This window comes from Lactuca virosa, chromosome 4 (assembly GCF_052849685.1).
Source record: "Lactuca virosa cultivar CGN04683 chromosome 4, Lactuca_virosa_CGN04683_v6, whole genome shotgun sequence".
In the NCBI taxonomy this organism is placed as follows: Eukaryota; Viridiplantae; Streptophyta; class Magnoliopsida; order Asterales; family Asteraceae; genus Lactuca; species Lactuca virosa.
The window spans coordinates 480,391,521-480,463,609 of NC_136429.1; the positions used below are offsets into that span (position 1 = coordinate 480,391,521).

The window sequence follows — 72,089 nt, forward strand, 5'->3', positions numbered from 1 at the left end:
TAAAGATTATTTACTATTTTTTCATTGAGGCATTTTATCGAACACATGGAGGTCATGACAAAATCATATCCAACAGATCTGACAGGAACTCGCCATGGAATATATGAAGTCAAAGAAGGATGAAATAGAAGCAAATAGATAAGATTTATAGTTATATTGTAGCAATCAAAAATAGGAAAAAAAATACCCTGTCAAATAAGAATTTGAAAACTTTTACCAATTCTACACTGTACCACCAAACAATAAGATTGAATAGGTCAACATCCAACGCAAAGACACAAATATACCTAGTCAGACAAGAGGGTAATCGATTAACTTGAAACATGAGAACAAAACGTGAAGCTGGAGATCGATTGATCGATTAAAGAAAAAAATGAGTTTATTAAAAGAAAGAAAAGCTTAATAATTGATTGAAGAAGGATAACTACCTGGTAATGAGATTTGAATCTTGATGATCGATTATAGAAGAAGACACATAAGCGGTGGATCAGAAACGATGGGGAGTTCGATTTAGGGCTAATGTTCTAAATTTATATTTTCTTCTTGCATGATATCAGGAATATCAATTATCTACCATAATTAACTATGAAAAGATTACTATCATACCCTTAAATGATTTATTTAATTATTTATTTTTTCCTAAATTCCTATTGGTGCATTTATGCTCACAATAGTTGCTAGAAACATTTGAACCTAGCTATATATATATATATATATATATATATATATATATATATATATATATATATATATATATATATATATATATATATATATATATATAAGGTGTGTTTCAAAATACAAGGTTTAAACTTTTAATTATCAAAATTAAACTTTTAATTAATTAAATTTAAACCAATTATGCTTTAATCTTTATCTTTTAATTAACTTATAATTAAATTAATTTAAATCATTTGGGGATTAAATAATTATTTTCTATTAAACAGTTTATAAAATAATTCAGATTTAATCCTAATCCAAAACCCTTCGAATTTTTCCAAACTAGGGTTTGGGGTTGTCCAATTTTAATTATTCAAGTGTTAAGGCTTTTGAAAAAGTAATTAAGAAACTAGAAAACCCTAAGGGAACCCTAGCATTTTCGAAAATAAAGGGTGGAGGCCAGGGTTTCAAGAAACCCTAGCCAAGTCCAAATTTCAAGGCTGTAGGGTTTAATTTTTATAAACCCTAAATTTGATCCATTCACTATTATGCATAATCAACATAAAACAATCTTGCCTCTTATACCACTAATGGGTTTTATAGGTTATAAATCTATGCATGAGCTGGAAAATAACTTAACTCTTAAGTTCACATGCAACATATATGGATCTATGTTTTCTCTATTGATAGCAATAATGTATGCATATCAAGAACCCTAAAGGAACTCTACATTAATCGAAATAAACATAGAGTTAGGTTTACATACCTTTTGATTATTATTGCAAATAACCAATTCAAATCCTTCTTCAAAAGCCTTCGATAGCAAGCACCATAAATCTAATGCATCTAATGGTTTGTACCCAAAACCTTAGAAACCGTAGAATGAAGAGGAGAGAAAGGGGAGGGATTTAGATTCGTTCCTAATCTTGTAGTTAAATGTATGGACGAAAATAGTGATCCAAGGGGTTCTATTTATAGTTTAGGTAACTTGCAGGCAAAGCTAGATTTGAATTAATTAAATAATAGATTTAATCTCAATTCATATCTTTTCCTTATCGTCCACAAAGGGTTCTAGAATTGCTTCTTTTATTCAACTATTAAACAATTACAATTCACCCTTGCACTTTTAACTAATTTCAGATTAATTCTGATTAATAATTACTTAATTCTAATTAATTTCTTATTTATTTATTAACCATATAAATTAACAAATCAATTATTTAACTATTTATCGCATGCTAATTTGTTAATCACATAACAAATTAACATATCAATTATTTATTCCCAATTAATATATTAATCACATAATATATTAACAAATCATTTCTCTCTCTCACATACACTCTCTCTCCCTCTCTCTCTCTCTACTAATATCATTTATAACTATTTATGGTTATGAGGGCAACCCAAAAAGGACTTCGCTTCTATTTGCAAGTTTATACCAATTTATTTTTGAGCTTAGACACCTTAATCCAACAATACCCTCATAAGTCATTATCTTCATTCGCTTCTCACTTATGTGACTGGCCTTCGGTTCCATAGAATAGAAGTTTGTACGTCATGAGTGTTAGACTCAAGAATAATTTAAAGATTCGGTGCAAAATTATGAACCGCGAGAAAATTAAATAAAACATTATGCTCATTCATTAATAACAAAGATAATTACAATGAATAGCACCCATAACTATATATATATATATATATATATATATATATATATATATATATATACACACACAAAGGTGAAAACATATCTAATCTTAAAGTTACACATGGACATTTATAGTTATGAATAAAACACTAAGTTAGGAGCACTAAGGGCCACATGATATAACATTTATACCAAAGGAGCTTAATAAATACCAACTAATTCGCTAATAACATTACTTCAGACAAGCTCTATGTCACCGGATAGAACAGCTTCAGACACTTCACAACAAAAACATAAACTTGATAAAACACTTATACCGAAGTACTAAGGACAACTTCACAGCAAAAAACATAGATTTGATAAAACACTTCAACATACACACTAAGTTAGTAACACTAAGGACCACGTGTTAAACACTTATACCGAAGGAGCTTAATAAACTCTACCAAATAATTCGCTAATAACTTTACTTTAGAAAAGCTCTACATCACCAGATAGAACAGCTTTGACATAAGCTTCAGACACTTCACAATAAAAACATAGACTTAGCATTCTCTCCTTTTGTGAAGATTTAACCTATGTTGAAGTTATCTACAAATATGAGTAATACTTAGTAGAGCCTTCCTTACTTCCAACCACCAACTAAGATGATCACAAATCTCCTTCTTGTCCTTCTTAGAATTATGACTACATGAGAAGATCTGAATTAAAAGATTCTAAATGTGAATGGTTGGAAACATCTTCTTGTAGTCAACATCAAACAACAATCTCTTATGAACTCTTTAACTTGCTTACCAATATATAAAACTCCCAAGGTTCTATTATAATTTCCACATCCTTGTACTTCTTTATATCTTTTAAAACAAGGCAGTGAGATTCAACACTTTTACCAAATCCCTTCGCCAATTCTATGTCTCTAAAGGCAATCAAACAATAGTAGAATTGCATAAAATCTTTCACGTGTTGAAGACCAATATTATATACATTTTAACTTATGGTAGCAATGGTCTTTTGATCGATCTTGAAAATATTAACAACAAACTGACAAATTTATGAGCATTCATAAGTGGAAAACCTTCAATGAGTACATAGACTTCATTATCCTCTAATAATCATGTATCGATAATTCTGCGATATTCCTTTAAATTTAACATCCTTTTAAACATGAAGAACTTTAATAATTTTATTTTAAGACCAAACTCCTTTTAGGTTTGAAGAAATAATAAATATAACAGATCTGAGAAATATGAGAAATCAGAAATGAAATCAAAGCACACAGAACATAGGGATTTAACAGGATCACACTATCTTGCGATAGGCTATGTCCACTGTCGAACCAGATCGGGAGAGAGATTTTATTCCGCACATGTTTTTGTTGGATTAGTGTCTAAGTCCATAACTATTTTTGGTATGTACTTGACCCGGTTGTGCATGGTCCTTTTGGGTTGCCTTCACCAAAGCAACTTGACTGGAGGAATAATATAGAAAGAGGTGATTATGATTTATTAATATATTACAAGACTAATATATTAAAAGAGAAATCATATTTGTTTAATTAACATTGGTCAATAATTAATTAAGAATTAGTTTTGTGCTCAAAAGAAGTTAATTGAACCTAAGGGGTTGCACTGTAATTATGTGATAGTTACAAAGTTGGGCAAGGAAACCCTAATAGATAGGGTGGACGAATTCTAGGGATAAAGCCTTTAGAATTCGTCCATGATAGGGATTCTAGAATTATCTTATGGGCTGCTTGGTGGCTAAGTAACCAGATAAGGATAATCACTGAAACCCTAATTCCTACACCTATATAAAGGAACCCTTGGCATAGGAATTTCGGCCACTTGAACCCTAGAAGTCCTAGAGCCGAAATTCTCCTCTCTCCTTTCTCTCTCTTGCTTCCTCCAATTGTTATTGGTGTTTGTGATTCATTAGAGGCACAACACATGAGGTGCTAAAGTTTTCAAGGCTTCAAGATCTTCAATCAACAACAAGATAAACATCTAGATCTGTTTTGTTATATTAATTTCGATTATATACACTAGATCTAGGGTTAGAAAGTCTTGGATGAATTGCATGTACAATAGAGAAACCTAGATCCAAGCATTTTGGTTTGCATGAGCACATAGGATGTTCTTTTGGCTCAAACCCAAGAGTGGTATCAAAGCTTTGTTTGGTTTCTATTGTATTGATGCCTTGTATTTCGTTCATGCTTTAAAATCATTTTTTGGGCTTTCTGTCAGATGAAATCGATAAGTTCCATTGAGAACTCGACGAGTTGGATGAACTCGACGAGTTCTAATGAGAACTCGACGAGTTTAGCAGTCTGACAGAGAGATTTTTGGGATTTCTTGCTGATTTGCTTAAGGATAATTACCTAAATCGTTTTTGACTAATAAAATCCGAATGTTATTACTGTTTTATGATTATCCTTACCAAATCAAAAGATAATTACCAATTTTTTGAACAACAAATTCCTTATTTGATAATATTTGATTATTTGAATTAATTGTTGAATTATCTTGTAAATAAAATTGATTACGTCAAATTTAGATAGTCATTAAATTAAATGTTTAATTTAAATTATTTGCTATTTGATCCTTTGTGTTTTGAAAAGTTCAAAACTTGCCCTCACGTTTTGAAATTTAAATTTTGATTAAAAGTTTAATTTAAACTATTTAAATTTCAAACCCTAGAATTTTAGAAGTTTAAAATTCAACCTTATACTTTATAATATTATGAGATTAATATATATATATATATATATATATATATATATATATATATATGTATGTATGTATAATTTAAATGCTAGTCTTACCGTTAGTAGGCCTCATTCATGAAGCCGATCTATAAGGGGGTATAAGGTTATGGCCTATAAAATGGTCGTTTAGTGGGTGTCCACTCTCACTCACCGCTTCCTTGATTGGTGGAGGGTCGTTAGCTGAACAGGTAGGATAGGGCAACCCTTTCCTCATTAAAAATATAATGAAATTATAAAAGTAACTAAATGTTTTTACAAAATTCCCATTCTTAGTTACTTTAGGCAAAAGTGAACTGATGCAATTCCATGAAATTACACTTTGTACCATTGCTAAGACGTTAGTGGAGCGTGTGTGGTTAACCGGCACACTAATTGGGTTCTAAGAAAAGGTGGCAAAGGGTGACTCGCTGTTTGTCATAGTTCGATGGAGCGTGTGTGGTTAACCGTCCTAATTTCTTTTGGGTGTTTAATTGGGGATTCATTTCTAACCATAATTTGTTTTTTTCCTTTTCAGATGTCGAACGTCAACAACAACGCTTCTGGTTCAACTTCCTCTGGCTCATTCTCACTCATGAACTTGTGTGGGAGAGTGATCTTTGACGGATTCAATTTCAATGATTGGATCCGCAACATTCGAATGGTCACTCGCTACAAGGACAAAGAGTATGTCCTCGATGAGAAGCTAAAGGAGATTGACATTAACACTGCCTCTACTAAAGAGATCGCGGCCTTCGAGGCCCACGAGCGTGATGCCACGAAAGTCCATTGCATCTTGCTAGCGACTATGACTGCATAACTATATAAGTCCTATGAGGATATGTACCCCTATGAAATGCATCAAGATCTGTTGGACCGGTACCACCAAAGCGCTAGGCAAGAAAGGTACGAGATCATCACTTTGATGATCACTACCAAAATGGGTAACGGAGAGTCCCTTACTGCTCATCTGCAAAAGATGAAGAGATATGTTGATCGCCTGCTAAAGCTAAATGTTAACTTTGACGAAGTAATGGAAATTGACATCATTCTTCATTCCTTGCCTCCCTGTTATAGCCAGTTCCGCATGACCTACCACATGAAAAAGGAGGAGGTCTCTTTGAGCAAGCTTCAGGGCTTGTTGAGGACTGCTGAGTGCAACCTCAAAGATAAATTTGTTGCATCAACTCCAACTCCTGCTGCTGCCCCAGTCTTGGAAATTGGGCAAGTAAAGGGGAAGAAGAGGAAGGCTCCCTCAAAGAGCCACCATAAGGGAAAGTCCCAAAATGGCTCCTCTTCTAGTGGAGCCAAGGTTGGTCCTGCTAAACCTTACTCCAACCCCAAGGAGGCAAAGTGCCATCATTGCCACAAAATAGGGCATTAGAAACGAAGCTGCCCGAAATATCTGCAAGACATCAAGGATGGAAAGATCAAGCCGTCATATGTAGGTATTTACACTATTAAATCTAATGATTCATCACATGCTATTTCTTGGGTTCTTGATACAGGATGTGGTTTTCAGATTTGTTCTGATTTGCAGGGCCTAAGAAGAAATAGGGATGTGGAGCATGGGAAGATAAATTTGATCATGGGGAACAGAAGATCGTCTCCAGTCACCAAGATCGGAGTTTACTCTTTAATTCTCAGTAGTGGATTAGGATTAGATTTAAATAATTATTGCTATTCGCCAGATATGGAAAGAAACATCATTTCATTTCATGGTGTGTATACACAAGGATTTAGATATTTATTTGATAATGAAAAGGGTTCTATTAATGCTTATGTTAATGATGTTTTCTATTTTGAAGCATTGCCTTGTAATGGAATATATGAAACTGTGATGGTTGTAGACAATTTAGGAAATGATGTGTTGTGTATTGATTCTTCCAATGATTTGGATAAAGCATGCTTGTGGCATTGTCATCTTGGACATGTCAACAAGAAGCGCATAGCCCAACTCCAAAAGGATGGAGTGTTGGAGTCATTCGACCTTAGGGACGATGACATGTGCGAGTCTTGTTTACTTGGAAAGATGACCAAGTCACCCTTTACTGGCACTTGTGCGAGGGGTGAGGGTCTATTGGATCTCATACATACCGATGTATGTGGGCCCTTTAGATCCACCACAAGGGATGCATGTCCCTTCTACATGACTTTTACCGATGATTATAGTAGATATGGTTATATCTACTTAATCAGGCATAAGTCAGAAACCTTTGAAAAGTTCAAAGAGTTCAAGCAAGAAGTAGAGAATCAGTTGGGCAGGAAAATCAAGATGCTTCGATCCGATCAAGGTGGAGAGTACCTAAGTCTTGAATTCCACGACTACCTCAAGGAATACAGAATCGTTTCGCAATTGACGCCACCTAGGACACCACAATTGAATGGTGTGGCTGAGAGGCGTAATCAAACATTGCTAGACATGGTTTGTTCCATGATGAGTCGTGCTTCGCTACCTATCTCATTCCGGGGGTATGCCTTATAGATTTCCGCCCATATCCTTAACTTAGTCCCTACAAAGAAGGTTGCCAAAACACCTCACGAGATGTGGACAGGGAAAGCTCCTTCGTTGGCACACATCAAGGTTTGGGGTTGCGAGGATTTCGTAAGATGAGAGACTCACGACAAGCTCGAACCTCGTAGTGAGCGGTGTATTTTCATCAGCTACTCGCAGAAGTCCTTTGGATATCTCATCTATAGACCGAGTGACAATGTTGTCTTCGTTGCGAAGAGAGGGGTTTTCCGAGAGCGAGAACTCATAAGCCAAGGGGACAGTGGGAGGCAAATCGATCATGAAGAGCTTCAAGAGTCGAGTGATGAAGGAACCTCTAACACTGGCGCTCAACCCGAGGGGGAAACTCCGGTTGAACCGATTGACGAGTCCTTACCTCTTAGACGTTCCAACAGAGTTAGAGTTCAACCACAGTTTTATGGTTTTCATATTACTACAGAAGGGGATACGTTAATTAGTGATAGTACACTAGTGAATCTGGACAAACCTAACAGCTATAAGGAAGCCATGGCAGGCCAGGAGTCTATGAAATGGAAAGAGGCTATACACAGAGAGATTCAGTCCATGTATGACAACCAAGTCTGGAATTTGGTTGACAATGTGCCAGGTCGTAAGACGGTCGGGTGCAAGTGGATCTTCAAGAAGAAGACCGACATGGATGGGAATGTACACACTTATAAGGCGCGATTGGTTGCGAAGGGTTTCACTCAAACTCCCGGAGTTGATTATGATGAGAACTTATCACCAGTTGCGAAGATAAAGTCTATCAGGGTGATGCTAGCCATTATTGCGTTTCATGAATATGGAATATGGAAGATGGGTGTCAAAACCGCCTTCCTTAACAGGAAGCTGGCTGAGGATGTTTACATGGCTCAGCCAGAGGGTTTTGTCGATGCGAAGAACCCTAATAGAGTGTGTAAGCTTGAGAAGTCCATTTATGGACTAAAACAAAGATCTCGCAGATGGAATCTTTGTTTCGACGAGAAAGTCAAAGAGTTTGGTTTTCTGCGAAGCGAGGATGAAACATGTGTATATGTAAAAGCTAGTGGGAGTATAGTAAGCTTCCTCGTATTGTATGTCGACGACGTACTACTCATAGGAAACGACATCCCAACCCTGAAGGAAGTTAAATCCTGGCTTGGGAAGTGCTTCACTATGAAGGACCTCGGAGAGGCTGCCTATAAGGATAGTGAGAAACAGAAGTAAGAGACTAATAGGACTTAGTCAGAATACTTACTTGGACAAGGTACTAAAACGGTTTAGTATGGAGAATTCAAAGAAGGGGGAGTTACCAATCGAAAGTAATGCCAAGTTGAGTAAGACTCAAAGCCCGAGTACCGAAGTCGAGATAGCAGAGATGAGCCGAGTTCTATACGCTTTCGTAGTTGGCTCGATTATGTATGCTATGACTTGTACTCGCCCTGATGTGACCTTCGCTTTGAGCATGGTCAGCAGATATCAGGGGAACCCTGGCAAAGCACATTGGACCGTATTCAAGAATATTCTTAAGTACCTTCGGAGGACCAAGGAATGGTTTCTAGTCCTCGGTGGGAGTGATGCCAGTTTTCAGACCGACAGGGACAACTACCGTTCGCAGTCGGGCTGGGTCTTCACCCTAAATGGAGGAGTTGTGACTTGGAAAAGTTCCAAGCAGGAGCCCGTAGATGATTCAATGTGCGAATCAGAGTATATAGCGGCAAGTGAAGCCTTAAAGGAGGCAATATCGTTGAATAACTTCATTGGAAACCTTGGAGTTGTGCCAGCCATAAAGGAGCCCATGGAAATATTCTGTGATAATGAAGGAGCGGTTGCCTTGACCAAGGAACCAAGGGATCATGGCAGATCTCGACATATCGATAGAAAATATCACTTTTTTCGACATCAGGTGGAAGAAGGACTCCTCGTAGTGAAGAGGGTATCGTCAGAAGATAACCCAGCAGATCCCCTTACGAAGGGACTGAGTAGGGTTAAGCACTTGCAGCACGCTAGGAGCATCGGGCTGAAGGACGATATTAGTTTACATTAGATAGTTTAGAAACGTGTAATAGATAAATGAGTGCTTATGAGTTTGAATTAAGCATTGGATTAGACCCGCGCTTGCTGGAATCACTTCATGGCATTTATCACGAGTGATCGCAAGACGATAATATCATATGGTCTTAAAACCTACATATATGGTTTTTTGATTGCTAATTGGTTGTGCATTGATAATACGTAAACGCATCAGTAATTAGATGTTATAAAATGCATTGTTGTGTATGATTTGATTAGTGAATAGTAAATGCATATAAGTCGAAGTTTATCTGTTCCTTTTATCCTAAGAGGGTAAAAGCGATATCAGGGGTCCTCGATGATTTGATTTGACTTATGTGTTAGGCCCGGTCAGGACTGAATTGATGTGTTCAATTAAGTTCTATGTCAGACGAATCAGAGATCGAGAAACTAACTGCTGGACAATAAGTATGACTATGTTCCATGTGTTTGTCCGCACGATATCTAGAATGGAGGACTGTACGATCCCTTATCTTAAGGACAGGTTATTGATAAGATACGAGTTTTGAGAACTGCGATTGCTAATCGGATCTAGAAGTTGCATTTGCATTTATAGTTATTAGACTTATCCAAGTGGGAGACTGTTGGATTAGTATCTAAGTCCAAAACTATATTTGGTATGTACTTGACCCGGTTGTGCATGGTCCTTTTGGGTTGCCTTAACCAAAGCAACTTGACTGGAGGAATAATATAGAAAGAGGTGATTATGATTTATTAATATATTATAAGACTAATATATTAAAAGAGAAATCATATTTGTTTAATAAACATTGGTCAATAATTAATTAAGAATTAGTTTTGTAATCAAAAGAAGTTAACTGAACTTAAGGAGCTGAACTGTAATTATGTGATAGTTACAAAGTTGGGCAAGGAAACCCTAATAGATATGGTGGACAAATTCTAGGGATAAAGCCTTAAGAATTCGTCCATGATAGGGATTCTAGAATTATCTTATGGGCTGCTTGGTGGCTAAGTAACCAGATAAGGATAATCACTGAAACCCTAATTCCTACACCTATATAAAGGACCCCTTGGCATGGGAATTTCGGCAACTTGAACCCTAGAAGTCCTAGAGCCAAAATTCTCATCTCTCATCTCTCTCTATTGCTTCCTCCAATTGCTATTGGTGTTTGTGATTCATTAGAGGCACAACACTTGAGGTGCTAAAGTTTTCAAGGCTTCAAGATCTTCAATCAACAACAAGGTAAACATCTAGATCTGTTTTGTTATATTAATTTCGATTATATACACTAGATCTAGGGTTAGAAAGTCTTGGATAAATTGCATGTACAATAGAGAAACCTAGATCCAAGCATTAGGGTTTGCATGAGCACATAGGATGTTCGTTTGGCTCAAACCCATCAGTTTTTTTGCTACAATGTTACAGATACGGCGGTTCATAAATATTTAAACGATAAGATTTGACATAAACATATAAAAGGCCAAGCCCAACTGAAAAACACAAAAAATCCCTAGAAAAGAAATCGAACCACCCAAAAACTTTCTCAGTCTTTATAATTACAGATCTTATGATAAGTCTCCATACCTAACAATCTCCCACTTGGAGGCTTGATCATCATTCTACTGCCAAACAGGTATGTATCCTCTGTAAACACTCGTCTCTCTCTCTCTCTCTCTCTCTATTACTTTCCTCCTCTTCAAGTTCATGGAAGCCCAGTTGAATCTATAACATCCGGATTTTCAGGGACATTATTGTGTATGTTAATATTGAGCTTTAAGGAGGGACTCGACGAGTTGAGGGACCAACTCGCCGAGTCGAGTCGAGATTGGCCGCGTGGGTTTAATGAGTGGACTCGACGAGTCCGAGGATGGACTCGCCGAGTAGGCACTGGGCAGAGAAAACCCTAAGTTCCGGGGTTGGAGCCTATTTAAAGGAACTTATGACCTTGGGTGCGCCTCATATCTCCTGTGAGAAACGCTAAATCGCCATTGGAGCCAAGGAAGAGTTCTTATGATGAAATCAAGTAGTTTTGGTGTGGTTTTTCAAATGAAGTGAAGGGATTCAGCTTGAAGGACCAAAGGAGGTTGTTATTCTGAGACATCTAAGCAAGGATCTCCATTTTGAGGTAGTATTTCGCCCCTTCTTTCTGTTTTGTGTAAAATCCTTGAATCTAGGGTTTTCTTTACCCTTTCTTGGATTGTATATGATGCATATGAGGTCCCAATGTGGAATAAGCTTTAGATCTGGACCTTAAGAGGTCCAGAGAGTCCTAATCTTCCAGCTTTATGCAGTCCCTTTGGGGTTATGGATCTAGGTTACCATTATAGGAGCTATTTCTTCATATAAGGGCATAAGAGTGTTGCATGAGCTTAAAGATTGAACCTTTACGTGATTATTGGGTGTAAGAAGGTCAGATCTATAAGTTAGAGAAACAGATCTGACCTCAGAAGGTCTTTTGAGTGTTGCCATGGAGGGAACTCGCCGAGTCCATATGGGGACTCGACGAGTCGAGTCGGGTTGCCCTGCGGTTCGTGACCAGTGGTAACCCGGCGAGTGAAAGGTTAACTCGACGAGTCGAGTGAGGCTTTTTGAGGATTCAGAGGACACGCATGGGCTCGCCGAGTCACTCGAGTGCACTCGACGAGTCTGGTCAAAGTCTGACCGTTGACTAGAGTTGACTTCAGTTGACCTTGGGGTTTTGGTCAAGCTGATTCAAGAGAGGTCAGAGAGGGGTAGAATGGTCTTCTACCCATTATTAGGGATGAGAACATGAGAGGATTTTTATTAGAGATGTTATCATTTTGATAGGAGGAGGCTAGGTCGGGTTATCGAGCACGAGAAGGTATCCGACATCATGCGAGGTGAGTCTTCTCACTATACATTACCTAGAGTGGTATCTATGTGCAGACCGGAGGGTCTTATGTGTTATATGTTGAGATTATGTGCATTATGATATATGTATGCTATGTGTTATATAGACCGGACCGGAGGGTCCAACGACTTACGAGGCCAGAGGGTCCTCGAGTAGACCGGACCGGAGGGTCCAACGATTCAGACCCGACCGGAGGGTCCAACGAGCTAGACCGGACCGGAGGGTCCAATAAGCTACGGGACTGGAGGGTCACGCTGAGACACATCGACCGGAGGGTCGTACCGATTTATAGCCTCGAGTGGCGTATGTGTTGTATGTGGTATTTTGGGGAACTCACTAAGCTTCGTGCTTATCGTGTTATGTGTTATGTGTTTCAGGTATATCCGAGGATCGCGGGAAGGCACCGGCTTGATTGTACACACCAGAGAAAGAGTTATATTTTGAGGATCCTGGATAATTAATGGAGTTGTGCTTGTAAAATGAATAAACGAGATTTCTATACAAAATGTTATGAAAAGTATGTGGTTTTAAAATGAAAAATTTGTTTGAAAAATTACGGTGTTACAGAATCCATGCACAGCTTCAACTTATCAGTTAGTATCACCTTAGTAAACATATCAGCTAGATTCTTAGTACCAAGGATTTTCTTCAAATTTAATGTCCCATCAGTTATCAGTTCTCGTATGAAATTATATCACATCTTTATGTGTTTCGTTCGGCTATGAAACACCAAATTTTTCACGAGATGTATTGCGCTTTGATTGTCACAGTGGAGAACATGGTCTTCGTCTTTTATTCCCAGTTCGGACAGAAAATTATTCAACAATGTGATCAAGAATTGCTTGGAGGGAGGAACGACGATCAAAACGACTAAAAAACTGCAACATGCGATCGCACCCTTCTCTATGCGATCGCAGGTTTGGTCTTTGCGATCACAGGTTGGGTCGAAGCTTGCCTTCGTGGTTTTTTCGTGCCAAAAAAATTCATCAGCTAAGGAAAAGTGATACATGTGATCGCAGGTTGTGCCTTTGCGATCGCAGGTTGGTCAATTTGCGTCGAAATGGAAACATACTTCATTAAAAAGGTCTCGTGACACGTTTTGGGTGATACATGCGATCGCAGGTATTCCATTTTGCGATCGCATGTGTGACATTTTGACAGCTAGATGTATAAATACAGTCTGATACTCTTCCAGTAACCCTAATTGGCGATTCCTGGCGATCCAGAAGCGATTTTCAGAGGGTTTCGAGTGAAGAACGCAGATCTAAAGGAGATGATTCAATTTCTATTCGTAGTTTAGTAAGATTTATCGTTTCGATTCTATTTTCAGTGTTTGTAATCCGTTTTTAGCCATGTTAGGCTAAAAACTCATCAGTTTCGCAAGACGTAATCTTTGCGTATGATTACTCATTAGGAACTATGTTTGACTATGATTACTGTTTAGTTTGATCAATTCTGTGTTAAATTGAGTGTTTGATTTTGATTTCAATTTCTGTTGGCCACTTAAATTGTTTGTGAATTATTCTAGTCATCTGGTTGTTTAGATCTTTAATTGTCTAGATTAATTGGTAAAAAGTGACAAGTATTAGATTAATTTTGAATTTAGGGTTAACTCTAATATGAAATGATCAAAAAAGTCTTAACGCCTCCGAGCTTATGAGAGGTATTGAACTTTACTGGGAATTACACTGTGTCTAATGCAACTTTTCTTTGTTAATCAAGAGCTTGTTTGATTAATTTAGTAAATAGCTAGGTTTAACTCAAAGAACTTATTTTGATTAAATAATTTTTGTAATAAACAAGTGCATAGTGTAACACCAGTCAAATTTACCTCAAAAATAAATTGATCAATAATCGTGATCGGGATGAACCAAGTGGTAGAGATTGTAACAAGGTTTCCAAAAATATAAAGAACACTGAAATCCGAGTTATAACGAAGAAGTTATGACCAATCGAAGATCCGCGACAAAACCGGCAAAACACTGTTCAGTGTAAAATGTGAATTTTCGATAAAAGGCTCTTTAGCCTTAACAATCTAAATGAAAGTTGTAGAATATGTTAAACCGAGAACTTTCATAAAAAGAACGTAAGAATCTGACTTCGTATTAGGAAGTTATGATTTTTCTAAGTTTCGGTTTAGCAGTAGACAACTAAAAATTCGAAATAAAAATCGATCGATAGTTTTCCGACACAACTTAAACGAGAATCGAAGGTCTCGTCAAAAGTAGTACAACGGCAAAAAGACAGACGAAAACGGACGTCAGATGAAGAAGTTATGAATTTTTAACGGATTTCCTCTCCCGATCTGTTAAAAATAATAATATTAAAATAAAGTCAAAATTATCCGACAAAGTCTAAACGAAAGTCGTAGAGTATAATTGTGACAACTGTCAATTCAGGTCATTCTTGGACTCATGCATCTTTTTATAAAAACCATACATGAACAACATGCCATGGCCTATTAGTATAAATTAGGTCAAAATCTTGCATGAACTAGGATCCAACTAAAATCTAGGACTAATATACTTGACTCTTACGATTCTAGTAAGTTGTTTAGCTACTGTAGGAAATGCCGATATCCGAATTAGAATAAACTCCAAACATTTGTTACAATTGAAAAAGAGTATCAAAACCTTAAAAATAAATTAAAATTTTCTAATTTCATTTCATTATGATGGTAAATATCTAACAAAGTTCCAAAAGCCCTAAAGAACCCAAAAATCCAAATTTATAAACTTTAAAACCTAAAAACCCTATAAGATTTGTTATGAACCTCATTATATCAAAATTTAAATAATTAAGTATGTGATATAATCAAAGACATAAAAATTTAATTATCAAACATTAATCATAATTTATTAGTTAAAAACAAAATTTTTTAATAAATCAAGAATTAAATAAAGAAGCCTTTTTATAAAAGTTGGGGTTTTATAAAAATTAAGGAGAAATTATATAAATGTGAATTAGGAGAGAGAGGACCTCTCTTATACTCATAAATTTCGTCCAGACTCTCTCCCATGCTCTCTTTTCCCCAAAAATCTTAATCATTTTATCCCTCTCTTACACTTCAACTTCCCCTTCACTCTCTCTCACACTCCACTCTTTACAACACTCAAACTCTCTCTTCCTCTCTCCAAACCCACGAAAATCATCAGCCAAGAACACCTCTCCACACTCAAATCTTCATCTTCTAAGGTTGTTCTTCAAGGTATTCACGAAAATCCTTCATTTTCCCTTACTTTTCCTTCTTGTTTTAAAGGGTTTTCTTGTACTTCTCTTCCTTCTACACCATTCTTTATGAACATTCATGAACATGTTCATGAATGTCGAGTTTGATGATGATGGTGGTAGGGTTTCACCCAAGAACAACATGCATGTTGTTTAATGGTGAAATCCAAGGACCAAAACCTATGTCAAACACTAAAGTTAGGATTTTTACAAGTTTTAAAGGCTCATACACCTTATGCATTCAAGTATTTCCTTTAAAAACATCACTATGACAAACATATGTTCATGCATGGTCTTCAAACCGTGATGCATGTGATGAACACCAAGCTAAAGAGCTTGATGATCAAAGTACATTGTTAATAGTGCATGTAAATGATTTTGTCTATAAAAATATCTAAAAGTTCTTCTCTGTTCAAAATAAAAAAATTTCCAGATTCCCATTAAGGTAATATGAACATCTGGAAAATCCCAAGAGTTTTTATCATTTCCTTGATTTATTAAAATTGTTACAAGAAAACAAGGGCATAAATCACATAAAATATTTCCAGAGGTCTATAAATCCTGAATAAATTCGTGGATTACCCCTATGGTGAATAATGACCTCTCATTAAGTTTCATCGATTTATGTTTCTGTTTAGTATGACTTTTGATTTTCTTTTTGTTTGGTTCCAATAAATCGCAAAACCACTTTAGAGAGTGTGAAAATTGTATCTAACAATTTTCGCAGCTCTTACCAGAGGTGGGAGACTCAGAAAAATAATTTCAGAATTTTTCATCATGCATTTCTATTTTTCCCCAATTTTTGTATTTAAAATGGCCTAAAAATAGAAAAACTAGTTCTGCTCATCCAAAATTCATGAACATTTACCAGAACACCTTGTAGTACATTAGGAGGCTACATACAAATTTTGATTATTTTTATCTTCTGTATACTATTTTTCTCTTATTTTCTAAGGTTAAATACACTTAAATACACATAAATACACTTAAATACCCAAAACCGGATTATACAATATGAAAACCACCTTTGGTATTTTTCCCAGGTTATTTACACTGTAAATGATGTTACAAAATTTTTTGGTAATTTAATTTAACTGTTTATTATTTATTCTCCAATTAATGATTATTTAAGAGGATAAAACAAAGAAAAATAGAGAGACCAACTGAAAAATATCTTTTATATTTTTCACAGTTTCTATATGTATAATAACAGTGTTACAAAAAGTTTGGGTAATTTTGGAAACTGTTTTCTATTTATTTCAATTTTTATTAGAATAAATGCTCAAAAATCATAAAATTTTGGTTAAACAGTTGGAAATCAATTTTTATATTTTTCCTAGTTTAATAATGCTTAATAACAGTAATAGAAAAAGTTTGGGTAATTTTGGAAACTGTTTTCTATTTATTTCAATTTTTATTAGAAAAAAATGCACAAAAATCATAAAATTGGGTTAAACAGTTTAGAAATCCATTTTTATATTTTCCCAGCTCAAGTATGTCTAATGGCAGTATTATAAAAAGTTTGGGAATTTTTATGCTTTTAATACTATTTTTCATGAATTTATGTTGTTATGAAGGCTTAAAAATTTAGAAAAATAGTTAATCATATCAAAAATTTAAGGGAAATTTTATGGAAGACCTCTACTGTATTTAGAATGAAAATACAAGGTTTGACAATTTTTGGAAGCTGTTTGATAATATTTTACATTTTTAGGAGTTTAAAACACCTTTAAATGTGTTGAAATACCCTAAATTAATATTACTAAATCTGGAAAATTAATATCCAAAATTGTCTTAATCACATGAGTTATAGAATTTCATCATTTCAGAAAAATTGTAACCAATTAATATAAAACCAATATTAGAACATAAATTTGGCATTTCTCTATATGTAGAGTTTAGTATATTAGCATTAGGTTTCGACATGGAAACTCACTAGTGTGTGTTTGATGTCGTAGGATCCCGGTATTAAGACGTTGGTGTATTCTGAGGCACCACTTGTACCTACTCGAAACATTGTGAGTATTGACGCACTCCCCTATTTTCAGTTTTTATGTTTTGGGGTGGAAAAGCATGTCCCGAAAAACTATTATTTGAATGTTGTATTTAATTTGATTTGTATCAAACATGATTGCTATTTTATTGATATGTCTCTCTATGTATGTCTATGCAACCATGAACATGAGAACTTATCGTACTAAGGCCCTTCCCTTATCTCTAACCATTAACTCTTTGAGCCAATGGTCATTATGGATAGCGCTATTAGGAATTGACAACTCCTCACTCGCCCTATTGCTGGAGTGCATGATACCATATTCATCTATGGAACGATAAGCATAGATCTTGATAGGGCTTCAGTCATAGGTTTGGTTGAGACTCATTGTTTGCTCATGCACATACAAACTCGTTTCTCGTTATAGCAATAAACTTACATCAATCATAGCAATCAACTTTGTTTCTAATTAAAGCAATGTACTTGTATTTATGAAAAGCCTTATTCCAAATCTTGATTTTATAAACTTGTGAACTCACCAACTATTTTCATAGTTGACGATCGTTTTACATGCTTTTTCAGGAAATAATTAGTAAGTGGATATAAAGATTCATCATCATAGAGCATGCTGCATCGTGTTGAAGTTATTTGTGGAGTTTTCTTTGAACAATGTTATTTTGGAAAAACTTGTATTTTGTTTCTTTTGAAGCTATGGGTTGTAAACTTTTAAATACTGCTATGGTGATGTATCATTATCTTTTGCAATGAAACCGTTATCGCTATCATACCTTGCGTTTCCGCTTTAGCGGGGTGTGACAGAAGTGGTATCAGAGCTAAAAGTTATAGAGAACATCAGTTTTTCTTTAAGAAAACACAACCTATAACTAAAACTTACAAAGAAATTCTTTTTACATCAAACATATTACTAGTATAATTAGGTCGGGAGTTGTATTATTGGACCTCGATTAAACATAGCCTGATCACCTATGTTTAATTAAGGAAAGATTTATACAAAGCTTGAGCTAATTATAATGGGAATATGTTCAACAAAATTCTTGAGAAAACTTTATTTCAAAAATTCAAAAAGGTTAATTTTGGTGTGTGTAAGCATTGCATATTATAGCCATGCATTGTCATTTATTTCATAAAAATTTTGAGGATTTTTCTCCGCTGTAAACTATTTTTCACTTAATTTCTAAAGATAATTACACTTAAATTCACATAAATACCCAAAACCGGATTATACAATATAAAAACCACTTTTGGCATTTTTCTCAGGTTATTTATACTGTAAATGATGTCACAAAAGTTTTTGGTAAATTATTTTAACTGTTTAATATTATTTCTTCAATTAATGATTATTTAAAGGAATAAAACAAGGAAAAATAGAAATACCCACTGAAAAATATCTTTTATATTTTTCCCAGCCTATTTATGTACAATAACAGTTAATTAAAAAGTTTGGGTAATTTTGGAAACTGTTTTCTATTTATTTCAATTTTTATTGGAATAAATGCTCAAAAATCATAAAATATAATTAAACAGCTTGGAAATCCATTTTTATAATTTTCCCAGCTTAGTATTGTGTAATAACAGTTAAATAAAAAGTTTGAGAATTTTAATCCTTTGAATGCTATTTTCGTAAATTTATGTTGTAATAAGGACTTAAAAATTTGGAAAATTTATATTCCAATGTGGTAATTAATCGCACGATTTGTAGAATTTCATTATTTCAGAAAAAGTGTAACCAATTAATATAAAATCAAATACTAAAACATAAATTGGCATTTCACTATATGTAGAATTTAGTATATTAGCATTAGATTTCGACATGGAAACTCACTAGTGTGTGTTTGATGTCGTAGGATCCCGGTAGTAAGACGTTGGTGCATTCCGAAGTACCCCTTGTACCTACTCGAAACGTTGTGAGTATTCACGCACTCCCCTATTTTCCGTTTTATGTTTTGGGGTGGAAAAGCATGTCCAGAAAAACTACTGTTTGCATGTTGTATTTAAATTGATTATTATCAAACATGATTGCTATTGTATTGCTATGTCTCTTTATGTATGTCTATGCAACACGGAACATGAGAACTTATCGTACTAAGGCCCTTCCCTTATCTCTAACCATTAACTCTTTGAGCCAATGGTCATTATGGATAGCGCTATTAGGAATTGACAACTCCTCACTCGCCCGAATCGCTGGAGTGCATGATACCATATTCATCTATGGAACGATAAGCATAGATCTCGATAGGGCTTCAGTCATAGGTTTGGTTGAGACTCATTGTTTGCTCATACACATACAAAACTCGTTCTCGTTATAGCAATAAACTTGTATTCATTAATAGCAATCAACTCTGTTATCATTAAAGCAATGTACTTGTATTTACGAAAAGCCTTATTTCAAGCTCGATTTTATAAACTTGTGAACTCACCAACTATTTTCATAGTTGACGCTCGTTTTACATGCTTTTTCAGGAAATAATTAGTAAGTGGATATAAAGATTCATCATCATAGAGCATGCTGCATCGTGTTGAAGTTATTTATGAAGTTATATTTTGAACAATGTTATTTTGGAAAAACTTGTACTTGTTTCTATTAAGCTATGGGTTGTAAACTTTTGAATATTGCTATGGTGATGTATCTTTATCTTTTGCAATGAAACCGTTATCGCTGTCATATCTTGCGTTTCCGCTTTAGCGGGGTGTGACAATAATTTTACCTACGCGTGCATATAAAGAACGTCGAAAACAGAGCTCATATGTGAAAGTTATGAATTTCGCAAGTTTTGGGCACGAAAATTGAAAAATGTTGAAAACCGGGAAATTTCGCATGGTCACCCTTCGACCACGTCACCTCGCATGCGAGGCTTCCCCATGTCACCACGTGTTCGCAGCTGATTTGACCGAAGTTGCTCGTGGCACCTCCTGATTGGACCGAAGTTCGGTCCATTCCTGATCCGACACGCGCCTCGCACCGAGGCTGCTTCCGAACTTCGGCCTCGTGGCTTCTTGCGAACCGAACACGCGTCCCTCTTCCCTCGCTTCCACGTAGCTGCTGACTCTTCCTCCCCCTCGCCACCTGTCCGAGACTTCGGACTATAAATAGGAGGTGCGAACCCTCCCGGTTCCTTCACCATTTTTACCCCAAATTTCACCCTTTCTCACATATTTCACCCCCGTAAACTTCCTTATAACCCCCCCGAAGCCCCGGTATAGTACCTAAAACCCGAAGCAAGCCCCGAAGCCCCGGAATTCTTGAGAAGCTAAGCTCTTTCCAGTCGAAGTGCTGCCCACATAAAGCCCGGTTTTTAATCAAAAACTCACAGTTTCTTCGAGAAAGATCATCTATAGAAACGAAACGCTGCCCAAATCACCACTTATCAAGTGAGCTCATACCCCTATAATCTATCTTTTTAATGGTTTTTAAATACTTTTTAGGGGGGGGGGAATACAAGTTGAACACAATCTAAATTGTGTTAATAATTGTATGTGATAATAATCACACAAAGGGTTTCCTTATGCTTTTAAGGATTACCAAATACTTCCAGCATGACTTAAAGCCATGTTAAATCTTTAAAGTCATGTAAACTCTTTTAATACTGTTAAATTCTTTGAAAAAAGTTTTATAAACTATTTTCAAATTATAATTATCAATATCATATTCATATATGTATAAGTATATAAATAAAACTTAAAGGGCCTAGGACTAAAGATTTGCCTTATCTCATTTTCCTTATTTGGATGTGGATTTGAGGTGAGGTTAATTGTCCGAAGGTCGTTTCCTTCTTAATTATATACGTTATACATATGGGAATATAAAAGGTTACTTCAGTCGGTATCATTACATTTGTATCATGCTGAGCAAAGGGGTACGTTCAGGAGAGATCGTGCTAATCACATAGAACGTATAAATTATAATAGGTATAATTTATGATTCAAAACTAAATATACAAGTACGATTCACGATTGTATACTTTTTATTCCAAGTATATTAGGAAAGGAAAGTACTAACAATTCATTTATCTATACCAGGATACGTATAATACTTTTAGTATATGGATAATATATTAAAGAAGTAATAATACATCATACCGGGTTTGCATTAACAGGGGTACAAATAAAACGTACTAGGGTTAGCAATCACGGGGTAATAATACATCATACCGGGTTTGCATTAACAAGGGTACAAACGTACCAGGGTTAGCAATCACGGGGTAATAATACATCATACCGGGTTTGTATTAACAAGGGTACAAACGTACCAGGGTTAGCACTCAAGGGGTAATAATACATCGTAATCTCGTTGAAACAATAAATTTCTGAGACTCTTCATGGTGTACGACCTTAAGTCCTGACGTATTAACCAGAATCTCCTGGAGGGAGAGCGTGAATTTGTGCATAGATCTATACGGGACTGACAATCCCGCACCTTCACTGTTCCCAACAGTTTGGCCGGCAGGCCTAGGGTGACAAATGTCATATCGTTTCCGACGCCTGAAGAACGTCGCATCAGGCACATCAGTCATATTAGTATGGTTAATAGAACTCACATGGATAAAACAACAAATAAATTACTTAGAAATATACTTCTCTTAAAACAATAAGAAAAGATAATTACATCCTATCTATTTTACTGACCAAATATACATTCTGTTAGTTTTTACTTATAGTAAAAACTACGTATCATGAAATCAAGTATGGAAAATATACTTGTACTTTTGGTTTTGGAACCACAAATCAGTATTATGGATAATATAATATTTTCCAGGATTAATACCAATGTTTTACTGTAGAACGGATATAACTAAGAATACTTTTACAAATGAAATGGTTTATGGGATTAAACTACTTTTACAAATGGAACGGTTTTATGGGGATTTAAAACTACTATTCAGAAACGGTTTTATGGGGATTTAAAACTACTATTCAGAAACGGTTTTATGGGGATTTAAAACTACTATTCAGAAACGGTTTTATGGGGATTTAAAACTACTTATCAGATGGAACTTAGTCATTCACTCTCTTTAAACTAGTATAACATAAAGGACCTTTAGTGGCTAATTCTAAAATTCCTTAGTTTATACATCAGAATTATATATAAATAATATTCGATTGACAGTGAAATGTGTGACTTCCGCCTTACTTCCTGTTCCTTGTTTGGTTGTGGGCTTAGGGCAGATACACCCATTTAACTGTCCGTTCGATATTAGGTTATATATAACTAGTATAAACTAAGTAATTGTAGAGGGAACTATTGAGGTTAACATTTTATCACATCAGGAAATATAGGATTTCCTGGGGGAAACAGCGAACTGTTCCAAAGAACTTAGAGTATACTTTATATAAGTAAAATACTTATGAACTCACCAGCTTAAATGTTGATCTACTCTTTCAAAATAACTTGTATTCTCAGGAATCCAGTAGACGGGTACACTCCCGAAGCTTTTGAGAAGACTACCTAGTACCGAACTACAACTCTTGTCTTCTACTGTATCTACTTTGGTGTTTAAATATGTAATGTTTAAACACTTATGTAAAACTTATACTTATTAATGCAATGGTTGTTTGTACTTTGATTACTATATTGCATGTGTTGTGATACTTACATGAAATCCTCTGCCCCCGAACGTTTCCGCCGTTCTGGTTTGGGGGTGTGACAGATTGGTATCAGAGCAGTGTTTATAGTGAACTCAGTATATCAGTCATAAAAGATATACAACTATAAACCCATTGGGATAAAAACACTCTGACCAAGAGTTATACTTTAAAAATATAACAATATTTTATAAAAGTATAAATACATGCAGAATATATATACTAGAATGAGTATCACAAGAAGAACAAAACAAAAGAATTTGGATGTTGGACATTACAGTTAAACCTGGACAGTTATGTAATCATATCTGGGATCAATATAGCCTGATCAACTATATTCATTTGAGATATGACCAACATGTGTTTGGGAGTGATTGTAGTGTTGCAACAAGTCTAAAACTTACCTAGGTACTAGAAGAATTCTAGAACCAAACATAAAGGTTAAAATACTATAGGAGTATTTTTGGATGCTATAATAAGAAAACTGAAAACTTATCAAGTTCTTATATCTACAAGTCCAAAAATCAAACTTATAACTAAAATACCATGGAAGTATTTTAGATACCATAAATAACTTTTAGGAAATGTTAAAAAAATCTTCTTTGGTACGTCTATAATTACTAAGTGGATACGTTAAGGTTATATGTAGTTGAGATTTTATAGACTTAGAATATGTGATTTTCACTCTACTTCCTTTTCCTTGTTTGGATGTGGTTTTAGAGTAGGATTACCTATTCGAAGGTCTATTTGATCTGGATTATATATAATCGGTACACACCATGTGATTATAGAAGGACCAGAAAGGATCATCTTCGTAAAAATTTAAATTTTCTCATAAGTTCTTTAGACATTCCTATTCTCGTATAAACCCCTTAGATAGATGTAGTCACTCCGGCAATCAATAGAAGAGTCAAGGAGGACCCAATAGAATTTCATTAAGAGAATTCCGAGAAAGAAACATATGAGAAGTAAAGAAACTATAGAAATTCTTTAGTGCCCTTACCCTATTAAGGACACCGATGAGAGATTCGCATGAACTTCCGAGATTCAAAATCTTCCTTACAAAGTAATGGGGATCAGTGTCAGAATCGGAAGTAAGACAACTCAGGAATTCAATATACCTACGAAGGAGAAGGACACCCTATAGATACCAGGAGAGAACAAATCATTACCGCCCAGAATAGAACTGAGAACAGAGGAAAACCACGCATGATTCATGTGAAGTGTTTGAGCGCCTTTTCATCTAAGTAATAACTAATAAATGATACAACCTAGCGTGTTAGTATTTATACCACTCACATTAGGTTTTGAGCTTATCTTCTTTTCCTGTCACGACTAATAACAATAAATCGGATCACGAAATCTCAATTGATAAGTGATTACTTCTCAAATTCATAAGTCTATTTTATGTAGACTTTATTATGAATTGTTTTCAAATCATTTCGAAAGTTGGAAAACGATATCCACCAATCGAAGGTAACTTAGTTCGGATGACACTCGGTTCATAACCATTCTAGAAACTTATTTCTGCTCCTTACCAGGACTGCATCATAGGGATGCAGATCGAATCATTGAGAACAATATAACTAAACGAAATATTTATACGTAGATACAAATGGTTAGAATACATCTAGAGACAACTATCGTCGCTCTCGAGCTCATTTTCTTATCATGTAACAGAATCATGCCTCCGAAGAAACGTAACCAACCCACCAGCAAAACACCAATCCTTCAAATAGATGCGGCTATGTTTCAAGCTGCAGTCACAACAGATGTAGCAGCTGTCATGGCACACCTTAATGCAAACAACAAAAATGTTAGTGGGAATGCTATCGGCAATCCCGATAGTGGTGATAACCAAGTACAGCAACGGGTACCTATTTGTAAGGACACTTCGAACCTTAAGCCTAATATCCTGAAACGAAAGTTCGAGAACAAGAAAGGGAGTTGTTCAACTTAAGAACCTAACAGAGGGCAAAGAACTGGGGCAGTCAATACCCCCAGCAGCCCTGTTATTCTAGCACCGACCACGCCGTACTTAGGAAACCTCCCATACTATAGCAAGTGCAACTACCATCATCATGAAGTTTTCCGAGAGCTGCATTGCAATAGATGCAACATGAAGGGGCATACCGCCCCTATCTGTAGAACTCCGGTTGAGTTCATCACCTCAACTACCAATGTTGGAACCATTCCAATATGTCCCCTTTGTGGTGAAATAGGACATTACAAGAGGGACTGTCCAACAGAGAAGAATGACGGGGGAGCAGGAGAAGTTTGACCCCAATGCATAGGAAGGCATCAAAGAACCCTGCTATATTTTTGGTACGCTTCGAAACCCCAATAATTATCTTTAATTATGATTACTCTCCCGTTCAAATTAAATCACAACATTCATATAAAATTTGAAACCCTAACAGGTAAGCTATGATGGCTTAGTATATACATAAGGTTCATTTATAATTAAGATTTGTAGACTTAGAGTGAGTAATCCCGCCTCATTTCCTGTTCCTTGTTTGGTTGTGGATTTAGGGCAGGGTTGCTCAGTCAAGTCTTATCAATCTTAATTATACATGACTTGTATACACCAAATGATTATAGAGAGACCTAGTAAGAATCATTTCATGGAAGTTCGTAATTTCAAATTATCAGAACCCTCGTATTGGTAGTACCCACCAATTTCGAATCAAAAAGGGGATACGTAACAGTAATAACAAAATAAAACAGGAAGCGCTGAAAACTTAGGTACATAGGATAGTTCATTATCCTACGTAATCATTTCCCCCAAAACGACTTAATATTTATTTCGCCGAGAAAATTCCGTCATCCTCATTCGACATGGTTTGGCCTGACCCTTACCATGTGAAAATTCTTATGCTGTGTAAGAGAACTTTTTCCTTAATCAGCTGTAAGATGAAATTCTTCCAATCCATAACGCAAACCCATAGGTTGTCTCTCATTTCAAAACTTCAGAAGTACCCATGTGAAGGGTACCACGCCCTTCTAGCCTACTCAGTAGACAGGAAACTTCAAACGAAAAGCACCGAAGTAGTCTTAGAAGTCAGTATCCACCGAAGTACCCCAATAGATCTCATAGGAAAATCATTGTACCGCAGGTCAAGTTCAAGAATAGAGACTAAGAACTCATTAGGTTAATCTATCGATGCTAAGTGTATACACAAGAGTGAAATATAACTTAGACTTAACAAGATTTGGGATGTGTAATTCCGCCCTATCTCCTGTTCCTTGTTTGGTTGTGGACCTGGGGCAGAATCACCCATCCAAACGTTTTATGAAATCTAAATTATATACGACTTGTATACACGAGGTGATGGTGGATGAGCCAAGTATGAGTCTTATCATGAACTTCGAAGCAAAAGCCGCAGGCTTACTACAACAACCGGAGATACCTAAGTGGAAGTGGTAGCGGATTACAATGGGCTTTATAATCAAGTTACCAAGGCAACAGGTGGACTTGATGCCATTTTGGGTGATCGTCGACAGATTAGCCAAGTCTGCGCACTTCCTATAATTTTGAGGAAACAAGAAAATAGAGAAGATAACTAGAACGTATGTTAGAGAGATTAGTCAGAGTGCACGGTGTTCCAATATCTGTTAACTCGGTTGAGATAATAGAATCATCTCCCTGCTCAGGTAGTCACTTCAAAAATCTCTGGGAACTAGATTAGTCATGAGCCTATGTGATCGACTTTGGTAAAGCATGGGATACCCATTTACCAATTAGGCGAGTCCTTTATCATGCTAGCATTTAAAGTTTCTCCTTTCGAAACCTTCTGTGATCACAAATGCAGATCCTATCTGCACTGGACTAGAATTGGTGACACGCAACTAGCTAGAGGTCAAATTTCCACACATCACCTTTGTTGGTCCAGAATTCATCCGAGAAACTACCAAAAAGAGTATACGAATCAGGAAGCTACATAAAGCTTCCAGAGTTAATCAGAGAAGCTACGACTTCAATGAAAGAAAACCCTTGGAATTCCAGGTTGATGACCTTGTCATATGAAAGTATCACCCTGGAAGGGCAAGATACGCTTGAGAAAGCATGGAATACTAAATCCAAGGTACATAGGACCATTCGATATTCTTACCAGAATCGATCTTGTAGCTTATAAACTTAAACTATCACAAAAACTTAATAACATTCATCCCACCTTTCACATATCTAATCTAAAGAGGTGTCTATCCGATGAAACACTTGTTATTTCACTCGATGAAATCAACTTAAATAAAAGTCTACACTTTGTAGAAGAACCAATGGAAATCATGGATAGGGAAATCAAAACAACCAAGCAAAGTCTTATCCCGATAGTGAAGTTTCGCTGGATTGGAAACCGGGGACCTGAATTCACTTGGGAAAGGGAAGATTAGATAAAAACAAAAATATCCACATCTTTCCCCTAGTCCATGAGTATCACTTTAGACTTAATTTTGGGACGAAATTCCCTCTAACGGAGGGATAATGTAACACCAGTCAAATTAAGGTCAAAAATAAATTGATCAATAATCGTGATTGGGGTGAACCAAGTGGTAGAGATTGTAACAAGTTTTCCAAAAATATAAAGAACACTGAAATCCAAGTTATAACGAAGAAGTTATAACCAATCGAAGATCCGCGACAAAACCGGCAAAACACTGTTCAGTGTAAAATGTGAATTTTAGATAAAAGGCTTTTTATCCTTAACAATCTAAATGAAAGTTGTAGAATATGTTAAACCGTGAACTTTCATAAAAAGAACGTAAGAATCTGACATCGTATGAGGAAGTTATGATTTTTCTAAGTTTCGGTTTAGCAGTAGACAACTAAAAATTAGAAATAAAAATCGATCGATATTTAGCCGACACAACTTAAACGAGAATCGAAGGTCTCGTCAAATGTAGTACAACGGCAAAAAGACAGATGATATTTGGTTGTGGGCTTAGGGCAGATACACCCGTTTAACTGTTCGTTCGATATTAGGTTATATATAACTAGTATAAACTAAGTAATTGTAGAGGGAACTATTGAGGTTAACATTTTATCACATCAGGAAATATAGGATTTCCTGGGGGAAACAGCGAACTGTTCCAAAGAACTTTGAGTATACTTTATATAACTAAAATACTTATGAACTCACTAGCTTAAATGCTGATCTACTCTTTCAAAATAACTTGTATTCTCAGGAATCCAGTAGACAGGTACACTCTCGAAGCTTTTGAGAAGACTACCTAGTACCGTACTGCGACTCTTGTCTTCTACTGTATCTACTTTGGTGTTTGAATATGTAATGTTTAAACACTTATGTAAAACTTATACTTATTAATGCAATGGTTGTTTGTACTTTGATTACTATATTACATGTGTTGTGATACTTACATGAAGTGTAACACTCGTGTTTCTAGCTTAGGCATTAATGTTAAGGTGATAGTCTAGGTTAACCTTTGTAACTCATTTTGAAGAAATGAAGAAGGAATTATGTGAATTCTATGTGTTTTATGCTTAATTACTAGGAGTTAATTAATTAAGAATAAAAATGAGCGTCGAAAATAAATTTTAGATTAAGCCGATATCTATTAAAAAGTTGTAGTGGTCGTGACAAGGATTACAGATATATAAAGAATGCTGAAATTCGAGTTATAACGAAGAAGTTATGACCTGTCGAAGTTTCACGACAAAACCGGCTCGGTGCTGAATGTCGTAAAAAGTGAGTTTTCGATAAACTACTTTTTAGCCTTAGTGATCTAAACGAAACTCGTAGTGTTCGTTAAACCGAGAGTAGGTATAAAAAGAACACCAAAATCTGACTTCGTATGAGGAAGTTATGATTTTTCGAAGTATCAGCTTAGCAGTAGACACCCAAAAACTCGAATTTTAGATCGAGTGATTTTTAGCCGTCACGACCTAAACGAGAATCGAAGGTCTCGTAAATAGTAGCACAACGGTAAAAAGTCTGACGAAAACGGACGTCGGATGAAGAAGTTATGAATTTTTAACGGATTTCCTGTCCCGGTCTGTTAAAAATAATAATATAAAAATTAATGTTGGCGCGAAAAATGAGAAAAATTGCTAAAACCGAGAAATTTCGCAAGGTGGACTCCGGACACGTGTCCTCTCCTCGCATCCGACGCGTGTCCAAGAAGGTTGCTGATTCATCCGAATCGGAGAGCTGGTCCGAAGCGGTCCAGTAGCGGTGCGACACGTACCCTCTTTCACGTGACCGAGCCCTCGCATGAAGCCACGGATGCCTCTACTTCGGACCTAGGCTTTGGTCAAATCACAAGAGGCCAGCAGCCCCCTCGCATGCGCAGTCACGTGCGAGCCTATGCCCTGCGAACTTCGGATCTGCGACACCTGGAGCCCTCTCAGCCGTTGGATCAGGAGGCTCGCCCCTATAAATAGGAGGGTGCGAGACCTCCCGGGTATATTTTGGAAAAGTGTCAATTTTAGCCCCTAAACTCGTATTTCTTTCATATTAACATCCCCCGAAGCCCCACTATCGATTATAACCCCCGGAATACGCCATGAAGTGCCCGTGAAGCCCGAAAAATTTATCTTTTCGGTTTCGAAGACCGACCTTTGCAGAGCCCGGTTTCTCAATAAAACTCCCAGTTTTATTAGAAACGAACGTTTTAGGAAACGAATTGCTGCCCGATTATCATCAAATCATGTGAGTGTGTAGTTACTTTCAATTTACACATAGATATGAAGTATTTACCTTAAAATATGTGTTATGTGTAAATATGTTAATTGTTTATTTGAGGTGATTGTTGAATACATGTTTTATACAAGTTTTAAATTGTATATGAATTTTATCTACAAATATGTTGGGTAGAACATAGGTAGACAAAATAGTCGGTGGGTGTTAAAAATGATGACAGGCCTCGGTGTCGGTGTTGTTGTTGGTGTTATTGGTGAAGTCGTCTAGCGGAGTATAGATGACGACCACGGACCTTTCTAGACAGTCCAGTGGCACACTAGCAGGTTCGCAACTTGTAGGTGTTGATGAACTAAATGTTCATTGGTGTACTCCAACCCCCCTCATGGTTGCCTTTAGGACATGTATGGCTGAGGAGTCCCCTTAGCACTAGTGTCCAACCCGATGATATTCCTTAGGCTAAGTCCTTTGTGTTAGGTGTTTAGGGACGTAAAGTGAGGAGAATGGGAATGGGTAATCAGGGTTATTGTTGATTGTGAACTTAATAAGTTATTATTATTGTGGGTTGAAAACCCTATATGCTCACCAGGCTCCCAAGCCTGACCCACTCAGTTTTTTTTATGATTACAGGTAGTGGACCCCGAGCATAGTCGGAGGACGATGAGAGATTTTTGATTATAGGCCAGTAGTTGTAAATAACTGTAGTAAGGCTTATAATCTCTGGTTTATGCTTTTGATCTGTATCGGAACATGACATCCCGAGGTTTTGATATATATATGGAAATATATACCTTCTTAAGGAAGGGTTTTGATAAACTTTTATCATGTTTTGTTTTGGGGACCTATTCCGCAACATCTTTTGAAAAGATTTCTCTGATTTTATTTTAAAAAGCATAAATTAAATCGGTCTTTTCTGGCCGAGAAATTAGGGGATGTCACATGAAGTCCTCCGCCCCCGAACGTTTCCGCCGTTCTGGTTTAGGGGTGTGACACATAGTCAAATATTATGTTGAAGGTTAATTATATGATTAGGGGAGTCAACGCAAAACTGGAATTGCTTTCTCTTATTTGAATTTTCACCACTTTAAATTTAGTTATTCTTTTGTCATTTTCGATTTCTATTAGTTCAATTTTCAGAAATGACACCAACAGAGACCATGGCATTAATGGAGAAATTGGCCAATGAATCAAAACATTCAGCAACTGAGGAAGAGTGGTACCCAGACCATCCAAGAGGAGTCAAGGAGATGAGCAATGCCCACCTGGAATCCCAGATTTCAGAATTGACTAAAGTTGTCCCTTTGTTGACAAAAGAAAAAGGTATTGAGCCAAAGGTCAAACCTTGTGGGATCTGTTGCAAAACCGGGCACCCAACTGATATGTGCCCACTACTTCAAGAAGATACTGAAGCTGTGCAGGCTATGGGAGGATTTCAGCAAAGGCCATTTGATCAACATCGCAACAACCAAGCTTGGGGAGGGCCTCAAAATAGCAATTTCCAGCCAAGACCTCAACAGAACTTTCAGCAAAGAAACCAATACCAAGCTCCACCTGGGTTTCAACAATCTTTTCAGCAGAATCAACACCAAAGCAATTTTCAGCAACCACCTGTTCTGTCACAAGCTAGTAGTTCCAGCATATCTTTGGAAGACATAGTTAAAAGTCTTGCTACTAGTACCCAAGCTTTCCAGAATGAAACAAAGTCCAGCATCAAAAATCTGGAGCAGCATGTATCACAACTCGCGAACTCCATGAGCAAACTAGAAGCACAAACCCAAGGAAAATTCCCATCTCAGACTGAGAAGAACCCGAAGCACAATGCTTGTGCTGTCACCCTCAGAAGTGGTAAAAACTACAAGGGACCAGTTCAGCAAGAAGATGAGGAAGAAGAGATCGTGGTTGAGCAAGAATCTGAGGCAACTGAAGAGGTGCAGAAAAAAATGGATCTGCTGAAGCTGAAGTGAAAATTACGCCTCCTCCTTTTCCCTCAAGACTGAAAAAACACGAAAAAAGAAAAGGAAGACAAAGAAATTATGGATTTCTTCAGAAAGGTTGAGGTAAATATTCCCCTTCTTGATGCAATTAAACAACTACCTCGATATGCTAAATTTTTGAAAGAGATGTGTACTTCAAAAAGAAAGTTAAAAGGAAACGAAACAGTTAAAGTAAGTGAGAATGTTTCAGCTGTCTTACAAAAAAGGCTACCCCCAAAGTGTAAGGATCCAGGAGTATTTACTGTTCCTTGCAAGTTGGAGAACCTTTCAGTGCCACGAGCTATGTTGGACTTAGGAGCTTCTATAAATGTTTTGCCATATTCACTTTTTAAAACTATCGGGGTAGGGCCTTTAAAAAGAACAGGAGTCATCATTCAGTTAGCTGATCGTTCATTGGTGCACCCAAAAGGTGTGCTGGAAGACGTTTTGGTTCAAGTGAATGAACTCATATTCCCAGCTGATTTCTATGTTTTGGATATGGGAGATGACGACTCACCAAATTCAGGTTCTATTCTTTTAGGGATACCATTTTTTGAAAACTTCCAGAACCAAAATAGATGTTTATGATGGTACCCTTTCAATGGAATTTGATGGTGAAGTTATCAACTTCAATATTTATGATGCCATGCGTTACCCTGATGATGTTTCAGCCCTCAATTTCATTGATGTAATTGAATCATTATCTGCAGAATATTTTGAGATTGCTAACCGTTAGTCACTAGCATTAGTGCTCCACAGAAATTTGTCTATTAATGTAGCTCAGGTTCTATCAGAAAAGTATATGGTTGATAAAGAAGTTCAAGAGATGGCAGCTCATATGGACCAGTAGAGAAAGTTGAGTTATGGTACCTAAACTCTTAAGTTACCAGTTTCTAACTCCAAGCTTTTTCCTTCTGTAGTGCAAGCTCCCATCTTGGAGCTGAAGACACTTCCAGAACACCTGAAATATGCATATCTTGGAGAAAAAGAAACATTATCAGTTATCATATCCAACAAGCTGTCAGAAAAAGAAGAGTTAGAGCTGATCAGAATTTTGAAGGAGTATAAAAGCGCAATTGGGTGGACTATTGCAGACATCAAAGGACTCAGCCCATCTCTTTGCATGCACAAAATTTTGATGGAAGAAGACTATAAACCATCGTGAGAAACCCAACGCAGATTAAACCCACCAATGATGGAGGTGGTTAAAAAAGAAGTTATGAAGTTACTGGATGTTGGGATGATATACCCAATTTCTGAAAGCAAGTGGGTCAGCCCAGTTCAAGTTATTCCCAAGAAGGCTGGAGTGACAGTGATAGAGAACAAAGAAGGAGAGTTGGTTCTAACTCGGATTCAGAATGGATGGCGTGTTTGTATTGACTACAAAAAATTAAACGCAGCCGCCCCAAAATATCATTTTCCTCTCCCATTTATAGATTAGATGGTAGAGAGGCTTGCTGGAAAATCCCACTACTGCTTCTTGGATGGATTTTCAGGTTTCCATCAGATTCCAGTTGCTCCAGAAGACCAGGAGAAAACGACCTTCACCTTCCCATTCGGACATTCACGTATAGGCTTATCCCCTTCGGACTCTACAACGCAACCGCTAGCTTTCAAAGGTGTATGGTTAGTATATTTTCTGAGTATGTCGAAAATACCATAGAAGTCTTCATGGATGATTTTACCGTCTATGGAGACTCCTTTGATATTTGTTTGAAAAACCTCACAAAAATTTTACAAAGATGTATAGAAACAGATCCGGTCTTAAATTTTGAAAAATTTCACTTTATGCTTGACCAAGGTCTGATTCTTTGACATATTGTTTCAAAAAGAGGTTTGGAAGTCGATAAAGCAAAAATAGATGTTATAAAAAGCTTACCCTACCCGAAGAATGTTCGGGAAGGGCGTCCCTTTCTTGGTCATGCAGGGTTTTACAGGAGGTTTATAAAAGATTTTTCAAAGATATTAGTGCCCATGTGCCAGTTATTGCAAAAAGATGTTGAATTTGACTTCAATGAAGACTGCAAGAAGGCTTTTGATGTGCTGAAAAATCTTCTTACTTCTGCCCCCATCATTCAGCCCCCAGATTGGAGTTTACCATTCGAGATAATGTGTGATGCCAGTAACACTACTGTTGGAGCTGTTCTAGGACAGAGAAAAGACCGGGTTCCCCACGTTATATATTATGCAACAAAAATTTTAGACAGCGCCCAAGCAAATTACTCCACCACAGAAAAAGAGTTGTTGTCAATCGTCTTTGCATTGGAAAAATCCAGACAATATTTGTTGGGCACGAAAGTTATAATCTTTTCCGATCATGCAACGATTCAGTACCTTCTTGCCAAGAAAAGACTCAAAGCCAAGGTTGATTAGATGGATTTTGCTACTATAAGAATTTGGTATAGAGATCAGGGACAAAAGTGGGAGAGAAAATTTGGTAGCTGATCATTTGAGCCGACTCACTCCACCTGAAGACCCGACAACGATCCGTGAAACATTTCCCGACAAGCATGTATTCACTGTTCAGAACCCTCCTTGGCTTGCTGATATAGTGAACTATTTGGTCTCCAAAGAACTCCCTTCAGATCTCACCCGAGCCCAGAAAGATAAAATAAAGAATGAGGCGAAAAGATATGTCTGGGACGAGCCATATTTATGTAACGACCCAAATTTTACAAAGAAATTTATCATTTTTAATTAGTCAACCATTTTTCATAAAACATAAAGATTCCAATAATTCTTTTCAAAACCACAAACATTACAACATTATTATTTTCAAAATATCAGAGTGTCCCCCAAACAAGGTCGGAAAAGAGAGATAGAGTGCACGCCGCATCATCACGCATTGACTTTGCCCTTGGGCTCCGATGGACCTGAAACAAGTCCACAAACGGTAAGCTGAAAGCTTAGTGAGTGCCCCATAGTATACCCCACACAAACCACATATCACATTAGCTATAAAGCTACCTCTACCACTTATCACATGTCAATTAGCCATGAAGCTATCTCTACCGTTAGCCACAAAGGCTATCTCTACCACCAGCCATAAAGGTTGTCTCTAGCATTAGCCATAAGGCCATCTCTACCATTAGCCATAAGGCCATATCTACCGTTAGCCACGAAGGCTATCTCTACCACAGATCATGCACACATACATATCACACCTCTACATAACAAGTAAACCAACTATCACAAAATGGGTCGGCCTTGGTGCCTTAGACCCATTTGTATGGTGAGAAAACTCACCTCACAAAGCTGAATCGGCAACTGAATTCAGGTATACCCTATGCTGCTCTTCCCAACTGCCTAGAATCAATGAGTAAACAACTCAGCGTAATCCCATAAATACCCCGAGGGTTAAAGTCAAAGTCTATAGTCAAGGTCAACAGTCCATATTGACCTTGACTCGTCGAGTACAATCATTCACTCGCCGGGTTTCCTGCTTAACTCATCGACTCGCTGAGTCACCCGAGGGACTCGTCGAGTTCCTTGATGTTTACGGCCGTAAACCAGCAACCGTACGCCCTTGGCCGTAAACCCTTGGCCGTAAACCCTCTCGACTCGCCGAGTCTCTTGCACGACTCGCCGAGTCCCTATTAGTCCATTATGTTTACGGCCTCTTCTAGTGGGACTCAAGACCCCAAACTTCATATCTATACTCTACTAGTGTGGATAACACGTAAAGTTGCAAACTTTACGTGCATGCAAAGCCTCACATGGCCATAATCACCAAAACTAACCTTCCAACAAGGTTTTCATGCATGGAGAGAAAAGGGGCTTAATAAAGGGTGCAACTTTATGATGTTTGGGACCGAAGGAAGTCCAGATCTGGAACCATATCCTTGTGATAGGTCCAGATCCAAGGTTGCTTCTATTTCCTCAAAGTTGGTCACAATTCTCAAATAGAATGTAGGCTCAAGGTAACAGATTCATACGTCAATTTAATGCCTAAGACGAAATAGATGCTTGATCTAACACTTCTCCCTTGATACTTCCTCTTCAAACTTGGAATCCTCCCCAAAATCTCAAGGATAAGCTCTCAATTGATCTTACTTCACTCACAAGAGGTTGTGCGGCCGTAAACGTTCTTCTATGGTGCTAAGGGAGGCTACTGGGGCGGATAATGACGTTTTTATAGGGGGAAAACCTAAAATTTAGGGTTTTCTTTAAACAGCTCGGACTCGCCGAGTTGACCTTCGACTCGCCGAGTCGGTTCCGTTCCGCGTTTCATGATCTCACGACCCTACTCGACGAGTTGACCTCCCAAATCGCCGAGTCCATGCTTAAATCCTTTCCAATTCAAACCAGGTGTTACAAGTCTCCCCCACTTGAACTAGACTTCGTCCTTGAAGTCTGCTGACTCAAACAAATTGGGGTAATGATCTTGCAACTCCTCTTTCGAATCCTAAGTCCATTCGGAGCCCTTCCGATGTTGCCATTGCACTTTCACCAGTCTTACTTCCTTATTCCGAAGAGCCTTCGTCTTCCTATCCAAGATGGCAATGGGCTTCTCTATGTAATTCAAGCTCTCATCCACCTGGATATCACCCAGTGAGACAATCGTAGCCTCGTCTGTGACACACTTCCGAAGTTGCGACACATGGAATGTGTTGTGAATCTGGCTAAGCTCATCTGGCAGATCCAAGCGATATGCCCCTCTTCCAAAACGTGATGATCTCTTTCCAGGGCGACACCTTCAGCAACACGAAATCCCTCGCCTGAAACTCAAGATCTGATCGCCGTCGGTCGGCATAGCGTTTCTGACGGCTCTGCGCGACCCGCAACCGGTCACGCACCTGCTGAATCAATCCGGTGGTCTTGAGCACTACCTCAGTGCTCCCCATGACCCGGTGCCCAACCTCATCCCAACAAACCGGGGTCCTACACCTCTAACTATATAACATCTTAAACGGAGCCCGATCGATACTTGCATGATAATTGTTATTGTACGAAAATTATGCCAGTGGGAAATACGTATCCCAACTCCCTCCAAAATCCAACACGCATGCCCGCAGCATATCCTTCAGTGCCTGGATCGTTCTCTCACTCTGACCGTCGGTCCGGGGGTGGTATGCTGTGCTAAAATGTAGATGAGTGCCCAGCTCCTCGTGGGAATTTATTCCAGAACCTGGATGTCAACCGAACATCAAGATCAGAGACTACTAACACAGGAACCCCATTTCTAGCCACTACCTCACGCACATAAATATCCGCCAACTTCTCTACAGATATATTTTCTGATATCGGAATGAAATGGGCACTCTTCGTCAGTCTATCCACAATCACCTATATGGCATCCACACCCCTCTCCGTCCTTGGAAACTTCGTAATGAAGTCCATCGTGATCTCCTCCCACTTCCACATGGGAATGTGTAGCGGCTGGACCTTACCATGAGGACGCTGATTCTCGGCCTTGACCTTCCTGCAAGTCAAGCACCGCTCTACAAACCAAGCGATTTCCCGTTTCATGCATGGCCACCAATAACTCAGCCTCAAGTCCCTATACATTTTCATAGCTCCTGGATGTATAGAGAACTTGGACTTATGCGCTTCCTCTAATATCTTCTGTCTCACTCCCCCGGTCACCGGTACCCACACCCAGCCACACTGCGTCAAGAGGCCACGACTATCCTTAACAAACATAGGATATTGTCCTCGGATCCTCTCTACCTTCCAATTCTCTTTCTTTACTCCCTCAACCTGAGCCTCTTTTATCATCTCCAACAATGGAGAGATCACCTTCATCCTCAACACACACTCCCCATCGGGGAACCTGCCGTTTTACGGCTCAAGGCATCGACCACTATGTTGGCCTTCCCTGGGTGGTATAGAATCTCGCAATCATAGTCTTTTAGCACGTCCAACCACCTTATTTCTCGCATGTTGAGGCTCTGTAGGTCCATCAAATACTTCAGACTCTTATGGTCGGTGTAAATGGTACAACGCACTCCATACAAGTAATGCCTCCAGATCTTGAGGGAAACCACCACTGCCCCCAGTTCCAGATCGTGAGTAGGGTAATTTGCCTCATGCAGCTTCAACTGCCGCGACGCATATGCTATCACGTGTCCTCTCTGCATCAGTACCGCACCTAACCCTGAAATCGATGTGTCACAGTACACCACCAGATCATCTAATCCCTCTGGTAGAACAAGGATCGGAGACTCGCACAATTTCCGCCTCAAGGTCTCGAAGGCCAACTGCTGATCCGTACCCCACCGAAACGTTACATTCTTCTTGGTCAGACGGGTCAATGGCACCGCAATCTTGGAGAAGTCCTGGATAAATCTCTGATAATAACCTCTAAACCCAAGAAGCTACGAATCTCTGATGCATTCTTCGGTACTTCCCACCGCAACACAGCCTCAACCTTGGCCGGATCAACCGAAATACCCTCCTGGTTGATGATATGCCCCAAGAATTGTACCTCTCGCAGCCAGAAATCACACTTGGAGAACTTGGCATACAGCTTCTCCGCCCTTAGGGTTTCCAGCACCTCCCTTAACTGTTGTTCGTGCTGCTCCCTAGTCTTAGAATAGACCAGAATATCATCAACGAAAACGATCACCGACCGATCCAGCATCGGCCTACACACCAACCTATTCATAAGGTCCATGAACACTGCTGGCGCATTGGTAAGCCCAAACGGCATCACTACAAACTCATGATGCCCATACCGTGTCCTGAAAGCCATCTTCGGTATATCTTCATCCCGAATCCTCATCTGATGGTATCCCGACCGAAGATCAATCTGTTGGATTAATGTCTAAGTCCATAACTATATTTGGTATGTACTTGACCCGACCCGGCATGGTCCATTTGGGTTGCACTTCACCGGCACAATTTATATGGATAGTCTTTTGAGAATAGTATATTTATGATTTATATTAATATATTATAAGTTCTAATATATTAATATGGAATCATATTATTTAATTAGTATTGATCAAGAATTAATTTAGAATTAATTAAGTGATCAAAAAGAACTAATTAAATATGGACTCTTATATATATGGAATGGGCCAAGTTCATTTAGGTTGGGCTAAGCTTTCATGGATGGTCCATGGAGCTTTTAACCCATGGATCCTATGTAAATGAAAGGTCATGGGTATTAGGGTTTACATGGATGTAACCCTAATCCTCCATAATATATAAAGGGGTCCTTGGCTCACAAAATTGGCACAAGTGTGTGAAAATAAGAGTGGGCCGATTTTAGTGTGCATACATATTCTCTCAAGTTCTTCCAAGGTGTTTTGGTGATTTGTGATTCCATTTGAGGCTTCCACACTATTGGGGCTAAGCTCTTAAAGCTTGAAGACATCAAGCTACATCAAAATGTATGTCATCTAACTAGAACTTTGTAGTATAGGTGCTTCAAAATATGCTAGTTAGGATGAAACCTTGGAATAGTTAATATTTGCATGTATAATAGAGAAAACATAGATCCAAGGTTTATAGGGTTGCATGTACACCATAGGAGTGTTAGAATGCTCAAAACCCAACAGTGGTATCAAAGCCATGGGTTGTTTTCTGTTATATTGATGCAAATGTTTTATTTTCAAGTTGAAAAAAAAGGAAAAAAAACATGACGTTTGTCAAATTTTAAGATAATTACTTGTTTTGTGAAAAACGAATTATTTGTAAAATTTGAATCATTTGTTATATGAGTTGAATTAGGTCAAATTTAGTAAAAGATAAAATGATATGACTATTTTATTAGTTTTAAAAGTTTGATCTAAATGTTTTAAGGAGTTACATATTTTGTCATAAAATTTTGGAGCTCAAAAGTTTTTTTTTTAAAGTTGTGATCTTAAGGGTTTTTAAAACTTCCATAAGTTATGGATATGAAAGTTTTTTTTTTTTAAAAAAAAAATTTGATTCAAAGTTTTTATGGAGTGACAAAATTTGGTGTTAATGTTTTAAAGAATTCCATAACTTGTTCTTAAGTTATGGAACATGGAAAGTTTCATCATAAAACACCATTAATTCCATAAGTTATGGAATCCAAAGGTTTTCAAGAATTACAAAACTTGCCCTCAAGTTTTGGAATTTGAGAAAAGTTTTTTTAGAAAAAAAAAGAATTGAATTCTAAAACTCTTGGGTTCATAACTTAAACAATTAATTAAATGGTTTTAATTTTGAGTTTAATAATTGGAATTATGATGTTTTGTTGAATAGTTCAAATTAACTCTTATGGACTTTATTAATAGTTAATTAAAGCGCTTAATTAAAAGAGTATTATTAATCCATAAATATATGGTTTGAGTTTAATTAAATTAAAAGTCTAGTTTAATTAATAGATTAAACCACCAAGTATTTTAAATGTCTAAAATACACCCTTATACTATTATAATATTAAAAGTTTAATATATTATATGTATAAGAGCAAGTCGTCTTACCATTAGTAGGACTCATTCACGAAGCCGATCTATAAGGGGGGTATAAGGTTACTGCCTATAAAATGGCAGTTTAATGGGTGTCCACTCTCACTCACCGCTTCCTTGACCGGTGGAGGGTCGTTAGCCGAACAGGTAGGACAAGGACTATAATTCTCCCTTCATTATAAGTATAATGATAAATACTAAGTAACTAAACACTTATAAATTCTCAATCTTAGTTACTTAGGAAAATGTGAATAAGGTGCTAATCCATGAAATTACACTTTGCACTTTGTTTAAACCGCTAGTGGAGCGTGTGTGGTTAACCGGCACACTAACCTGGATTTAACGAAGTAGGCAAAGGGTAACTTAATATTTATCATAGTATCGGTGGAGCTCGTGTGGTTAACCGGCAGATTGATTGAGGGATAAATATTAAGGGTACCAAGTATATTTGCATGGTTACTTCACACCTTGTTTTGTGATCCTCGACATCCCAGTCACAAAACCTAAAGGGCAAACTCGAGATTGAAACATGCCATTGAAAAGTTCAATGAATCTCAAAAGATCTAGGAGTTTCAACTCCAAGTAAAAACCTAATTAAATTATTTCGTTTTTCATGGTGGAAATTGGTAAATCGTCATTTACCTACCTTCAACTATTTTATAACTCGGATTACGGCATCCCTCTTCCAGTTATAAATAGGTTGTTGGATCCTAGCCTTAATATTTCATATTGGGTGTTATATTAAGGACTTTAGATCAACTATCTTGAATATCTCCCAAAAGATGTTGAGTTCAGACATCTATGATCTTCCCAAATCTCTTGGAACTTTACTTACTCCACCTCCTCCAATTATTCTCCCTAACCCACAAGTTCAAGGTCACTCAAGCCCTAATGGCAAGCAAGGTCTATGTTTGATCACATCTTAGAGATGAAGTCACATATTGACAACCCGAGAGAGTTGGGTTTCAAAGTCTTGAGAAAGTTGGATGTTCAATCACTTTCTAAGTCACATAGTGAGTTCCTTTGGGACTACTATGATACAGACTATGACATGAACCTTAATGATCATATCTATTTGCTTGGTGCTGCTGAATCAGCAATGATTTGGAACGATAGTGAAGCAAATTTGATTAGAAGATCAACTTCCCAAAAACTTTATGGACAGTGACAATGGTGACACTGGAAATCCAGAAAAAGCATTCTCTTCCCAATAGAAAGGGATTGGCCATAGTCAACCCGGTTGAACAAATGGTAAAGAGAAAGGCTAAGTCTGAGATAGTCCCATTACCAAAGGGTCCATATGTTTATTTTGCCAAAGGAAGGGGCGTTGATTGCAAAGCTGCCAAATTTACCTAAGGATGTTAAAGTCAATAAGTTTGACTCTACATCAGGTAGAGCCCATTATCTAACTCTGTTAAGTTCTATTCTGAGATCCTCATTACATGATGTGACTGGGTCACATGTTGATGTTTTAAGAATCAAAGAATAGAGAGAAATCTTAAAGGAAGTATATGCTGATTCTGATCGCGAAGGTGGATTTCGATCGCATCAGAATTTTGAGCAGTTGCTTAAGAAGTTATGATATATTGCTAAGGAATAGATAACAACAATTTTCCATGTGGATTGTAAGGATAAGTTTTTTCGCAAAGTTTTAAAATAAAAGAAAATTGTTTAATTTTATTTATTTGAAGTATCCATACAATGGCATTTGTGGAAAATTGTTGCTTATATGATTCCACTAACAGCAATATTGGAAAATAGATTTGATTCTTTCATTTGTGGTAGTGTCTAAATTTACCAAATCAGGAAAGTTCCTCATCACCCAAGTTTCAATTGGACCGAAACTTGGAATCATGCAAGTTGAATAGTATGATGAATGAGAACTTTCAAGCATTGGAAAATCAAGACTAATTACTTGTTCACATGGATGTGTGAGTCAAGTGAAGGACTAAAGGGATCGAGTACACATTCTTGTGCACTGGTCATGTCCACCACAAAGCTCGTTAAGACTATTTGATTTACTAAAGTTTAGTAAATATGGTTATACTTACAAGTTTAAGTATAATTCTGAAACATTGGAAAAAGTCTCAATGTATGGCAGAACGAATGGGAAGAATCAAATTAGGCAGAAAGATAAAAGTTTCTCAAATCTGAAAAGATGGGAGAGTACTTTAGTATCATGTTTGTGCTCATCTTAATGATTTAGAAATCATATCACAATTAGTCCTCTAAAGGTCATCTTAGTGCATTCTTATGACTAAGAAGAGGAGTCATGAATTGTTGAAATGGTTAGATCAGGAAGATGAGTCATACTTCGTTCCAAAACAATTCTTAGAGTCATACTCCAAGATTGTAACTTGAGTGACATATCTTCAAGAAAGGTTTAAAACACTTGTCAAATGTAAGAGTAAAAGTGTCCTACTCTTGTACATTTGAAATTGGTAAGTTGTGATGTTTTGGATAAAACAAAGACCAACTAAGGCCAATTGTGTGAAGTGTTTGTCTTGATAAAGAATCCGCACTATCTCTTGAATATTTGGCAAGATAGTCTTATATGTCAAGAGGATAGTGGGAGTCTTAAAGATCTTAAAAAGAATTTCAAGAACTAATCAAGAATAAAACCTGAGGTTCTTCACTAGCACACGACTTGAGGTTTATAACCTATCGTGTTGACATATTATGTGCCCATTCCAGTTAAAGTTGGCTTTGCATAGGAGTTCTGAAAGTTCTCAATTGGTTGCATAACAACTTGGAAGCAATGGCATGCCATGTACCGCCAGGTGGCAAGAAGTTAAGATTGCATAAGTTCAGTCCATATGAGTTTGGATTTGTCATTATCCTTGTCTTGTGACTATGGTTTTGACGATTCATATGGATAAGAACACATACAACATAAAATCTAAGGGTCATAAGGTTTCTCTCCGATTCATGAAAATGATGGTGAGGAAACACTTCCACCAAGTAGATTTGAAGCAGATGGCAAAAGGTCTAAACAATTGAGACTATGATTACGGCATCCCTTTTCATAGTTCTGAAATTGTTTAGACACACATGCATGCTATCTAAGGAAAGGTGTATGATTTTGATAAAGTTTTATCAAAGCATCTCGTATCAGAAATCTGAACTTTGGTAAGAAAGTCAATAAAGTATTGATTTCTAGAAGTCCAGCTGATTTCTGAGTACATGTCAAAGCTAGTGGGAGCATAAGTGTTATGCTAATAATCATCATGTTAGTGGGAGCATGATAATTATTGTTAGTGTTGCAAGTTAGCAATGTTAATTATAGAAAACAAAAGTTTCAATTCGTGAGGCTGCAGGGATTGAAAAAGTTGTTTTGCTATAATTAAGGGAGAGGATATACTTCATTTCAGTTCTAAAGGCTTAGATTGAGACCTTAATCATCTTTAGTCAAGAATATATATATATGAATTTCATGTTGGATTGGTTCAACTTAAAGAAATTCTATATATTGCGTTCTCAAAATTCGATTATGATTACGGCATCCCTCTTCATAGTCAAATTTTGAAAACATGGCAAATAAAAATATTGTAGCAAAAGACTGGTCTAGAATCATGTCTTTATGTGAGACATCATGAATCGTGTACCATTTGCTTTGGGTACAGGATCGATTGCATGTGCTATAATATTTGTCATTTCTAAATTTTTCCAAATGCCCAGAGGCATTAAGAAGGGAAAAGGTCTAGAAGTGGATATGACTAAAATGATTAAGCAATTGTCGAGGACAATCTGAGGTTTACCAAAGATTGGTTGCTCAGGGACAGTTGGAAGTATAGTGCTAATTTTAGAAGGACCATATTGACATATTCTGAAAAGAGGCATTTCTTATTCAGAAGTGATAGTCAAAATGAGAATATGGAGTTGTCTCCATAGCTGGAAGTTATCTGTGTAAGATTAGAAAACTTAATGCAAGAAGCATGTCCAAAGCAATGTACTTTTAATATGAGACTTAGTTTCCATGGAGTTGATCTCCATTGGAATACCTTATAATGACTGTTGACAAGTCTTTGTGACTTTGTACATATTCATTACAGGAGGGTCAGTGCATATAAGTTTAAAATCTAAACAGATTTCGATAAATGATAGGAATTTGAAATTCTCACATTTTTCGATAAGGATTTGGGAGTGTGAAATTAGAATCATTGAAATTATGTTCAATTGGTTTATTTCACAAAGTAAGGATCATAGACAAACAGAGAGTGCATACTTGGTGTATGGCAAAGCTATTGTTTAAGAAAAACATAGTGCACATGCTTGGAGCATGGGACAACTAGTGTTTTTAATTCAAGTATAAAGTTGATAAAACCGAAACAACGAATAATGAGTAATCAGTATGGTGATAAATAAAAGTGTTTATTTATATTCATAGGGTTTGATACCATATTTGATTCATTTATTCTTGTGTTTCACTTTGCATGTTTTGACTTCCAGAATAACTAAGTCGCTCTTCCTGAATGATTAAGTTATTCAAACCATCCACAGTCGGTCATATGTTAGAAGTAGATATGAATCAAGATTGTCATGGGTTGGTTTGTAGAGGTCCAAGTTGGTGGACAAAGTGGTGCTACAACACTCATGAGTGCTCATAAGTTCTGAGTATTGGATTCAACCCGCGCTCATGTGAATCAATTTATGGATTTTATCACGAGTGATCATGAGACGATAATATCTTATATTCTTCAAACCTAGAGATATGAGTTGTTACTATGAGTTGGTTATACATTGATTGCACGAAAACGCATTTGGTAACTCGATGTTATAAAACGTGCCTTTGTGTATGATTCAACAAGTAGTAGAACAAGCCATATGAGTCGAAGTTTATCCATTCCTTTTACCTTCGGGATAAAAGCGATATCTGTGGGCCCCTCGATGATTTAGCGATGACACATGTGAGTGATTGGCCAAGCCAGGACTGCTTTGATTTGTTCAATCAGTCAGTCATCATAAATCGAAAATCGGGAAACAACAAATGGACAGAGAGAATGATTATAATCCATGTCTCAGTCCATATGATATCTACAATGGAGGAATATATGATCCCTTATCTAATGGACAAGTCATTGACAAGGTCAGAGTTCGACATCGGCTTTAAGAGCTACGATTGCCAGTTAGGTTTTGAAGTCATACTCAATAATATTTTTAGACTTATCCAAGTGGGAGACTGTTGGATTAATGTCTAAGTCCATAACTATATTTGGTATGTACTTGACCCGACCCGGCATGGTCCATTTGGGTTGCACTTCACCGGCACAATTTATATGGATAGTCTTTTGAGAATAGTATATTTATGATTTATATTAATATATTATAAGTTCTAATATATTAATATGGAATCATATTATTTAATTAGTATTGATCAAGAATTAATTTAGAATTAATTAAGTGATCAAAAAGAACTAATTAAATATGGACTCTTATATATATGGAATGGGCCAAGTTCATTTAGGTTGGGCTAAGCTTTCATGGATGGTCCATGGAGCTTTTAACCCATGGATCCTATGTAAATGAAAGGTCATGGGTATTAGGGTTTACATGGATGTAACCCTAATCCTCCATAATATATAAAGGGGTCCTTGGCTCACAAAATTGGCACAAGTGTGTGAAAATAAGAGTGGGCCGATTTTAGTGTGCATACATATTCTCTCAAGTTCTTCCAAGGTGTTTTAGTGATTTGTGATTCCATTTGAGGCTTCCACACTATTGGGGCTAAGCTCTTAAAGCTTGAAGACATCAAGCTACATCAAAAGGTATGTCATCTAACTAGAACTTTGTAGTATAGGTGCTTCATAATATGCTAGTTAGGATGAAACCTTGGAATAGTTAATATTTTCATGTATAATAGAGAAAACATAGATCCAAGGTTTATAGGGTTGCATGTACACCATAGGAGTGTTAGAATGCTCAAAACCCAACACAATCTTGGAAAACCAAGACGCACCCTGCAGTTGATCGAACAAATCATCGATCCTCGGCAACGGGTAACGGTTCTTTACCGTTAGCTTGTTCAGCTCCCTATAATTGATGCACATTCTATGCAATCCATCCTTATTTTTCACGAAAAGAATTGGTGCTCCCCACGGGGAACTACGTAGAGAGTTCTTGCATCTCCGGTGGTGCCAACCGGTGTGGCGCCTTTGCTATTGGAGCGGCACCCGGCACCAAATCGATGCGAAACTCCACCTGCCTCTCCGGAGGCACCCCTTGTAACTATTCGGGGAAAACATCTCGAAAGTCCGGAACAACTGGTACACTGCATACATCCTTCGTGATCTCTACCCTTATATCTGAGATATATGCCAGAAATCCCGAACAACCCTGCTGCAGGAACCTCCTAGCCCTTGCAGCCGAACAGAGGGTCAGCCCCTGCGATGCCCTATCACCATGTATTACCAGTTCTCCCCCACTTGGGGTTCGAACCCTCACCAACTGCTGCTCACAGTCAATCATGGCCCCGTTGGCCCCCAACCAATCCATTCCGATAATCACTTTCAGCCCTCGCAACGGTATCGGGACTAGGTCGACACAGAATCTCTCACCAAGCACATTCAGGACATAGTCTCGATACACCCTCGCAGCACTAATGGTGCGGTCATCTGCAATCTCCACCTCGAGCGGGGAATCTAAAGTTCTTGGCGCTTCCCGGAACTTGTTGCTAAGCGCAAAAGATATAAACGATCGGGTAGCACCCGAATTAAATAAGACGTGAGCAGACAAACCATTGACCAAAAAGGTCCCTATACAAGCATATAATACACATAAGCGAAACAGATCCATAGAGTAGAGAAGAATGAATACGTAGCAGCCACAACGTCTGGCACTGCCCGTGCCTCCTCGGTAGTCAACTAAAATTCTCGGCTCTTTACCGCTGGAGTATCCGCCTTAACAGGGCAGTCATCGGTAATACTCATTGTGGAGGGCACAGGCGCTGCCACCGCTCGTCCTCCTCCCTACAAATTCGGACAGTTGACCCGCTTATGGCCGGTCTGGTTGCAGTGAAAACAGATTAATCCATTCGCAGGGCAGTCCCTGCTCATATGGCCCTGCTGGCCACATGCATAACATCCCGAGCCTACGATACGGCAAGCCCCACTGTGTGCCCGGCTACACTTGACACATCGGCCTCGACCCTGCTGACCCTTGCTGGGAATGTCTGACATCTTAGGCTTCTTAGCCTATCCTACAGCTGCCTGAGCCTGCTCAGGCTTCCGCTTCGTGCGGGATTCCAGCTTCATTTCCCGTTCACGGGCCTTCTCCACCATTTCATTCAGGGTCTTACACCCCGTAAAACTCACAAACTCCCGAATATCGTCCCTCAGCCTGTAATGATATCGGGTCCGCCTCATCTCCTCATCGGTAGCATATTGCGGAATCAACAAAGCTCGTTCCCGAAATTTGGCGGTGAATTCCGCCACAATCTCGGTGGTCTGCTGCAAATCATGAAACTCTCGTACTAATCGTTGTACCTCAATGGGTGGCGCAAACTCCAGATCAAATCGCCGAACAAACTTGGCCCACGTCATCTCAGCCACCTCGGCTGGTCCCATCTGTCTAGCAACCTCGCCCCACCAATCATTGGCTCTGTCTCTCAGCATGCAAGAAGCAAACCCAACCTTTGCCACATCCGGGCAAGAACTCGTGCGCTGGGAGTTTTCGATATCCGCCACCCAGCATCGGCTGACAATGGGGTCCCTGACCCCGAAAAACTCCGGCGCCCCATACGCCTTGAACTCCGGGAACGAGGGAGTTTCGGTCCCCAACTGGGCCGCAGCAATCTCAGTCCTGAATGATCTGAGTCTCTCCTCCATGATCTCCATTATGTCGTCCTTGACCATCCCAAAAATGACTAGGATAGCGTCAAGGATGCCCCTGGTAACCTCGGCTGCAATAAGCTCCCGTAGCCTCTCATCTATGTCGTCTATAGTGTCACCCGATCCATTCCCGGATCCAGATCCCGATCCTGATCCTGATCCTCCCGTCCCGAAACGTGTCACTACCATGCTGAACTGGAATGCCATAAATCATAACGATCAGGATTTCCATAAAACGGATCTCTCCACACCGGTCCTCCTTGAAGTCGTCAGATCTAACATTGGCTCGGGTACAGATCTTGTGCTCCCAGTAGTACGGGCCCAATACTATCTTCCACACCTACCTGTACCTTTCCCCAAGACTCGACCTGATAACTCCAATTCGTCCCAAATAAACCATATACTACCTATCACCGCATAACCCAAATCCTATATTGTTCTAAGATTTCTCTACCCACATCAAACAGACAAATCATAGGAGGTTGCCTTTATGCATGCAAATTATACACAGAAGAGGATCAAATAGACTTTCGAATAAAAGATTCTACCCTAGGACCACAACCACACAAGGACCAGGAAATAAGGCCAAATCGATCATTCTAAGGCTATAAGCTCCTAACCGTATATAATTTTAAAAGCATACACATAGCAATTCCATATGATCATCCAAGTTCAAATATCAAATAGAATGACTAGCATATTGGGGATCTACTTACTTCGCTCGGCTGATCACGCGCGTTGCACTCTCATCTTTTCCTTTTTTCAAAAGCTTTTTATGTCATTTTTTAGAACAATTTACCATATCCTTAGTTTGAGTCCTGACACACCCGACGGTACATCTGAATCCCTCAAACCAAGGCTCTGATACCAACTTGTAACGACCCAAATTTTACAAAAACAAATTTCATTTTTAATTAGTCAACAATTTTTCATAAAACATAAAGATTCCAATAATTGTTTTCAAAACCACAAACATTACAAAATTATTATTTTCAAAACATCAGAGTGTCCCCCAAACCATATCGGAAGAGAGAGATAGAGTGCACGCTGCATCATCACGCCTTGCCTTTGCCCTTGGGCTCCGATGGACCGTAAACAAGTCCACAAACGGTAAGCTGAAAGCTTAGTGAGTCCCCTAGAGCATACCCCACACAAACCAAATATCACATTAGCTATAAAGCTACCTCTACCACTTATCACATGTCAATTAGCCATGAAGCTATCTTTACCGTTAGCCACAAAGCCTATCTCTACCACCAGCCATAAAGGTTGTCTCTAGCATTAGCCATAAGGCCATCTCTACCATTAGCCATAAGTCTATCTCTACCGTTAGCCACGAAGGCAATCTCTACCACATATCATGCACACATACGTACCACACCTCTACATAACAAGTAAACCAACTATCACAAAATGGGCCGGCCTTGGTGCCTTAGACCCATTGGTATGGTGAGAACACCCACCTGACAAAGCTGAATCGGCAACTGAATTCAGGTATACCCTATGCTGCTCTTCCCAACTGCCTATAATCAATGAGTAAATAACTCAGCATAATCCCATAAATACCCCGAGGGTCAAAGTCAAAGTCCATAGTCAAGGTCAACAGTCCATATTGACCTTGACTCGTCGAGTACAATCATTCACTCGTCGGGTTCCCTGCTTAACTCATCGAATCGCCGAGTCACCCGAGGGACTCGTCGAGTTCCTTGATGTTTGTGGCTGTAAACCACCAACCGTACGCCCTTGGCCGTAAACCCTCTCGACTCGCCGAGTCTCTTACACGACTCGTCGAGTCCCTATTAGTCAATTATGTTTACGGCCTATTCCAATGGGACTCAAGACCCCAAATAGATGCTTGATCTAACACTTCTCCCTTAATACTTCCTCTTCAAACTTGGAATCCTCCCCAAAATCTCAAGGATAAGCTCTCAATTGATCTTACTTCACTCACAAGAGGGTGTGCAGCCGTAAACGTTCTTCTATGGTGCTAAGGGAGGCTACTGGGGCGGATAATGACATTTATATAGGGGCAAACCTAAAATTTAGGGTTTTCATTAAACAGCTCGGACTCGCCGAGTTGACCTTCGACTCGCCGAGTCGGTCCTGTTCCGACTCGACAAGTTGACCTCCCAACTCGCCGAGTCCATGCTTAAATCCTTTCCAATTCAAACCAGGTGTTACAATTTATGGAAACACTGTGCTGATTAGGTGATTAGAATATGTGTGCCTCAAGATGAAGTCAAAAAAATTCTGAATTTCTGCCATTCAGAAGCTTGTGGAGGGCATTATGGTCCATAACGAACCGCACGCAAGGTCTTGGACAGTGGTTTTTATCGGCCTCATATTTTTCGTGACTCTTTTCTATTTTGCAAAACTTGTGAGAGGTGCCAAATGGCTGGGTCTTTGACGTTTGGGGTATAGATTTTATGGGTCTGTTCCCTCCATTTATCGGGTTTGTGTACATCTTACTTACTGTGGATTACGTTTCCAAATGGGTCGAGGCAAAAGCTACACGAACAGACGATGCCAAGGTTGTAGTTGATTTTGTCAAGACAAACATATTTGCTAGGTTTGGGACACCAAAAGCCATTATTAGTGATCGGGGCACGCATTTCTGCAACCGCACCCTTGAAGCGGTCCTCAAGAAATATGGTGTCACACATCGGGTATCCACAGCATATCACCCGCAAACCAACGGGCAAGCCGAAGCTTCAAACAGACAGATCAAGGGCATTATTGAGAAAACCATCAATCCAGTCAAGAAAGATTGGAGTATTCGATTGGATGATGCGTTATGGGCTCACCGGACAGCATACAAAACTTCTATCGGTATGACACCATATTGAATTGTTTTTGGTAAACCTTGTCGATTACCGGTTGAATTGGAGCATTGAGCATATTGGGCTGTCAAAAACTTGAATATGAGCATGGATGAGGCCGGTAAGAAAAGAAGATTGGATATCCAAGAGTTAGAAGAAATCAGGAATGATGCTTACGAGAACGAAGCAATCTATAAGGAGAAGACGAAAGCGTTTCATGACAAGATGATCTCGCGAAAGGTATACACTACCGGTCAAAAGGTACTCTTATACCATTCTCGTTTCAACCTTATTTCTGGTAAATTGAGGTCTCGTTGGGTGGGACCTTTTGTTGTTACTAACGTGTTCGATCATGGTGCTATAGAAATTAAGAGTGAACAAACAGGAAAGATTTTTAAGGTAAATGGTCATCGTCTTAAACCATTTTACAAAGGGTTTCAAGTTACAAATGAAGAAGTGGAGGTACTCGAGGTCCCGACTTACCGCAATTAAGGAAACCAAGTAACAATGTCGAGCCAACGACAGTAAAAACGGGCAGCTTACCGGGAGGCAACCCGGGCGTTTGTTTGGTTTCGTTTTATTTTGCAACTTCTTTTTAATTTTTGTGTGTTTTTAGCTACTTAGGTCATCTCTTTTTAACTGAATCGTGTTTTTAAAATAAAAAGGAACAGAGAGAATTTGAAAAAAGTTGAAAAAACGTAGTTTTGGTGGACCTGCGATCGTAAGTCCTGTCTTTGCGATCACAGGGTATGATTTTTTTAGTCGCAAGTAGTCATCGAGGTTTTTTTTGGAACATTTTTCACGAAAAAAGCAAACCTGCGATCGCAGGTCCAGTACATGCGATCGCATGTATCAGCTTTAAGTGCCTGGAACAATTTTGAACAAGTAAAAAATTGATTGAAGCACATTTTTTCAAACCTGCAATCGCAGGCTCCCTACCTGCAATCGCATGTATCAAGTTTTTTTCTTATTTACCGTTACCTGCCTCGAGAAACGTGCCAACGGTCAATTTTTTAAAACCTACGATCGCAGGTTCCCCCTTGCGGTCACATGTTTTGTTTTTCCTATAAATATCAGTCGCAGGCCTCATTTGTAACCACCACACTTCAAAAATTCTCTCTGAATTCCACTACATTTTGAGTTCTTTCACCAACCAACACCCAAATTGCTCATTTTTATTCCAAATCAAGCAAATAAGGTATTAATCTCTTCTATTTTACTCCTACAACATCTATACGGTAACGAAATCATGTTTTCACGGTTGAAATTCTCCAAAAATCTCATTTTGTTCATTTGAAATCTGAATTTTTGTGAGTTTCTTTTTCAGATCTACGCTCCGTTAGCAATCCGCAGGCCACGAAAAGTTGAAAGGTTTGCTTGCGACGCAATTCAGAAGAGATTCATTCGGACGAAATTTCAAAAATCAAAAAAAAAATTCGGCACGAAAAATATACTGCTGCTCAGCGCACAGTCAGGTATTTTCGTTCTGAAACTGAATTTTTGTTTTTGTTATATATTTGTGCGGGCTTGCGTATCCGTTTCAGAGTAGTTAGAAATAATTATTTTTGCTTGATTCTTATTATTATTATTTTTTTTACCTGGAAATTGTGCCTACCTTGTCCCACTTTTGACTTGAAAAAAAATGCCCCCTATACCATCTCGTTCACGCAGAGAGGTTGACGCCCCAGACCCGTCATACACTGTCCAGGTGGACAATGTCACTGTGGATTTAGGTTCACAGGCCGCACTCGACTGTTACCAGCGACTTCTCGACCGCGAGATTTTGCCACAAGTCTGGGCCCCTAGCCGCACATTAATGCAGGAACTCCATATTTATGATGGTGTTCACGCTCTTTTTGCCAATATTGGCTGGGAGCGCCTATTATCTGCAGATTTTGCTACTTGTCCCCTATTGACCCGAGAGTTTTTAGCTACGCTTAGTGAGGTACATCATGAGGGAAACTTAGCTTTTCGTATTTTTAGCACCTCTCACACTATTCACGTAGACCAGTTATGTACTTTCATCCATACCCCCATCACCAGTTTATCCCAGCCCGCCCCTGCTTTTGACGTACGCGAGTTTTGGTACTCCATTACCGGTTTGGAGTCTTACGATTCAGCCCAATCCATCCAGACCAGTATTGTTCACCATGTTCTCAAAATTGCATTGAAAATTATATACAATATTATTTACGCACAGCTTGAGACTACAAAAGCCGGCAAAGCCAAGCTTTTTCTTTTGTGGTGCATGATCACCGGGTCGCACCGCCCGCATTTTGGTGATATTATCATCAAACGTTTCCACAGAGTTATAGCCCTTCGCACCGGCGGTGCAATTCGCTGTGGTGGTCTGATTTCTGTCATTGCCCGCGTCCTCGCGGCGGAACCTATCCCGGGATACACCTTCTTTACGGGTAACACCTTTCGTTTGACCCTGCAGAACCTTCAGGCAATGCACATGCTACGTACAGCCCCAGGTGGGTATGTTTGGATGCAGGGTCGATCCAGTTATTTCAAGGTCACTGGTCCTGATGTCATCGCTCTCGCTGACCCCATTAGCGAGACTGTATGGGTTCTTCCGTCAAACCTTCCACCACCTCTTCGCCCACGTAGGTCACAACAGGCCTCGCGTTCACATTCTGATCGACCATCTTCATCCACTATGCACCCAGATTACGCAGACGCCACACCTATCGCCTTTAGCCAGCCTGATCCCATGCAGACCGACTATCAGGATCAGCCCCCACCCACCCATCTCACCCTGACCCCAACTCCCCCGTCACTTACTAGCGTTATCTTGGCCTCCGTCAGGATATTGCTTCCCTTCAGCAAACTATGACTGGTCTTCGCCTCGACTATCAGCTTTATAGCTCTCAGGTTACCGACTATAGTGACGAGCTCTTAGGTTTGCGTGACGATTTTACCAATTTCCGTGACGATTTCTTTCGTCGCTATGCACCCCCATCAGAGTAGTCGTCTTACACTCCTCCCTATGCATTGATGACAATGTTTGATTTTAAGCTTGGGGAGGGGATTTCCTATCTTTTTGTAAAAAGTTTTTATTTTGTCATTTTTGTTTTAAAAATCCAAAAAAAAAAAATTTAAAAAGTTTTTAAAAAAAACCCAAAAAAAATTTTCATTTCTGTTTTTATTTGACATTTTATTTCTTCCTAGTTTTTTTTTTAAATATTTTCATTTTGCTGCATTTGGTTTCAAAAAAAAAAATACGAGATGATGACACTCTTTACATACGATAGCTCCATGAAGTGGGATGTTGAGAATTGAAAATGAAAAAAATCCGAAGCAACTTGATTGTTATTGGAAGTGTAGAATCAGCTGTCATAACCAGGGGATCCAAACACCATGATTCGAGACCCCAGCTTTAGATAATAAAAAAAATGAACTACTGAAACGTTTTTTGGGCGTTAATAATAGATTTAGGATGATTTGCTTCTGAATGTTTAAAAAGAATCTTTATCGGCAACTCTGAACCCACAGAACATGGCCCTATTTGTTGACACGCGTTACCCCTCGCGGTAACAGAGAGCTTAAGTATCAGATCCACATAGTTGAAGAAAGAAAGAAGAAAGGGTACAAAGTCATATCCAGTACCCAAATCAAGAATTTCAAGCGCCCAATTGAAGAAATTCCAAAATAAAAAAAGAGAGAGATTGAAGAAATCAAGCTCAAAACGAAGTATAAATCAAAGTTCAATCAAGTTAGAAGTCGTTCCGAATGTACATATGGTGAATAAAGAACTGTGTGATATGATACTTGTGGCTCTCGAAAAAGTGAAAGCATAGAGCTCGGGCTCCTACGGGGGTTGGCCCTTGCTGTTTCGGCGAAAGCTGATTTGGTCGTGCGGGTTCTTAAGGATGCATCAATTCTGATTCTTGGCCATCTAGTCTTAAGGACATGAGATCCGGACTATGTTATTTTCGCTCATAAAGCTAATTAAGGTATAAAGTTTATATAAAACTAAAGTTGGATTTTTGGGTTGCACCGTTTTGTGGTCTTCCTCACTTTGGGAGCCTGTGATACATGAAAGATAGCAGGATGGTTGCTTTGGTGTTAGTGATTGCAGCTCATTATCGATGCAAAGTCTGGTCGTATAATAATAATAAAAATATATATAAAAAAAAGAAGCATGTTTCATTTTAGTTGTTTGTTTCTCATTTGCATATTATTTTAGTTCATTGTTCATTTTCTTTATCTTTGCATGCATATTTTACGTTTAGGTTTGGTAATTTTCATTATTTAGGTTTTTGTTTTCAAGTTGACGTGTGTCTAGGTTATTCCTTTATTTCCCTTAGCCTCAATTCCGTTTCCAAAGTTATCGTTCCCTTACTCGAGGGAAAGTAAGGTCTAAGCTTGGGGAAGTTTTGTTAGATGCATTTTATATGTATCTTTTAGCACAATTTCCTTCGTATTTCATTATAAAAAGCTAGCTAACTCCCATTTATTCTTATGTATTTCGTGTTTCATGATTATTTTGTAGAATGCCCGTACTACTCACGTTTGTTATGACTTTTCAGGTCCATTTGGAGCACATGGATGATTGTGCGAGTTCGGGATGCATTTGTGGATGCTGCGGAGCTTAACTGGAGTCTAGACTAAGGAAGGATGTCGGGAAATGATCAAGAATTGTTTGGAGGGAGGAACAACGATCAAAACGACTGAAAAACTGCAACATGCGATCGCACCCTTCTCTATGCGATCGCAGGTTTGGTCTTTGCGATCGCAGGTTGGGTCGCAGCTTGCCTTCGTGGTTTTTTCGTGCCAAAATAATTCATCAGCTAAGCAAAAGTGATACATGTGATCGCAGGTTGTGCCTTTGCGATCGCAGGTTGGTCAATTTGCGTCGAAATGGCAACATACTTCATTAAAAAGTCTCGTAACACGTTTTGGGTGATACATGTGATCGCATGTATGCCCTTTTGCGATCGCAAGTGCAACATTTTGACAGCTAGATGTATAAATACAGCCAGATACTCTTCCAGTAACCCAAATTGGCGATTCAAAAGCGATTTTCACAGGGTTTCAAGTGAAGAACGCAGATCTAAAGGAGACGATTCAATTTCGATTCGTAGTTTAGTAAGATTTATCGTTTAGAATTTATTTTCACTGTTTGTAATCCGTTTTTAGCCATGTCAGGCTAAAAACTCAGATTTCAGTTTCTCAAGACGTAACCTTTTCGTATGATTAATCATTAGGCACTATGTTTGACTATGATTACTATTTAGTTTGATCAATTTTGTGTTAAATTGAGTGTTTGATTTTGATTTCAAATTCTGTTGGCCACTTAAATTGTTTGTGAGTCATTCTAGTCATTTGGTTGTTTAGATCTGTAATTATCTAGATTAATTGGTAAAAAGTGACAAGTATTAGATTAATTTTGAATTTAGGGTTAACTCTAATATGAAATAATCAAACAAGTCTTAATGCCTCCGAGCTTATGAGAGGTATTGAACTTTACTGGGAATTACATTGTGTTTAATGCAACTTTTCTTTGTTAATCAAGAGCTTGTTTGATTAATTTAGTAAATAGTTAGGTTTAACTCAAAGAACTTATTTTGATTAAATAATTTTTGTAATAAAGGTCATTTGAGCTTGTTAATGAGCTTTATTACCAGTTTAACCAAGTGCATAGTCAAATATTGTGTTGAAGGTTAATTATATGATTAGGGGAGTCACCGCGAAACTGGAATTGCTTTCTCTTATTTGAATTTTCACCACTTTAAATTTAGTTATTCTCTTGTCATTTTCGATTTCTATTAGTTCAATTTTCAGAAATAAACCCCCCCCCCCCCTTATGTTTATTGCATCCATCAAGAATTAGTTCACGCCTTACGCAAAGAGGTGTAAACATTAGGGTGTGTCCCTGAGGATCTGACCCTGCTTACCTGTACTACCTGTTAGTGCAATGAAGCAGTTTATTTATTATTTTAATTTGTTTAAATCATGTACAACAGCGGTCTTAACACAATGTCAACTCATTGCTCGCTTTTGTAATGGCCATATATACTGCCTCCGTAGTTGAAAGGGTAACACTTTTCTAAAGTATGGACATCCAACTCACTGTTGTACCTCCGATAGTCAAAACATGCCCAGTAATGCTTTTTCCTGATTCCTTACATCCCACTAAATCAGCATCAATGAATCCATCCAAAACCGCTTTATTTCTGCTGAAACATAAAGCAACTTCAGAAGTATCTTTCAAGTAACGTAGCATCCACTTGACCCCTTCCCAATGCTCTTTACTAGGATTTGACATAAATCTGCTCACAACTCCAACTGTATGTGCAATGTCCGGTCTAATGCACACCATATCATACATCAAGATGCCAACTACTGATGTATACGAGATTTTGGCCATTTCTTCTCTGTCTTTATCAGTCTTTGTGGACTGTTTCTTTGAAAGTTTTATCTGACTTCCCAAATGTACTTCTTGGTTTTGCATAAGTAATGTTGAACTTCTCTAGAACCTTTCTGGTATGCTTCTATTGTGAAAGCTTCAAAGTTCCAGCAACTATGTCTCTAACTATGCTCATCTCGAGAATTTGTTTGGCAACTCCCAAGTCCTTCATCTTGAACTCTCTAGAGAGTTGCTGCTTCAGTCTGTTGATTTCTTGTATGTCTAATCTAGCAACCAACATATCATCAACATATAATAAAAGAATAATGTAAGAGGACATGAACTTCTTTAGATAGCAACAATGGTCCATCTCACATCTCTTGTACCTATTTTTATGTATGAAGCTTTAAATAGCACTGCCTTGGGGCTTGTTTCAGTCCATATAAACTCTTCTTCAGTTTACACACCAGACTCTCCTTACCATTACCAATAAACCTTCTGGTTGGGACATGTAAATATCTTCCTCAAGGTCACCATGTAAGAATCTAGTTTTAACATCCAGTTGTTCCAGATGTAAATTTCTAGTAGCCACAATCCTCAAGACCAGTCGAACCATGTAAGAATGCAGTCCAACCCCCTCCTTTTATTGGAAATCCTTTACAACTAGTCTTGCTTTATACCTCTTGCTTCCATCACATTCATCCTTCATTCTAAACACCCATTTATTTTGCAAAGCTCACTTTCATGCCGGTAATTTGACTAAGGACCCGGTATGGTTCTTGTCAAGTGAATCTGACTCCTCCTTCATGGCTTTCATCCATTTTATAGAGTCTTTTAGCTTCAACACCTCTGGATAAGACGTTGACTCGCTGTTCTATGTCAGTAATAGGTAATTAGATGATGGAGAATATTTTCTAGTGGGTCTTGTTGAATCATAAAAAGTGACCCTCTTGAACTTCAGCTACCGCAGCCGTCAAGCACCCGCAGTCGAGCTCCTTCATCAGCAACCGCATCCGGAGTCTCTACCTACCACAGTCACTTTACTAGATTACTTTACTTGTATTTTATTGTAATACTCTCTATTGTATAGTATGCCTTGCATGACTACTCTTAGAGATGTAATCTAGTGTACTTCGTGAGCCTCTATAAATAGAGCTCATTCTCTTGTATTCAATGACACGCATCTATCTATTATGAATACACATCCCTGAAGTTATCTTTTCTATCTCTCTATTTCACTATGCATCCCTTCTTACTCTCAAAACTTACTAGAGTACAACTGATTATAACCTCTATTCGGAGAAAGTCTTTTGTGACTTAATCACTAAGTTTGATCTTCCTTATTAACTTGGTTTGAATGCATTCCTTGTTATGAATCATCTTAACTGTATACTTGATATAACAATTGTTGTCACTTCTATTTCTTTACTTTTCCGCAACTAACTCTCTAACTATCTAACTCTAACTTATTAATATTATTGTTGAGCTTTTAGATCCTTTGAGATTAACTATTCTGCAATCTACTTGTTCTAACGTTTGTTCAAGTGTGTCTCTAAGTTTTTCTCTCAACAATTGGTATCAGAGCCATAGTGGTTGCTTTTTGAAAACGGAACTCTGATTTTCAAAGGGCCTTCTATACCACTGAAGCTCATTTCTTAAAAAAGAAAAAACTTCAAAAAATGGCACAATCGTTATCTCTGAATGTTTCCAACAGTGTTGGTGGTTCTAACCGAGCCCCAATACTAGTAGCAAATGAATATCATCACTGGTCACAAAGAATGGAAAGATACTTAAGGAGACTTGGTAGAGATGTATGGCGATCCGTAGAAGAAGGACCACATGTCCCAGTCCTTACACCAGTCCAAACTGACGGCGATACAACCAGACTAGGAGGAGGACAACCAGTCATGAGCCGTCCCACCAAGGATGATCTCGATAAAATGGAAAATGATGTTGTTGCTTTTTATGAAATCTCCTGTGGAGTTGCTCCTGACAACTTTGATATTATCATAAATTGCAAATCAGCAAAAGAGATCTGGGAAGTTCTCAAGAATCTGTACGAAGGCTCATAACAAGCACAAGACAAGAAGCTTACTACCGCACTCAATGAGTTCAACAACTTCAAAGCTCATACCGGCGAAAGCCTGGAAGACTCCTTCAAAAGGTCCAACCTGATAGTCACCAAGTTATCCAATGCGGGCACCATCCGCAGTAACCATGAAACAAATCTTCAGTTTCTTAATGGTTTGGGAAGACATTGGACTACGGCTAAGATGATAGTCCAAGGCGATAGAAAGATTCATTCTTTGTCACTCTACAAGCTCTATGGAGAACTGCAAGCACAATAATCCACCGTACTCAAAGACTGTGCTGACTTCGGAGGACCACTTGCTCTCATAGCACAAGCTCCACATAATCAATCTTACTCTCCCTCGTATGACACTCCATCGCAGTCATACGAAGCTGACTTCGAGTATGACGATGAAGAAGAATTTCAGAAGGCTATTGCTCTGGTTAGCCAACAGTTCAACCGTCTACCACCTCCTTCCTTCCGCAAGAATCAACAGTTCAACAAACCTCCATTCAACCGTAACTTCGGTTCCCAGAATAACCATCCTCGTTATCCCAAAAGTTCTCATCCACCACCGCAATCTCAAAATAATCAACCAAAGGAGGCACCGCAGTCTACTCAGACCACTGACTCCGGTACTCCCTCAGAAGACAAGACTGATGTTGTAATTTGTCACAAATGCAACAAAGAGAATCACTTTGCAAGAGATTGTAAGGCCAATGTGAAAGACAAAGCATTCTACCTTAGAATGGCTCAAGAGTTGGAAGATAAAGAAAAGGCAAGGGCATACGTAGCCCATGTCAAAAGAGACCATCAAGTTTGGTCATCCGGAGACGAAGATGAAGCCATCAGCAGTATCAAAGGAAAAGGGAAAATATGCATGCTGGCAACTGCGGATGATGATGGGTCTACAAATCTAGACAAAAACGATTGCTACATGGCAAAGGATGGAACTCTAAGCATCGTCGAACAGGTAAAACTTATGATCCAAACTCTAAACTATAACATGCATGACTGTTAACCCTACATAGATGATCTTAATGACACTTGTGCTGCCGTCCTTATAGACTATAACAAAGCCTTAGATGAGAAGAACATTGCATCCCAAGAGATGTTCCACGTGAGAGGACGACTGGATAACAAAAGACTCAAAATGGCTATGTTAGAGAAGGACTTAGAGTTAGAAAAAGATGCAAGAATGTTGAGTGAAATCCAATTAGAAATAGCTTTGAACCAAAGAGATTTAGCTCAGAGTGAAATTGTACTCTTAAATCTTTTAATCGAAAAATTGTTCAATGAAAGTGAAGCTATTGAAAATTTGGTAACCAATAGAACCGTGGACAATACATACAATTGGGGTTGGTTAAATGGATATCCTACCGCAATGGATTCCTCACCTCGGTTCAACAAAGACAGACTGTATGTCCCTCCAGACCGAGAATTTCATTTCCCAGTCAATGACAAGACCTTTCCCGAAGACATCAAAACTCACTTCGGTAGACTGCATAGTCTAAGCAATAATTGCGTCATTGAGGAAATTGTGCCTGAGGTTTCGGGTCACGCATGTGATCAAATTCCTATCTGTGGCACCATTTACCCAAATTCTCAAACCTCATCAGTAGTTGATGAAGAAATTGTCATTGAGGGCCCCGAAGTCTCGAAAGACTTTCCATCTCTGCCCTCAGACCACAGTGTTTCTCACTATAGCCAAAAGTCCCACAAAAGTCCCACTGCAGTCCCAACTAAGACTTACTCTGCGGTACTCAAGTCATCCCTACCGCAGTCTTCGAACAAAAGTTTTGCCACTCTTCAAACAATTCATCACGAATTACCCATAGAAAACTTTGAAGTGGGTCAATGCTCTCAAATCCCTGAATCTTCAAGTTCTGATGACTCAAGCCCTCGTTTTCACAAATTTTCAAAGGGTTCTAGGAAACCGCAGTTGAACAACAAAGACTGCGGTTCACCAAAATCCTTAGCCAAAAAGGCTTTCACAGAGGAAATTCGATCCCGTGGCACAAATAGACAATTTTTTTCGAAAAACAAGAAGCATGTCAGATTTCCAAAGTCCAAGAGTCCAGAAAAATTTGTTTTCTCACACTATTTTTCAAAAAACTCTCCTATCAAGAAAACACACAAAAAGGAATGTCAAGTTTCATCAGTTATTTCTAATTCATCTGACAAAACCCAAAAAGGTGCAAAGTCTTTTCAAAACGATGCTTTTCAAGTCTATTCCTCAGATGACCCAAAATGGAAGGGTATCTTACCCACTCCAACACTTTTAAAGTCACGTGAAAATTTCAAAAAGTGGAAGTGTATTCTACCAACTCCACCGAAAAGAACTCAAAGACCTTCACGTGCTAAACCTTTTCAAAAACAAACTTTTTCAAAACCCAACACCACTCATGTTAGGGATTACCAACCTCGGACCGGTATCAAGTCCAATTCATCCTATAGACCGTTGACCAAGCGTAGTGTCAGATCAAAAGACAAAATCTCTTTTTGTAAATGTCAGTGTAGTTGTCAAAAGGATTCATCCTATGTCAAATCTAGTCGGAGTCAGAAACCTCGTACTTTTTCAAAAACTCACAACACTCCAAATCTGCACAAACACCCAGGACTAGGATCAAAAGTTGACAATAGACCTGTCCCTGCAACCTCGGTCCATGCATCATTCAGAAATTCACCAATTGCCCCAGGCTCCAAACTAGTTTGGATGCCTAAACTAACCGTGTAATTCTCAGGCCTTGTGCAAGGAGGAACAAGAAGATGAATGGTTAAATGACAGTGCCTGCTCCTTGCACATGACCGGAAGGTTAGAATACCTTCGGGATTTCAGACCAATATGCAATGGTGGAAATGTTACATTCGGCAACAATGCGAATGGAGTCATCCGAGGTTACGGTGTTCTCACTACGGGGAATTTTTCTATTCAAAAGGTTGCTTATGTAGAAAGCCTTAAACACAATCTCATCAGTGTTGGCCAACTATGTGAGGCAGGACATCGAGTTGAATTTGATGATCAATTCTGCTATGTAATGACAAGTGATAGGAGCACATGTTTGATCAAATCTCGATCCGAAGGTACCATGTACCCTTTGGATGTCTCTCTGATCATTGGTAGACCGCAGTTGTGCTTCCTATCCAAAGTCGTATCCAAAGTCAGCTGGCTATGGCACCGCAAGCTAGCTCATCTCAACTTTAGGTACATCAACAATTTGGTCACCGGAGAACTAGTCAGAGGTCTCCCTATTCTCAAATTCAGCAACGATACTCTATGTTCGGCGTGTGAATGTGGGAAGCAATCCAAAGAAAGTCACCCCATGGTGATTTATTATTCAATCTCTGAACCTCTAGAGCTCTTACACATTGATCTCTGCGGTCCATCAACCGTAGCCAGTCTCCATCACAAGAAACACATACTGGTTATTGTAGATGACTTTACACGCTTCACATGGGTCTTCTTCCTTAGACTCAAGTCAGAAACACCGCAGATTCTCATCAATTTCATCAAGGAAATAGAACTTCAGATCAAGCTTCCAGTAAGACGTATCTGCAGTGATAATGGAACCGAGTTTACTAATCATCTTCTCAACAGTTTCTTGGTTTCCAAAGGCATCACTTACAACTTCTCAGCTCCTTATACACCACAACAAAATGGGGTAGTAGAGAGAAGGAACCGCACTTTAGTAGAAGCAGCCAGATCCATGCTCAATTTCGTACACCTTCCTCTCTACTTCTGGGCTGAAGCTGTGGCCACCGGATGCTTTGTTCAAAACCGAAGCATTGTGTGCAAACGCCTCAACAAAACACCGTATGAGGGCCTTAAGAACCGCAAGCCAAATGTTCGCTTCTTTCATATCTTTGGGTGTAGATGTTTCGTGATCAACAACCACGATCAGCTTAACAAGTTTGCACCGAAGTCTGATGAAGGCATCTTTCTTGGCTATTCCACTAACAAAGTTGCTTACAGGGTCCTCATCAGACGTACAAGGCTAATCATTGAAAGCTTCGATGTGAAATTTGATGACCTTCACATCCGCAACGCCCCTCCATCCACTGAAACCACAACAATCATGGAAAGTGATATTCCTGCCTCTTCAGGTCCTTTAAATCTAGTTGAAGTCAATTATGATGATCTTTTCGACCCTGTTGAAACGGCGAAACTATCCGAAGTTCTTGTGTCACCGGCAGCTCAACAACAACACGCTGATGTTTCTGGTCCATCACTATCTGAAGTAGCATCTCTCAATACTTCCACATCTCCGGTTGAGGGGGAAAGCTCTACTCCGGATCAAGCAACAACCGTCGAGGTTCCAGTACTTGATGCTGCTCAAGTTCCTATCCACAGATAATCATTACCATCAAACGTATCTTCGGATTCGGATGATGAACTCATAGAGAACATTGACACAAGTACCGATTCAAGGATTATCACTCTTCCATCCGCAGTCCAGGGGGAACCTTCTCTGGTTCCAGAGGAACTCCCATCCGTAGTCCAGGGGAACCTCTTCCAACTGCTCAAGAAAATTTCATTCTCGTTCCAACAAACCAAGATGATTCCGCAGGATGTTCTCAAATCCAGGGGGAACTGCCATCTCCAACCGCAGAATCTTCTGATATTGAAGATATTCCCTCTACCGCAGCTGCTGATCATCTGCAACCCCGTCTACACGTATGGACGAAGGACCACCCACCACGTCAAATCATTGGCAACCCATCCGCATGTATCCAGACTCGATCTTCCAAGGACTTATCTGATCATTGTCACTACGCAGCATTTATGTCCTCGGTCGAACCCCGAACGATCAAAGAAGCATTGCTAGAACCTGATTGGATATCCGCAATGCAAGAAGAGCTAGAAGAATTCAAAAGAAACAAAGTGTGGAAGCTCATCCCGAAGCCACGTGGTCACACCATTGTTGGCACTAGATGGGTGTTCAAAAATAAGCTGGACGAATCTGGTGCGGTAGTCAGAAACAAGGCAAGGCTAGTTGCAAAGGGCTACAGTCAACTTGAACGTATTGACTATGATGAAACGTATGCTCCGCTAGCACGAATGGAAGCCATCCGAATCTTTTTAGCATACGCAGCCCACAAAAACGTCAAGGTACACCAAATGGACGTTAAGAGTGCATTTCTCAATGGGGAATTAAAAGAAGAGGTTTATCTTCAGCAACCTCCAGGCTTTGAAAGTAGTGAATTCCCAGACCACTGCTACAAACTTGAAAAAGCAGTCTACGGTCTGAAGCAAGCCCCAAGAGCATGGTACGAGACTCTCTCAGAATTTCTTGTCTCCTCCGGATACAAAAGAGGAGTGATTGATCCCACTTTATTTAGAAAAGCAAATGGTGACCACCTTATGCTAGTACAAATATATGTGGATGATATCATCTTCGGATCGACTGATCAAGGAATGGTGGATGAATTTGCCAAGCTCATGACCAACAAATTCAAAATGAATAGAGAGATTAACTTCTTTCTAGGACTTCAAGTGAAGCAAGTTCCACAAGGGATATTCATTCATCAAGAGAAATACACCACTGAACTGTTAAAGAAATATTCTATGGACAACTGTTCTTCGGCTAAGGTCCCCATGGCCTTCGGATATAAGATCTCTGCTGATCCCTCAGGCGAATCTGTGGATCACAAGACTTATAGAGGTATCATAGGCTCTTTGATGTACCTCACCGCAAGCAGGCCAGACATTGTCTTTGCAACAGGTGTATGCGCAAGGTATCAGGCTTACCCAAAAGTGTCACATATGACCGCAGCCAAACAGTTACTACGGTACCTGAAAGGAAGCAAATCTCTTGGATTATGGTACCCCGCAGGCAATGATTTCAGCCTTCAAGCATTCACAGATGCGGATCACGCCGGATGCAAACTAGATAGAAAAAGCACTTCAGGTGGTTGTCAATTTCTGGGTGGAAGACTCGTCAGCTGGTCATCAAGGAAACAAAGTTGTGTATCTCTGTCTACCATAGAAGCTGAGTATGTGGCCGCAGCCAGCTGTTGTTCACAAGTCCTATGGATGAAGACACAACTTATGGACTACGGATACAGAATGTTGCGGATACCAATTTACTGTGACTCTGAAAGTGCTATTGCTATTTCTCACAATCCAATTCAGCACTCCAAGACTAAGCATATTGAACTACGGTATCACTTCATCAAAGACCACATCTTGAAAGGTAACACTGAACTCATCTTTGTCCATACTCATGAAGAGATTGCTGATGTGTTCACAAAAGCGCTCGACTCCACTAAACTTAACACATTCCTGCAAATGTTGGGAATGATGAATCCAGACCCGTAATTCTTTTTGAATTGATAAATACCGCAGACCATCCTTGGTCTCCGTTGCGGTTCTAGCTGAAAGCTACTTATGATAGATGGTTTTGGTACCGCAGTCTATGTACCGCAACCATAAATCATACTTATCTTTCATCGGTCTTTATTGTTTGTTATTACTAACCTTTTGTACAAGTGCTCTCCTCAGTTCCTATACTGCAGACATTCATCTGTTCATCCGCAATGACATCTGGTCATCCGCAATAAAGTGTCCATCCGCAATCACATTGATAATTTCTCAACTGTTTCATTAATCCTTGATTCATGGTGTGCTATTTAATGATCCTTCATTAAATAAGAAAACATTAAATAAAAAAAAACATTCCTTGAGAAACTGTCTCATTCTCCTTTTTGAATAAACCTTGTGTCAGACCTACTTTAGGTATGATGACAAAAAGAACGTTTTTCCATAAACGCATCCTTAATCTGTCTTTTCCTCTTACCCAGCACGTCCCATCTGTTACAACTTCTTTTCCCCTCACCACACGATCACCTGACGTAATGATGTACGTCTGACTTTTCATTAAATGCAAATCCCTTTTGGTAAAATCTCAAAAACCTTTTTAAAACTGTTTCGTCTTATGTGGCTGAGATTTAATTTCCAATTCAAAAGATTCCCCCCAAACGACCTTTTACCTTATCCTCTCTTTTTACCTAGGGTAAAAACAGCAACTGTTTCACTTCACCCCTATATAAACCCTTCGTCTTCCCCAAAAACACTTTACGCTTTCTGAACATTGAATCTTCCCTCTCAAATTCCTACAAGCACTCTGTTTTTCTACTCTTTCTCTCAAGCTCCAGCAATGGTGAAATCAGGTGTTTCCAAGAAACAATCCAAGGCATCTGGATCAGTGAACCCTATTGGTTCAGACTCTCCCATGATTACTTCAAGCAACTTCAGAGCTATATTCGAAGATCATTCATCCTACAATGCTCCGATCAAGTTGATGATCAAGTTTCTGAAGAATCATCCCCTGTTTGGCCCCTTCGATGCTTTCACGGACGTTGTCCCAATCTCAACCCTATTCAAATGTGCCTTCTCCACCTATCGCCCACTAGAAAACCCACAAGAAGTCCATCTTAACCTGGTTGATGATTCTTTGGTCATTCTGTCCAAAGAAAAGTTTCTTTCTACCATTAACCTCCTTGTTCATCCCTCCATCAAGATTTTCATCCCATCCATGGCGGACGTTACCTCTGCACTTTACCAAATGGGATATCAGAAGAAGATTAAAGGAATTGGGGAATTCAAGAAAAACCAACTGCCTGCAGTCTGGCAATTTGTTTGCCACTTCGTCATCCGCAGTCTATCCGGCAGAACCGGAGGCACGGATAATATGAGACTTAAACTTTTGGAGCTGGTGTGGAGTATCTTCACAGGTCATGACGTGAACTACAGGCAGATCCTATGGGATGACTTTCTTCAATACATTCCCAAGGAGAGCCCAAGGGAGAACCCAACCGAACTTACTTTTGCAAGGTTCTGGTCCCTCTGCATTTCAGACCTCCATGCGGATGCAGGGATCGACATGGGCAGTGACATCAATTTCTTTGCCCCCAAGGATCTCAAAAGGTACAATCCCTCCTCTGATCAATCTATTTTTGGACCAATTCGAAGACTTCCTACCCACATTCTTTTCACTCTGGGTCTTGAGACCGCTGATGTCTCAGATCATATTGAGGCTACGGAAGGTATTGCCCCATACCTTCCTACCCCGCCTCTTCAAAACCCATCCGCAATCATCAACCCAGAAGGTACCGCAGTCCCTTCTTCCACTACTCTATCCAATCTTTCTCAAAGAAGAAAGCAATTGGCCTCCAAGAAGAAACAAATAACTCCCAAGAAGAATGCTCCCAAACCAACCGCACCCACCAAGAAACGTAAAATCAAACCAACCGCACCCATATCTGATAGTGATTCTGATGCGGATGCGCAACCAATTGCCATCCTTAAGAAAAGAAAAACCAATACCACTGGCCATATGTGTGACCGGACCAATACTGAAGCCTCTCAAAAGGCTCCGATAGTCCTTGGGGTGGCCGCAGACCCATTCAACACCACCATCAAATACCACTCAAGCTCAGAAAGTGAGTTTGTTTCATCACTTCGTGGAGACTCCCCCGCAGTTCAATCCCAAGAGGATGACACTGGTGCGCGCCCTAAGGTCTCCAGGGCTTCCCAACTGCATTTCTTTTCACTTGAGGAGTTGCGCTCCATCCTCTTGAACGTAACCCAAACACTTCAAACACCTCCCCAACCGCAGTGCACTTCTTCCGCCCATGCCAGAACTGAGCCGAGGCCAAACTTTACTACGGGTCAAGGAGACCAAGGAAGCTCAGGAAATCCTACTCTGCTTACATCCGCAACAGGTGGTTTAGGCACGGTGAGCATAAATGTGCAAGGATCCGTGAACCCGAAGGACACTTCGGTGCGCTTCCAAGGATTTGACGGGGATGAATCAAATGACTCATGGTTGAACTATACTCCGGTGACTGAGTCAGATATCAAGAAATATGTCGCTTTCAGAAGGGCATTCCAAGCACGCAAGGAACAACAGATCAAGCAACAACAACAAAAGGAAGAAGAAATCCAGTCGGTGGCTAAGTATTGGGCAGATACAATCAATAATGCCAATACCGTAGCCACCATTCTGAAGGTTCAAGACTGGATGACCGAGATCGCTGAGACAATCCTCAAAGCTCAAGCAACAGGTGAAGGTGTAGGCCCCTCCAGAGTAACTCCAACTCCAACTCCAAATCCAATTCCAACTCCAACAGTTCATGAATCACAAGACGAAGGAACCGTAATAGAAGTCAGTTCTGCTCCCACCTTCGGTCTTGATGATGATACCATTTAGGAGGTAAACAAACCCTCTCCCTCTGATGATGACCTTATGATGTTCGATGAAGAAGAGGAATCCAGTGGCTCTCACCATTCAACTTCTAAACCCAAAAAGAAAAAGAAAAAGAAGAAGAATGTTGTCACAAGAAAAGAATTTCTGAGCTTACAAGAAAAAGTTGATCAAATCCTAGCTGTGGTCAAGCCAATTCAACCGCAACAAGAAGACACCCCTGGACCGCAGTCATTACATGAACGGATAGAGCGCTTGGAAACGCGTGAGCGATTGGCTGCTGAGAGAATTTCTCTCAAAGTTGAAATGGGAATCCGGTCCCTTGACAACAATCGCAAAGCATATCACAAGGACTTCATGGCTGCTGCGGAATGCCTCATCTCTGAGGTGACCGCAATCAAGAAATATCTCCAAGCAGTCATTGCGGATCAAGCCTCACAGTCTCAAAAACTGATAGGTGAGACTCACACTGCGTATGAGTCCACTATCTCAGTTCTTCAAGCCACAATCAATAGACTGCAACGATCCCTATCCTCCAACTTCCATGGTCCCGAGATTCTTCAGCTCACCAAGGAAATTCATAGACTGCTCTTCAACTCCTCTATTCCCAATAATCAACAGTTGGCCGATGCCCTCAAAGCTCAATTTCAAGACGTTTTTGCCAAAGTTGATGGCCTTCAAAAATGGCTTGAGGAAGCCCCTGGGTTGCATTCCTCAAGAGGGGGAAGTGAAGACGAAGTCCATCACAGTGAAGAAGAAGTCCATCATTCAAATCACTCCATCTCACAACATCAGAGTCCCCCCATCATCACCGAAAAAATTCCTACACCGCAACCCTCACCAAAACCATCTCATCACACTCCATCTCATCAGACTCCACCTCAAAAAGAGACCACCGTTGAGAAACCAGAGACTCCCCCTCACTTCAAAAACCTGGTTGAGCACATGTCCTCTCCAAGCTCAAATGACTCCCCTGCCACCACCCAAAGGAAAAAAAGATTGGAAGGCAGCTAAACTTGCAGAGCTCATATGGAGAGAATGCGGTTTTGATACCATCATGGACGAATCCTTGATAAACTCTTGGATCAATCCTCACCGCAGACTACTGGATGAAGATTACAAACCTCACCTCACATATGTTGAACCCCCTTTGGATGGCTACTGGGATGTTCCAATCTCCCAAATGCCAAATACTTCACGGTGTTCGAGCAATTCGACCGCAGCCTTCCAGACCACAAAAGACTGCCAATGGAATTTGAGAGACTTAGTCTTTTTTATGCTAAGCATGCCTCTCCCATTGAGAAAATATGGTCTAACGATAGACCATCTGCAGTCAAGAACTACAAGATTCGGAAGTTCATGAAGGCTGACTTCATCCAGTACACCCTCACTAGAAGGGAACATGACTATGTCCGCACCCAAGCTGACTTCCCTTGCATGAATCCGGAAGAAGTCTTTCTCATAGCTAAGGTGTTTCAGAACAAGTCGGAGAAGCATCCGAAGATGAAGATTGCGCTTGAAAGGGCGAATACCTTTTTGAAGGAAACGGTCTGTGATTTTGCTAAAATCGACGCAGACATCTACCCCACCATTTCCAAGAAATTTGATCTGCCTCCACTCGATCCTGCACCAATGCCTACCGAAGGCTATCAAGAAAGATCCTTAGGTGCAACCAATTTTCCTGAACTTGGAGTCATTTTCAAAATGAAGATCGATAATGTCAAATATTTCATTCCTATCACTGCCATGCATCGCCTCACCAGGAAGCAACTTGATATCTGCCGAACCGCAGTTGAAAAATCGAAGCACACTACTACAGAAGTCAAGTTCGAGATTTTAAGGAGAATCATCTGGTTGGAAAACATCAGGAAGTTTTGGTGGATCCTGATCAAGTTTTTTAAACTTGATAGCTGAACAAAAGTTAAAGAGGTCACTTAGGGGGAAATTGTTGAATCATAAAAAGTGACCCTCTTAAACTTCAGCTACCGCAGCCGTTAAGCACCCGCAGTGGAGCTCCTTCATCAGCAACCGCATCCGGAGTCTCTACCTACCGCAGTCACTTTACTAGATTACTTTACTTGTATTTTATTGTAATACTCTCTATTGTACAGTATGCCTTGCATGGCTACTCTTAGAGATGTAATCTAGTGTACTTCGTGAGCCTCTATAAATAGAGCTCATTCTCTTGTATTTAATGACACGCATCTATCTATTCTGAATACACATCCCTGAAGTTATCTTTTCTATCTCTCTATTTCACTACGCATCCCTTCTTACTCTCAAATCTTACTAGAGTACAACTGATTATAACCTCTATTTGGAGAAAGTCTTTTGTGACTTAATCACTAAGTTTGATCTTCCTTATTAACTTGGTTTGAATGCATTCCTTGTTATGAATCATCTTAACTGTATACTTGTTATAACAATTGCTGTCACTTCTATTTCTTTACTTTTCCGCAACTAACTCTCTAACTATCTAACTCTAACTTATTAATATTATTGTTGAGCTTTTAGATCCTTTGAGATTAACTATTCTGCAATCTACTTGTTCTAACGTTTGTTCAAGTGTGTCTCTAAGTTTTTCTCTCAACAGGTCTCCAATCTCTGGTCGATCATCTGAGATTCGGAGTTTCAACATGTGACAACCCGAAAATTTTATTCTTGTAAAAGTCAATCATAGTCAACGAAAGTCAAACATATCAATTAAACATCAAATTTTATTTCTTTAATTACCTTAAAATGCTTAGAGTAATAAGTTATAGTTGATTGGGCTTTGTATTCAAAGTGTAGTGTGTTAAGGAGGAAAATCATTTAGGAACCGAGAAGCACTTGTCCGAACTGTGAACCTCGATGAACCGTGAACACCCTCGCAGCCGTGAACTCTTCGGCCATGAACTGATCCTCGGGCCGTGAACTTCTCCCTACATATATATATATATATATATATATATATATATATATATATATATATATATATATATATATATATATATATATATATATATATATGTGTGTGTGTGTGTGTGTGTGTGTGTGTGTGTGTGTTGATCAATTTTATCTTCACTTCTTCACTTCTGGCCGTGAACTCATCCATTTCTCTCAAGTATCATCAGCCAAAAACCCTCCTCTCTCCTCAAGATCATAAAAAGCACCTTCTTTCTTGTTATACATATAGATCTCTCTTGATTTCAACCTTGATCCTTCATCATTTGTCAAGCTTGTTGGGCCGTAAACTCAAGAACACAAGCTGTTCTTGGGCCGTGAACATCCAATTGGGCCATGAACACCCAGCTGGCCGTGAACAGCTTTCAGTCTTCAAACTTTGCTTCTAACACCCTTATTTCTAAGTTAAACTTGCAGATTAGTCCAATTTCCTATCGTTCTTATGAGTATATTCATTAATAGTATACATATATTATTGAATCGTGTTTAGGACTCGCTTTGTTAACAAGACTTCTCTTGTGGAGCTAACGTCCTGTACCAAATCCTCAATCGAATCCCCAAAATAAGGTGAGTTCATACCCCTAT

The 72,089-nt window shown here is 38.9% G+C and overlaps 2 protein-coding genes across 2 annotated transcripts; both read left to right on the forward strand.

The window, feature by feature from the left end:
* The first annotated feature begins 31,960 nt into the window (after positions 1-31,960).
* On the forward strand, positions 31,961-33,065 carry LOC145106885 (uncharacterized). Its single transcript, XM_079043807.1, has 3 exons — positions 31,961-32,426; positions 32,521-32,631; positions 32,821-33,065. The coding sequence occupies exons 1-3, from the start codon at positions 31,961-31,963 to the stop codon at positions 33,063-33,065; spliced, it is 822 nt and encodes a 273-aa protein (XP_078899933.1).
* Positions 33,066-51,037: 17,972 nt separating this feature from the next.
* Positions 51,038-51,572, forward strand: LOC145106886 (uncharacterized). Its single transcript, XM_079043808.1, has 2 exons — positions 51,038-51,391; positions 51,546-51,572. The coding sequence occupies exons 1-2, from the start codon at positions 51,038-51,040 to the stop codon at positions 51,570-51,572; spliced, it is 381 nt and encodes a 126-aa protein (XP_078899934.1).
* Positions 51,573-72,089: the final 20,517 nt, after the last annotated feature.

Excerpts from the sequence above, each read along its gene's own strand:
- LOC145106885 (XM_079043807.1), top strand. The coding sequence starts at position 31,961 with ATGGATTTCTTCAGAAAGGTTGAGGTAAATATTCCCCTTCTTGATGCA. Across the intron at positions 32,427-32,520 it reads TGACGACTCACCAAATTCAG|TTATCAACTTCAATATTTAT; the intron begins GTTCTATTCTTT and ends TTGATGGTGAAG. Across the intron at positions 32,632-32,820 it reads ATATTTTGAGATTGCTAACC|TGCAAGCTCCCATCTTGGAG; the intron begins GTTAGTCACTAG and ends TTCCTTCTGTAG.
- LOC145106886 (XM_079043808.1), top strand. The coding sequence starts at position 51,038 with ATGGATGAGGCCGGTAAGAAAAGAAGATTGGATATCCAAGAGTTAGAA. Across the intron at positions 51,392-51,545 it reads TTACAAATGAAGAAGTGGAG|CTACTTAGGTCATCTCTTTT; the intron begins GTACTCGAGGTC and ends GTGTGTTTTTAG.